The sequence below is a fragment of the Ochotona curzoniae genome, unplaced genomic scaffold (assembly GCF_017591425.1).
Source record: "Ochotona curzoniae isolate NIBS_2020 unplaced genomic scaffold, NIBS_Ocur_1.0 contig_1274, whole genome shotgun sequence".
NCBI lineage: Eukaryota > Metazoa > Chordata > Mammalia > Lagomorpha > Ochotonidae > Ochotona > Ochotona curzoniae.
Window position 1 is genome coordinate 11,804,831 of NW_024465023.1, and position 72,089 is coordinate 11,876,919.

The window sequence follows — 72,089 nt, forward strand, 5'->3', positions numbered from 1 at the left end:
GAAACAGTTTTTCACTCCCCAAACGTGATGAATTACATAGGTATCTAGTGTGCCATACAACTGCCAGCCAAGTTTGTCTTCCTCCCCTCCTTCCTTTCTGGCTCTGTAGCTCATCAAGGCAGATTCTGCAAACCTCTTCTTTTCCCCAGCTCTGCACCTGCACAACCCCAGGTAGGTTTTCTCAAGTTGGTTTAAAACTGTCTTCTACCCACAGAACTCTTTGGTGCCCTTTAAGAGGCCATGCACTATTATATGTAGGCTTTTGATGTTACAGTCATCCTGCTTTCCCACACGACTTCCCTACCATAGGAAAGCAATCCATGCCTCTCAATGTCCTTTAACCTTTCTTTCTGCTGGATGGACAACAGAGACTGAGGAAGCTGAGAGTGCAAACATCTTTCCAAGAGGCTGGGGCAGAGGAAGAGCTTTGAATATAATATACTAAATTGTTTGATCCATGTCAAGACTGAAAAGAAAGCACACTTGGAGGAATCATTTTCCCAAGAAGGCAATATCCGAATACTTTAGGATTTCCATTGGACGGAAACAATAATGTTTGGCCAGAAGATGGCACTCTTTTAAAATAAATTCTCCAGTGCAGCGAACTGGGAGAAAGTGAATCACAGTTGATAAAGATCTACAAGTGAAAGGACTGGGTAGACAGTGACAGAAAGACCCATGGGATACAGTATTGCCAGTGGGGCCTAATGTTTAGCACTTAATTGATGTCGTCTGTTGTCGTTTATCACTATTCCAGGCGATCCTTTTCCTTTTTACTTTCTTACTCTCTCCTATGCCGGGTCCTTACTGTCTGCCCAAACAGACATGTTTATTGGGGGTTTGAGAACACATCCACTAAACTGCCCATGAATCTCATTTCAGCTGTATGTATGCTGTGCTTTTCTGTAATGTAATTTCTGACCAAAGCCTCAGTTCATGAATTGCTTGGCATCTGTGCTCAAGTATGTTCCTTCAAGTGGACTCCTATCTAGCTCATAATCAGTGCCTAATAAGGCAATAATTTTCAAACAATGCAAACAGTGCACTCTTTGCATCTGTTCTAAAAGGATGATGGGTAATAGCTAGTACTTGTTTAGTTGCTTGCTTCATGAAGCCCTTACCTGCATTATCTCACTTTTTTTATCAACTCTATAAGGCAGATGATTTAACTCACAGCTTTCTAGGGACATGTGAGCAATAGATGACGCAAGATTTTTTTGAGGGGGGTGGCTCTAATTCACCCTGGTCATACCAATCCATCAAGATTATCATTTGGGGGTCTTGCGCAGTGGCCTAGTGGCTAAAGTCCTCACCTTGAACGTGCCAGCATCCCACTAGGCGCCGGTTCTAATCCAGGAAGCTCCACTTCCCATCCAGCTCCCTGCCAGTGGCCTCGGAAACTAGTCAAAAATGGCCCAAAGCCTTGGGACCCTGCACCAATGTGGAGTTTCAGATTGGCTCAGTTCTGGCTGTTGCAGTCACTTGGGGAGTGAATCACCGGACAGAAGAACTTCTCTCTGTCTCTCCTCCTCTCTGTATATCTGCCTTTCCAATGAAACAAATAAATCTTTTTAAAGAAAGATTGTCATTTGGTGTGCTAACTCATGGTATTTCAAGCATCCCATATTGTCTTTTCCTTTCCTCCACCCCACTACATCTCATCTGCGGATCTCAGTGGTTTGTGGAAAAATATCCAAGGACCATAAATAGGATAACCTGGTTCCCCCTGAGGTGTGAGGCTTTTTTTTTTAATTGGCATCATTATTTTTCATGATACAGTTCTGTAGGTAAAAGCTGCCATGGCTGAGGGAAGCATTATTTCTTAATGAATAGTTCTGGTCTAAGAGGGCTTTTTTCTATCCTTGTTTTCTATCTTTTTGCCCTTGTGGACTTATATTACCTGCTTCATGTAGTTTTACAACAGTTGTCAGTATTGATACTAATTTCTCAGAAAATAAAAGGCATCCAAAAAGAATTTGTCATTTAATTGCTACAAAAGCAAGCTTTGCATTTATCAGAGACTTGAGGACAATTTGGACATGTGAGCCAACCTAAGCCAAGTGTGTTTTGATTGGTCAGCAGCCTTTCAAAGGAATTTCAATATAAGTGTTCTTCAGAAGAGTACATCGTTCCTTCCTAGGTCAGCTGTGGTCTTCCCTAGTCTCTAGTGGCTCATGCCTGCTGCCACTCATTTTTAGCTAATTGAATCCTGAAGACATTTTGGACTCGTGTTTGTGAATGCATTTTTCCTTTTGAGATTTCTGTAAGTAATCTGTAGCTGGGGCTCATTTGTTAAGACAGGTATTGAATCACTTCCAGTGTTCCTCCCAACTCTGATTTTTTTTATGCCATGTAAAATACGGTATAAAATATGGTACAGAAATAAAACCTTCTAAATTAAGAAGCTGACTTATCTAAAGGGGTAGGTTCTCAGAGATAGCTTCATTATATCCATAAAAGCAAAACTAAAACCAATGTTATCTCATATGTGACAAGGTAATTTTCTATTTTGTGTGAAGGATAGAGAGGAAACAGGCAAAATACTACAGTTCTCAGCTGCAAGGAGTAAATGTTAATCTCAATTTACAGCAGAAATTGCTCTTGGACCTCCCTTTCCCAAGGACCATCCTCACAGATGATATGTGATGAAGGGACACAAAGGCCACCTCCTTCCCTCACAGGGCCTTCCGCACTCCTCATTAGGATCTGCTGAGGCCTCTCTAGCAGCTGCATATAGCAGCTGATCTTCCCCCCACCCCATCCGCATCCTGTTTGGCTCTCTTAGGTGTATTTCCTGAGAGTTTTCTCCAATAAGCTTTCTGCCTCAACTCTGCATCGCAGAGTCTGTTTCCAGAGAAACCAGAAAGAAAGAATGGGCCAAGAAAGAGAAAGGTTGCATGTCTTGCCTCTGCCTTATCAATAGGCAGAAAAAAAATCCCTGACAATTTAATGCATAAAGCACATAATGCAACCAAGGAAAGAACCCTTAGAAATCATCTCAGATGGGGAGATTAAGACAGAGAACCCAACTGAAACACTCAAGGCATCAGGAACTAATTGGGTGAGAAATCTTGAATCAGAATCCACCTCTTTAGTCCAGTTAGGCAAAGCACAGTATTGTAGAATTCATTCAGTTTCCAGGAAAGTTCATCAATACATGAGAGTCAAATTCACCTCTGCAAATTGGAAGTCAATACCAACACGGTTTTTAATAAGCCTCATGTGGTGATCTGCTATAAGCCACTGGACCTTCCCAATGCAACCATCATCTGTAGAGAAAAGCCGGGTCTGAATCAGGAGTGGTAGTGTACTTTATTAACAAACAAAAGAGTACCACACAAGCAAATTGCACTTCAATGACAAAACACACATATAGGCATAGTCCCACATGTAGCACGGGGGGGTAAATTTTAGACATGGAACAGTAGGTACCAAGTTCATAAACAAAACAGGGTTTACAATCCTTCAACATATTCTTCTTCAGTGGAGTATAAGATCTTATTTAGCAGTCAATTGTGACAAACATGAAATTTCCAAATCCAATTCTCAACCTAACTCTAGAATGAAGCCAACTTCAGCTTTCAGAACTGTGAGGGGCATGCCTTACAGGGCAATACCCTATCAGCCATCTTAAACTGTTGTTTGTCTCTTGGTTTGGAGAAAATACCAATGTTATCTTCATGATGGATGACCTCACATATGGTGGGAGTTCCTAGGTCCAATTTCACGTCTAGGCATATCTGGACTGGCAATCATTTTAAGACCCAAATCTAGAGCTTAACAGGACTGGCTAAAATAGGATCAATCAACTGGCTTTCTAAAAAGTGGAGAAGAATGTAAATGGTACACTCAAGAGTTCTTCAACATGCAAGACTTTAATGTTATCTATTTGATTACTGTTAAAACTGTTGCTAGTTCAGAAGTTTAAGTCAGCAATTCCCAAAAGGTGTGTCAGGACTAGGTTAACCATTAAGTGAACAGAAAAACTGCTTGAGATTTGAGGTGAGATTTCTCAAAGCAGTTTGATATAATGTGCAGTAATGCTTGATGGTACTGGAACATATCCAAGATGTTGTCGAAACTCCTAAGTTAGCTAAAATGCTTTTGAATCACAAGATAAAGAGTGGCAGAAAAAATCCAGCTCTTTGCTCTTAGGATAAAAAAACCTTTGGAGGACCTTGAATCTTCATACCAGGGTCCAGAGACTACGTTTATATTTCTGATAAGGTTAATAGAGTAATAAACTTGGTACGGCTGGTTTCTTTTGGCACTCTTTAACTCTCCTTAAATAAAAAATATATTTGTAGTTTTTAAAAAGAAAGCTTTTATAATTGAAATATTTGGCAGGAGCTTTAAAAAAATCTGGCAGTTTTAAAAATGGCCAAGGTAAGTGGTGGGCACCAGTCTGAGCCCACTTTATAAGAGAACTCAGTTTTCAGATATAAAATCAGTCAATTTTGTTTCTGTTACAAAATTTAGAAATGAGGTTATCATATAGAGCCCTAATTTCCTTTCTTTGTTGACAGTTTCAACAAGTAATAATCAGAAATTTATCATACATATTTCAGCATAAATTGGCATGCAAATACTTATGCAAAATAGCTACATTTAAGATATATGAGTTAAAAGATACACTTCTAAGGTTATAAGAATAAAGAAAAATATATGCCTCTAAGAGCCTTCAGATATGTGGGGGCTACCTGAAAAAAAAAATGCAACAAAGCTTTCCTGAAATCTTTATGGAATGAAATCACTGACTGTCCAGCCACCTTCCACGCAGAAAAGATGCCCACTGGAACTGGGCTCATAGGGAACTAGTCAGGGAGGCCTCATCAGGGACAGTCCTGCTGTTCTCTTCTGCTGCTCATTTGAGGAGGTGCACACAAGTCCCAACAAATCCATTTCAGCATTCTAACTCAGTAAGTGCTCATCTCGGGAAGAAGTGAAGGAGCAAAACATGCTGGAGTGCTGAACCTAGGTAGCTAAGTCATAGGAATCTGCTTAGGGGATTCCTGTGAATTAGACAAGCAGCCCACAAGATGCCCCCACCCTAAACCAAGAGTCCACACGTCCCACTCCACTGTGTCTCATTTAGCATTTGCTGATCCAATGTAGGAAGTGCTCACCTCAGGAAGCTAAGAAGCCTCTGGGCTCTGCACTAACACATCACAATTGTTTAAGTGGAAAAGTTCAGCCACAGGCTGGATCTTAACCTATTGCATACTGACAAAAATTTGAACTCATTACTTTTGAAATTATCAGATACTTCGCTTTAAAGAAAGAAAAACAAGGACACAAAAATTGTTTCTGAGGAGCACTTCAACTTTAACGTTTTGAAATTAAGAGGCAATCACAAGATTTTATCAACACGAGCTAGTCTACATAAACAAAGTAGTATAGAATGTTACTAAAATGAATTGATTGGTTCTTTGGGTGGGTTTTATATTAGCACAGACTAAAACTACATTGCAAATGGTTAAATCAAGTGCACTTAAAACTGGCCCGATACACAGCTTACAAATGGCCAACTTTTTTTTTATAGGTTTGGGGTAGGACTAAGTAGAATGCATGAGGCTGAAACTTTAGGGACGTGGCAGCAGCTTCAACTTGTACAGGATAAAACACAGAGCAGTTACTGATGTAGACACCCCGATAATCTTCATGAGGCCAGGAACAGATGGCAGATTTCTTTCCAGGAAGGTAGGTGTGATTTCCAATGATGGAACATCCTAGATGAGTGAACAGAGATCATTAGCAGAAAATCCTTGTACTTCCCAGGAGGAACAAAAGATATGTGTAAAATCAGTGCATGGGTATGCCCTAGACAGACACATTTTTAATAAACCAGGGGCCAGAAGAAGAGAGATATGAGTTTTATGGTAAACTCACCTCTGACTCTGGTTCTGGAACCCATATGTCTTTCTTGGCCACTTTCCCCAGGGCATTCAAAATCTGAAAAGAAAAAGTGACCTTAACGTTACAAAATAAAGTTGTAAAGATTCAATAGAGCCAAAGCCCTGCAGGCCATGGATGATACCAACGCAGAGAGAGAAGCAGAGAAGTAGACATACATATTCTATCAGTGTGAAGAACTAAACAAATAAGTGGATAAAGAAAATGTGGTAATGTGTATATAATAGGATACTTTCAGGCATCCAAAGGGATGAAATACTGTCATTTGTGGCAGCATGGATAAGTCTGAAGAATGCTATGTGAAGTGAAATACGCCAGTTATATAAAGACAAATACCATATGTCCTTCCTTATATGCTGGAACTAAAAAGTTGATGTCATAGAAGTTAAGGGTAGAAAAGGCCACCAAAGCCAGGGAAGGGTAGAAAGTGAGGGGATTTGAGAGGATGGGTAATGGCTACCAAATACAGTTAGATGCAAGGAATAAGTTCTAGTGTTCGACAGTGGTGCATGGTGACTACAGTTAACAATAATTTGTTGTATGTTTCAGGATAACAAGATGAGGATATTTTCAAAGTTCTCAAAGAGGTGATAAGTGTTTCAGGTAATGGAAATGCCACATTGCTTAAAGTATTGAAGTATCACCTGGTACTCTACAAATATGTACAATTTTTATGTGTCAGTTTTTTTAGAAAGCAAAGATTCAGCTTCACATATGTCATCAATGCATCATACAAAGGAAAAGAAGAGCCAGAAATATCAGATGGCAAGAACACTGCTCTGCCTGAGGAGGGCAAGTGCCCAGCTTCCTCCCTTACCTCTCGAGCAGCCCTTTCCCCGGCCTCCACTGCGCCTTCCATGTAACCGCTCCATTGGGTGGCTGTTTCTGTACCAGCAAAGTAAATCCTGCCCACAGGCTGACGAATCACCCTTCAAGGAACAAAAAGCCACACAGAGTTACTCGGGAAGGCTCTGAAGGAAAATGAGCAAATTGCTGCCCTCATTTTATTTCACTGAAGATAGGAAAACTCTAATTGTGGGGAAAAAAAAAAAACCAGCCAGGGTGACACCACCCCAGGTGACAGGCTGCTCTTTGTTTCATGGTGGCCTGCACACAAGGATCTAGACAAGCCAGGGAGGACAGGGCTGTCAGGTCATTCATTACCAAAAGCAATGCTGACCTTTTCCAAGTCAGCTAGAGTTGGAATTGAGAACATGCATCCAATCCACAATCAGTCACGCTTGATGTATGCCCTGTTTGCGGTCCATTTTACTGGCATACATTGTCTTTCTGAGCTCTCACAGCGTTACAGAGCCCAGCCAGTCTTGTGGGCACTTTCAGTGTCTCAGGAGGAAATACAGTGGTGTGTGCTTAGATAGGAATACTCATGGTCATTTCTGGCAAGGGGAGACTGGAAGGATTACGTAGATGTGCCCCCTTGAAAGACAGCCTTTATATAGCTGATTTCTATTGATTTTCTAGGGACTGCCTAGAGGCCAAGGAAATGGGTCTCCCCTTTCAAACAGGGCTTGCCAATGAGAAAAGAGGAAGGGTTGGGCCAAATGGACAACTCTTCCTTCCATCTATTTGGGTGTGGACTACTATTACATCTGCAGGCACCATCATGAACTCTCCCAAACTGCACCCTACGCCCCCACCCCAAAGGCCTTCACTGAAGCCCACTGGTATTTCTTTTTCTAATTTAGGACCACTGGAATTCATTAATTCCTAATCCTACTTCTATTTTCTTTCTCCTTTGACTCCAGAACTAATCCAGTTCATCAATCCTGCTCACTAACAAAGAATATTTGATTCGATTAAGTGGGGGGGGGGGGGAAGACAAGTAAAATTCTCCTGAAGGAAAGAGCTAATAAACAACTCTTCCTTCTTGGTGAACAAATGTGACTTTGCATTAATTTCCTAGCTCTGTCCCTTGGAAAGCAGATGTAGGTGTAATTCTACATATGTGACCAGACAACACTGCTTATGCTAAAAATGCCTCTTTCCACTCCTACCTTGATAAACGGCATTGAGGCTTGGAAAACTGCCAAAGATTCCTTCTAGGAGGCTATCCCTTTGGGCTTTCCTGGCTACTGTATTCCTGTAACTGAACAATTGATCCTGGACACTATGCCTATAATGCAAAATATCTCCAGCTTCTAAAGTTAAGGTGAACTTCTATAGTCCTCCAACCCAGGTTCTCACACTTTAACTGCACACAGTAAGAACTGCTCCCTCTGAAGAACTGATGCTGTGTTGGAAACATGGCTGCACTGGATGAACACACCCAATGTCCCTTTGTGTAGACTAGTGCCAAGGAGTCCAGCATAAACTATGTGACACTATATGTTGATCTGAGCTCCGGAAGGCCCCTTGGCAGGCACTGCATCTTCCCTCACTCCCACAAGCACTGCCAACATCTTAAGTCCCCTGTCCCTACCTCAGTGCTTTCCTATTGCTCTATGTGCCAGCAGCCATAGTTCCATTTAATAGCTTCCTTATTTTCCTATGGACATCTAGAATTATGCAAATTGACTATCTAGAATATTAGCAATAGGAATGCTCATTCTATTTCCAGACTTCCCACTAAACTTTGTACATGTCTTGTATTAGTTGGTATGGTGCTTAGGTAGTACCTTCCGTATTGACTCATGATGCCAGGTGGGAAATAGGCTGTGTAGCAGCCTCCGGAGTACTGTTCTTCACACCAGTTCTTCTCTTCATAATGCACCGGCTGCAGTTTAGTGGAGAAACAATTGTAAAGTGAAAACAAAGCAGAAATGCTGCCAGACAACAACAAAACCACTTGTGTGTTTTACTTCATTAAAATTTTTATATTAAAGAAAGATGACCCCGCTGTTCTAACTTATTAAAAGGGAAATATCAGGCCCAGCATTATAATACAATGGTTAATACTGCTTGGGACGCCTGTATCCCATATCAAAGTCCCAGGTTTTGAATCATGGCTCTATTTCTGGCTCTGGAAGGCAATGGTGACAACTCAAGTACCCAGGACCCTGTAAACTGAGTGGGAGACCTCGATGGTGTCAGCATGGCTCCACCCTAGGTGTTGAAAGCATTTGGGGAATAAATTAGAGGATGAGAAATCTTTTTCTCTGTATCCTTCAAATAAAAAAGACCTTTTACAAACAGAGGAAAATATGATAGCAACAAAATATATACACTTTGATTTTCCCAATATCTTGATTAGAGTTAAAGTTTTTAGACCAAAGTCCACAGAAAACCCCACAATAAATCAGCTTATAGGATGGTCTGCTTGAAGCTTTTCTAACTCCTTCTCTAACATGAATGATGGGAATACTGCTTTGAATGGAACAGTTAAGATGAAATTGTTCCCCAAGGGACATGAGAGAATCTTCTCTGATTTTCTTAAGACTAACATTCTGAAAGTTTATTATTTGAGCAGTTCAGATATAACCTCCTAAAAGGGCCTCCAGGTATTGGCAAGTTCTTCAGAAACAATTTCATTCTCCTAATCACTTTTGGTGGTGAACTGAAAGCTGAATGTCCTAAATGACCTGTGAATTGAGTCTATACATGGGAAAATAAATTAGTATGACTTGGAACTTGCGCAGATAGTCCAGGGTTAGTGAATCTTGTCATGTAAATACCACTGTTCCTTCACGAACAAATGATGACATACATGTGGGGTTTTGTTTTGCAGCAGGCAGTTGACACTAACAACAGGATAGGACCTGTGTCCTGGGAACCACTTTCACCCACCCTTGACATAATAATTGTGTCTCCTGGCTCTGATCATAATTGGCTGCCAGTTATTCAGTGAGTACCTAAACAGTCTAAGGAGCTGCTATGTCAGAAACTCCATGCACCTGACACCAACTTTTAATGGCCTTTTGTGCTTGTTGAAGTTAATCTTCCAAGTTAAGCATAACCCTTTATACACTCTTCGTAAGACTGTCAGGAAAGCAGAATCTGATTTGCTTTGCCACTTAGAATAAACAGAGCTGAACATGCTAGGAATTTATGCCAGGGATTTCTTACATGTAAAGCTTCTTCTGATCCCAGCACTTTGGCATATAGCTCACAAATTTTCCTCTTCCTATAAAACAAGAACCAAAAATGTTATGGAAGTATTATGCTGATGGATATAAAATATATATATTTACAGAGAGAGAGTCAGTTCTAGGGCTCTTGCCAGTAAATCAAATGGAGTACAGAAAAAAATCAAATCAATGGCTTTATGTACTGACACAAAATGAAAAAGCTCAATAATGAATCTCTGTATTCATTCAATTTTCTAAGCCTCAGCATAGCCATTTGATTGCAAGATTGAAGAAAATTCACTTTCTTTTAACATTTTTTGCCTTCCATATCTAATTCTGCATCAATTTGAGTTGGAAATAGATAAAATAATTATTAATTAAATTTAGTTCAGTCTTAGGAACTGTTTCTGTATCATTTTTCTGGAACTCTATAATGAATCTTTTTATATCCATATAGTACATTTGATAATGTCTTGCAACTTATCCTGTATCTCTTTCAAATAGCTACAAACCTACAAAGCTGATTTAATCTTTTGAATGTCACGTAAGAGATAGTTTAAATGTATAAAACTGCTCCAAACTCTGTTAAAGTTTAACAAGTAATATTTCTTTTAAAAAATATAGCAAATGTAATACAAATCTGTTTAAGACAAGCATAAAAAGCAAATGGCCACAAACATACAGGAGTTGGGGTGGGAGAGTAGAAATCATGCTTACTGATAATAAAAGAAATAGAAGTACATACAGGAAATTTTATGTCATCAATTACATTAGAAATTATTTTTTAAATATTTCCCTATTTTTTCTGAATACTGTGCGACAAAATATAATCAGAGAAATGGGTCTAAATCTTTAATTTACATAATTTGTATAGCTTTCAGAACTTCTATAACATGGGTATAAAGTCTAAAAGAAGAGGTAGAATTAGAAACATGGGTTATTGCTACTATTTTCTCATGGAAGGTTTTAGGGAGAGACATATGCAACTCTTGAGACCATGTCACATAGCATCAGGTAGATGTTTAAATTCCTGTTCAAACCACACATCAAAAAAATCATAAATAAAACGGGCAGGCATTCAGCTCAGCTATTAAGCAGCCAGCTGCAATGCCTGCCTCCCATACAGGAATGTCTGGCTTTGAGTCCTGACTTGATTCCCAGTTCCAGGTTCCTGCTAATATACATCATGATAGCACAAGTAGCTGGGTTTCTTTATGGGTGATAGCTCAAGTACTTGGGCCTTTACCACCCATGTGGGAGATGTGGGCTGAATTCCTGTTTTTGTTTGTTTGTTTTTGTGTGTGTTTTTTTCCTAGTCCAGCAAGAGATATAATGGATATTTATGGAGTGAATCAGCAGATGTGAGAGCTGTCTCTGTGACTTGCTCTCTCTATATCTCTAACTTTTCAAATTAAATCGATAAATACATACAATTTTTAAAAGAAAGAAACATCCACTATGGAGTTTCGATACAATTAGTCCTGGAAAATCTCTGTTTTTGTCAATAACATATTCAGTAAGGGTCTTGCTTTCTCAGATATTTTGAGACATTTAGCCACCATGTACAATCATAACCAAATGTCTACCTCCAGGCTGCTATTTATTGTATTATTAATAAGAAGAGCAAGCAGGAAATCCAAAAGAAAATGTCAAGCTTAGTGGGTATAATGAAAAAACTATATGTAATATGCTATTTCTGGTTTCTATAGTTGGAAAAGTACATGTCCCTTCCAAAATTCTTATGCTGGAACTTAAGAAGAAATATAATGGCTTAATGAGACAAGGCCTTTTAGGAAGTGATCAAGTCACAAAGATTTCCCCCATTCAGCTTATCTTTTCTATTGTTTTTCTCTATTCCTCTTACAGATAAAGTCTACCTTTCAACTACTATAAATGAATACTAATATGTAAACTCATTGTGGGGTTTTGAGAGTATCTGTAAAGTATTTTTTCCCGATGGTATTCTATTGTTGTCAGTGAGACAAACAAAATATGAAACTGACCTTTCATCTCTTTTTCAAATGATACAGTCTTACCTGATTTCTTTATGAAGCTTGGCAAGCCGATCAGCTTTACGGGCAAGAATGAAGCTAGAGAGAGAGGTTACATTTGAATGATTAGGTCACTACCCTTCTTTTGAAATTGTTTATATCTCTATGCACTCAGAATTAAAGAACTCTCCTAGACCTCGTCCTCTCTCAGAGGAAATGTCATGTGGCCTTTTGTTGTCTGCTGTGTCCAAAATCTCTGGTAGACTGTGGGCTCCTAAATGACAGGTTATCTCCACCTCAATATTTGATGCTCAACCCATAACAGTTTTGGGCACACAATGTGCTGGCTGAATTAATAATGTTGTGCTACATGAAGACTTATTTGCTGCCAAATTCTTGATCAAAGCTGGGAAAACACATAGAAGTATATGTATGCAGTCAATGTCATGGCTGGGTCCTCATGTCTCTCTGTAGGACCGTTAACTCACTTAACAGAGACCTGCTTGGCTCCAGCTCTTAACCTTTCCAGAGGCAACTGATATCCAGTGACCTTGGGTCAGTTTAGGACAAATCTGAGACCCAGGGTTTCCCATAGGCTGAGGCCTTTGCTGGGACCACATTAAAGCTGAACTTCTCCCTCTGTCTAGTCCTGATTCCTTCTGCTGCCATAGGTAACAATCCCCAGTCCACTTCCCAGTAAACCTCTTGCTCTCAAGTCTTCATCTCCAAGGCAGTTTCCTGGGAAAATGATCTAGCATAGTCCCTACATAAAGTATCTCTATTAAAAACTCAGTCATAATCTGTCTGCTTCCCTTTAATCAAATAGATTCTATTTATTATACTGGCATTACTAATTGCCTACATATTTTAAAGAATTGAGTTGTGACATAAATTCCTTAGTTATACTATTATTAGAAAGCTTTCAAAAATCCAAATGAGCTAAAGGACAATGAACTTATTTATCCAACAGAAAATAGTTTTAAAACTGTATTTCTTTTGTTCTAGATCCAAAAGACAAATAGATCAGGGCTAAAAATGCAAGGGCTGGAAGCAGATATTTCCTCATCTCTCCACCCTGAAATTAAACTGTTCCTCAATTTGATTGACAATGCTTTTAGAACTGTTATTTAAGACCATCCTGGGAAACAGAGACACAAAATGTGTTAACCCCAAAAATAGCTATCTCAAAAGGATCTACGGAATATTTAAGAAATCCAAACAACTTAACATTATGGAATAATCATAATTTGATTGATTTAACACTTCAAGTCATGGCTTGCTATGAGTGATTTCAAATTTCAGGTATATACAAGAATCACTCAATATAGATGTATGTAGTATTTAAAAGATAACAACTAGTATTTGATGAAAGGTTTAAATGATTTATATAAAAGCTTTTTAATCCTAGCTATTTTTGTAAAATTTCAAGTCATCAATTAAATAACCTCTTTGACCTCATTATAAAAACAGACGAATATCCTTTTACTTTCTTTGGTTTTTTATTGTGGAAATTTTAAGAGCTGGCTGGCTTTGTGTTGGGGATATCTCACAGCTATAAAGCACAAGGTCCTTTCCAGTTCCCAAAAGGTGCTGGTTATTACATAGCACAGGCCAATTACCACTCCTATCTGTGAGGTTCTCATGGCCAAGAGCAAACAGTAGAATGGGATCACGTCTCTACAAAGCTTTCATTATCAAGAGCAAAGAGCAGGGTAGAGGCAATTGTCTTGATAAAACTGGAGAGGTTACTCAACCAGTATGAAGGGGAAAAAAATAAACGTTTCCCTCATCCCCAATAAATCCCTCATAAATACAGGTTTCTGTAGCAAAAGACAGGTTAACAAGAGAAAGGTGGCTAAGACATGCAGTGCGTATCACTGGGGAGAAACCTGAATGAATACTAACTCAAGGCAGTGGCTTAGGAGTGTTGCCTGATATAGGACACCTAACAAAGAACCATAAATTCTAGATAAGTGATCAAAAAAAATAAAAGCAGTCCCAGGTTTCTAAAGGCAGGAAACAGTGAGAATGTAAATATCTGGAAAGGCACTGATGGAGTAAATTCTTCTCCACTTCTTTGAGCTGATAAAGGGTTGTCTCCAATAAGGGAGAATTTACATCCTACATCCTGTCTAAAGATGGGAAATGGGGGAGAAAAAGACCTTTCCTCTTTATAAATCTCTCTCTTGCTTTTAGAGGAGAAGGAAGACAGTCTCCACCCCCCTCCCCATCTTAACTAGCTTCAGCTCAGCAATCCTTATTTTGGGGAGGTAGTTCTAGTTTCCCTCAGGTACAGAGTTAAAGTTAGGAGCAATAAGTTTTGGTGATCTCCTACAAAGCAGGGTAATTAGTTGATACAAATATAGTTTATATTTCAAACTATCTAAAATGGAGGACTTTACATGTCCTCATTAAAAAGAAATGATAAATATTTGAGATGATAGGAATCCTAATCAGGCTGATTTGATCACTCTACAATGTATACGTATATTGAGATATCACATTACACTCTATATACTTTTCTTACAATTATTATTTATCAATTTCAAAGAAAACTAATGAATTAATAAATACAGGTGCCAATGCTGTGGCATAGTAAGTAAAGCCACTCCCTGTGGTGCCAGCATCCCATATGAGTGGTGGTTCAAATACAAAACAACTTATGTCCTTCCTTTCTCAATGCAGCTAGAGATAAAGGGATGTATTATTCTTATAGTCATTACTCTGTAAGCACTTGCCCTTCTCAGGGATGCTGGTACTATTTCTCATAGCTACAGTTAGTGAAATGGTCATAAAATGTCTTGCCAGAAGTCCAGTAGCTCAGCCTGCTTTCTAACTGCCTTGGGATGTTGATTTGCTCCTTTGGACCCTGTAGATTTCCTTCAATGATATGATATACATGAGCTCACCTCTCCTTCTGGCAGGAGGCATGTATTCCCAGGAGCAAACGGGGAAGATACTGGTGTCTAAAAGTCACTGGACTGCTGAGGCTGCATTCTTTTATGAAAATGTGGCAGAAAAAAATAATTTGTTTGTATTGTTTTTGACTGACTAAAGAGCATGCAGCTGGGAGGTTAGGGTGCTGCTTAGGAGGGTCTTTGTAACAGGCTTACTTCTCTCTCTGGAACCCTAGCCTTCTACAGGCAGGGGAACCATGTGTTGGGATGAAAGGAAATGGGAAGGACTCCCTCCTGTACACATAATCATCCTGCACCATTCTTGTACTTCCACAGGTGGAGGAAGTATCGTTGGTGAAAGATAACTATGGAAAATCTGACAGAAAATTCAAGCCATCCACTCAAGGCCCAGCTCTAGTTCAATCTACCCTTCCTAATTGGACAGCCATCCTTGATCCCAGTGTAACAAACTAACATTTATTCGAAGCAGATGTTTTCGATGGAGAAAAAGTTAAAGCTTTAAAGCTCAAAAACTTGAATATGATAGGTTTTATAGGGTAAGATGTTTACATTCCACAATGGGTACAGACCTGCTATCTCTAGGCAAAGCTGGCTACCATATCATCTGTGTAGCTGTTCTTTCCATTTCTACCTCAGCATATACATTTTATGGGAGGGAAAAAAATGGGCACAAGTTCAAATGGTGTTAAATTTGGAAAGATGTCCCAGTGTTCTCGTACCAAACTCAGATATTACTATAATGTTTTAATCCGTGGAAACATGATACAATTTTGTAGGGATACTTATCATTGCCCTAACTCAATTCCAAAACAATATACTTGGCCAAGGTCTACACTAACCTACCAATATAATATGGAAAATGCAAAACTCCCAGTTCTAACTTACCCCATTATGGCAGGTACCGATCCATCTGGCTTGGTGTCATCCAGGGTTATTGCAATTGGAGCATCTTCATCTTCGATGAGCATGCAACCACAGTAATCTTAACCAGGAAAAATTAATAGGAGATTGACACCAACCTCATCACAGACATTGATACACATATAAAATACATATGAATTATTTTTGTAAGAGGAAGGTAAAACTTATCTATTATTCTTTGATCTAAGCCTAGAAGCTACTTCCTGTTGAATATACACATTGGCTATACAAGGATGTCTATTTACCCCCACATATGGAAAACAATATACCTCTATCACCTTTAACACAGAGGGTTTATGACCAATACACAGCATAAACAAACAAACATGGCCCTGGATCCTAAAATATACAGGAGGAAAGCAGAGATATTATTAGAGGGAATCACCCCATCTAAAATCAGTCCTGAAGAAATGGTGAAAAGGAATACCGTATGAGCAGAAGGCTTTTCAACAGGAGCTGCCACATCCAAGAATTATATCCAGAACACCCTAACAGTAGGGATTACTGTTTGCACTTTATATTTAAAGGACCAATGCTGGTAAGCAAGTGAAACCCAGGGATATCTGACCTCAAAGCAATGATCTTTCTATAGTGTCCCTTGGCATTAATTTGCAAATGAAGAGAAAGTAGCAAGACAAAGACCAGAAGCCAGGGTAGTGGTGGCCTTACAACTGGTATGGTCTTTTCCTTTCCTCTCACTGCCAACAAGTGCCTCTGGGGTCACTTTGTGTTGCCAGAGCTGTGGTCAAGTTGGTAGAATAATATTTCTGAAACTTTCATTACCATTTAAAAACAGTAATTTTTGTTATTGTTTTTAGAGCATTTTGCTCAATATTTCTAAGAGATCACTGTTCTTTCATTTAATTCAGCTAAAATCTGAATAAGAACCACCTACCCTTCTTCTTCCAGAAGGCCTCCTTGTAATACATCATGCACTTAATGACAGCTCCCATGGGAAGACGTTGAATTAACTGGTTTCTTTCTGATGGAAGCTCCGGTTTGAAGTGAATTTTAGCAGTCAAGATTGGAGGGATGGCACTAATCACATATTTGCACTAAAACACACGTAAACAAAATATCACATTAAACATGAGCTGCAGTTCTTGCTGTCAGCATGAAACATCTTTAATATTTTGAATGACACCAAGAAATAACAACATACAAAATGAGGCCACAAAACAGACTTAGGTCAATCAATGCTAGTAATTAGGGAAACTGAGGCAGAAATATGTCAGCATTAATTATGCCACTTCTTGGATTATTTCATCAGAAACTGCAGAAGACACAAGGCCTATTTTATACATATATATATTTCCATATGTGTGTATATATATATATATATACACATTCGTATTGAAATCAGTTACCTCATAGGTTTCATGATTCACTGTCTCAACTATGATGTTGTCATTAGTTTGATCAACATAGGTGACAGGACGATTGAGTTTCACTCGGTCTCCAAGAAGTTCCATTATCTTCTCACTTATTTGGCCAGATCCACCAAGAAACTTGCGTTCCTACAAAAGTCAGTAAGAAAGGGAAAGTTTAAAAATCCAAAGGAAGGAAAATCATACTGGCACCAATTAATTAACCTCCAGAAAGTCACAAGTTACAACTTCAGCCTCTGCACACTTGACTGCTGGGAGAGCTCACAAAGACAAAAACAACATGTGTCAAGATTCTTCAATTATTCTACACACAGCTTCCAGCAGTGAAAAACTGTTATTAGTTTACAAAATCATAGAATCAGAAGAAATTTTCACCTAACATCAGTGATGCTCTGATCAAATGAAAACATTTTAGCAAGTCTTTGGACCACAAATGTCCCAAGAGTGTGATGCATAGAAGGAGCCCTGGAAAAAGGAGGGTCTCACACTTTTCCCACAGGATGTGGTTTCTAACTGTACTTGGCTGTTCCCAGTCCTAGGTTATGATTATCTAGGAAGGCAAAATGTAGGCAATGCACTTAGAGTGTCCTACCTGTCATTATCAGATGAGGTTCTCAGAATAGGAATCTTGGATCCTGAGTACCTTTATACAAAACTGTCTGGAAGTTTGACAGCAGAGGCAGAGGGACTAAGGATAAGCACCTTATTTGTGTCTTCAGTACTATGTCCACTGCCATCTGCTATGCTTACCATGGAAACTGGTCCAGCTTTATCTGAGAAGGTAAGTCCTCAGTACAGTACATTTGGTAAGAACCAGGATGATGCTTTTACCTTGCCAGAGAAGATCTTTTCAGTGGTTAGAAAAAGCACATCCCAAAATTTGAAAATTAAATACTCCAATCATAAACACACAGTGATTTTTTGCACTATCATAACTGGCTACTCCTTTAATGATACCACTAAAGCTCTTCATAAAAATATTCTGTTAGTTATTCAGATATAAATTCATAATTTGTCCAAGAAAACTAGCATCATTTGATGTGTATTCTGACTTACATTTTCTACGAGTTTCTTGAAGTTTAATATAGTGGAAAGACCATGAGTTATCTCTATCTTGTTCATGTTTACTCCTTCATGCTTAGTATTTGGTGAATTATATTACTAAAGGACAAAGTTAAGTTCTTCAACAAAGCTATTATGTTAATAGATTGACATTCATAAGCTGAATCTTACTTTCCCAAAGGTCAAGTAGAGTTTGGCTTTAAGTATTGTAGCTTCTCTGAATGTAGAATACAAATATCAAATATCAATCAAGATAACTCAGAAAGTAAAACATGGGTTAGAAGGAGTGGTGTGCAATTTCTGCCTGGTAAGTACAGACATAAAATGAAACTGCTTTACATTTGTCAAAGATAAGGATCAAATGGGCAATAATTTTGGTGTCATAGAACAGCTTAGGGATTTCCTGAGGAAAGCGATAATTCATGTGCATAGAAAGTCTTCACATTTCATACTGGCATTCAGAATTTAGGGAATCAGAGAACAGAGCATAAGTTATAAGTGAATTGCTACTGGTTAAGCTCATCTCATCTAAGCACAGCATTCTTAGAAATGTTATCCATTTACTCTGGACAAGGAGGAGCCTATAAACAAAGAATCGCAGAGTCTGAAAAATCAAGGGATTAGGATTCTGGTTTTGCCACCAGTTTGCTGTAGATCCAGTCAATGAATCGAGAGTTCCTTTGTTAATAATGGGAATGTGATGGAAGCTGGACAAATGCAAGTGGGTAGCTAAAATGAAGAATTTAAAATACAGAATTTGCTCTTGCCTACAGTAGCCATAAATTACTTTTGTGACTAGAAGGTAGAAAAATCACTTTCATTCTATCACAGTTAACCCAAAATATCTGAGAGGAACAGGCAGGTCAAAAACTTTGTTTGACTTTTCCAGTACAATGATTTTGTAAATTGAATTTATTTCATTCTAGGAATTTAGCTTCCTACATTTAGCCTATTTTTCCTATCTAAATATGTAAAGAACTTGTTTTCCAAAACCTACTAGTTCAAAAGGAAATAGCTGTTAGCTGTGAACTTTTCAAGAATGACAAAACAAATAGAAAAATTTTCAGAAAAATTTTTTAGATCATTTCATGCTGCTAATTGTTCATATTTCAAAATACTGCTATGGGTGAAAGTGAAACCACACAGGAAGTTAGAGTCTCAAAACAGACATGGCATACCTGGCCTCCGTTGGTAACTGAGAAAATCCGAGTGGTGCCACCACACTGCTTTACATACCACAAGAACCATAGGGCAGATACCTCGTGGGGCTCGGAGGTCACATTGATGTTAACAAAAAGATAGGCGAAGTGTCTGGCAGTCCTGCTCACAGAACAAGAGTGTAAGTCAGCAGTTTACATATACATGAGCCAAAGAATTATAAATTTTGAAAATATAAGGTATTTAGAAAGTAATTTCATTGCTTTTGAAAAAAAATCTCAGGGCTCATCTGAAGGAATCATTTTTTGTAGCTCTTGAGGGGTGGAACAAGGTATTCTTCTGTTTTTAAAGATTTAATTTTAAGAATTTTAAGAAATTACAGTTTAGGTCCAAATGTTTAGAATCCAGTCTGTCTAAATTGTCACTATGTTTGCCAGTAATCAAGAGGGACACTTCTCATCTGTTATAACAACCATCCTTTCTTCTCCCTCTAGCTGCTTCACCCTGCTCCCAGGTTACCATGTTCCCTCATTTTGGTTACACCAGTGGTGGATACTATTTGATCATCTTCTATTCATTCCCTCGTGAATTCTTTTCCATACTTTATAAAATAATCAATGAGGTCTAAAAGTGCAAACTCAAAAATCTCTCTGCCTAAAACCCTTCCACAGCTTAAAATGGAGAAAGGCCAAATCACAAATGCCTACAATGTATCGTGTAACACTGGCTGCTACAGAAATACTGCAACTTTCTCTAATACTGCACACTCTTGCCATTCTGTGATCCTGGCATACAGAGCACTCAGTTGCTACAGCCTATCAGTCTGTAGCAGGAATCACAGGAGGTTGGTTCAACAATCGCAGCAAACTCACAGAACTGTTTCAACAATCATTCTGCCCTAGAACATACCATTCACTCAAAGTCCCTGTGAGCCATTCCTAAAGGACACCCCTGAATACTATCCACCTTGCCAGTCTGGGCCCTATTCTTTGTGTCAAATATCATCTCCATTACAATAGTCACCTACCCTCCCAGTTCCCCTCACTTCTCCTTCCTGTACCATGTGGGTGATTTCTGAAAGATACTACTCTCTCTCAATTAGCTACCCACTCCTGCTACCCATTACCCAGGTAGGTCATTCCTGAAAGATAGCATCTTGTCAACAACACTAAGTATCTTTCTCATTGCTTGGAGATATCCCCTTACATTATAAGTTTATTTTTATTCTCCCAGAAAAAAATGAATTGTTCCTAGAAGATACAATTGCTTCCAAAACATCCACATTTCCTGATGCTCATCTGATCCTGTGGATCATTCGCAGCTCTAACTATTCCTGCCTCTTCTCAACCTGGCTCATTCATGGAAGGTACCTGTCCTCAACATCATCCATTGACTGTCTCCTCCCAGCCAAAATGGGTCATTCCTGGAAGATGACCTCAGTTTTGCCATCCTCAGTGGCTCATTCTCCAGATAGCAGTCCTTCAAACCCATTCACCCTTCCTTGTTTCATCCCAGCCCAGAAACTATTCCCACTTATCAATAATCACCTTCCTAATTCCCCCTGCAACTCTGGAATATCCTTGGAAGATACCATACCGATTAAATCAATATTTCCCTCCTCCTCCAGGTTAACTGATTTATTCTTGGAAGACACCACTCTCCAAGATACTATCCTACCAATTTCTTTTACCCACCCTTTCTCCCCTGACTGGGTGGGTCATTTCTGGATGATACCATCCCACTATATACACTTTGCCTAACTCCCCTTATCGAACTATGGTTCAATCCTGAAAGATGCCATTTCCACACATACCACTTATCTGTCTTATCAGTGCCTCTGTGGTTCATTCCACAATGCACTATGACTCAGACATCATCCCAGATTCCCTGTCTTGCATTAGCCATTCAGGTCATTCCTGGGAGATATCATTTTCTTTTCTCTAAACTACACAGTGGATTAGTTGCAAAAGATACTATTCTGCCACAGTATTTACCCTTCCTGTTTCTTCCATCATACAGGTTATTCTTAGATGATATTATTCCCCCAAAGCATTCATCCTCTGTGTCTCCCTTGACCCCTGAGGTGCATTCTTAGTTGAGGCAATAACCATAATTTCAATTTTAAAATAATGCATTATTGAATGTTTTCTTTTATCCTCAGACAAGGTAAGCTCCTCCTGTTGCAGGCACTATTCTACTGTTAGGTCATTATGTGGTCACTGTGAGTACTTCTTGCTAAAGGAATGTGAACTTCATGAAACTAGTTATAATTTCTATTTAGTTTACCACCATTCCTCAATGCCTGGTATAGTGTCTTCGCATATTAGGCCTCTAACACATATCTCAAATAATTATATAAATATTATACACACTAATACATAAGCAAGTACAGCCAGGCACTGAAAAACGGTGTTTTCGTCAATGAGGGACTATATGTATGATGATAGCCTCAAAAGAATACAACACCTAGGGATGCTATAGATGTCCTTGTTCATGTGAATTACATTCTATGATGCCTACCCAATGGCAAAAGTGCCTAGTGAAGTACATACTGTCTTGTTAAGCAAGGAGAACTATATTACTGAAATGTAAGTAATTACATTATTAGTACAGATTTGAACACATATAGTTTATATTTTCTATTTATACAGGACTAGCCATCTATGTGGACTTACTTTAAACTTTTACAAATTGCTTTTGTGGCCAATCTTTATAAAGTGTAAAACACAATTATTGGTTTTATTAAGCTCACAACACTTTTACTAAAAGAAATTCTACCTCATTTACTTATTTTTTTAGGGCACAGATTTATTTCCCATTGAAATCTGCTCTGAAATGTCTAAAGTGGTCTCAAAGTTGCTACTGACTGAAAGAATATTAGGATTCTTCTCAACAAACTTCCTGTAAATTATTAAGAAAAGCAATATGGCACAAAACATAGTAGAAAACACAGGAATGGAAGATATAAAAGCAAATTTAAAATGGTCAAGTTTACTTTGTCCAGCATATTTTATCGATAAGTTCTTTCATGGTCATCTTGTCCCACTCATCAGCATGAGGTGCTTGCCAAGGAGCATCTGCTGGAATCTGCAGTGAAAAGAGATCCCAAGTAATGGTCAGTGTCATGGCCCAGCTGAGAGGCCCACCTGAGAAACTTTGAAAACTGGTCTCCTGGTCTCCTGGTCTCTATTGGAATGTGTGACTGGCACAGAATTGTACATGGAGATCAGGGAGGAAAAGAGCTGTTTGGATTCTGTGCCTTAATGCTACTGCCAAAACAATAATATTTATAGTATTTATATTTTGCTAGCTATAATATTTATATTGATTAATGCATGATTTTGTATGTAATTGGATTATTATGACAATGATCATTATCAATGTTTACTATTATTGAGGATTAATACCCATTTGGGGATGCTAAATTACATTTCAGAGTGTGAAATTATGGAGCCTGTGGCCAAGAAAAAAAATCGTTGGGGCAGCAACTCTTTTTCTCCTTTACTAACTATAGAAGCATGAGACAATGGTAATCAACTAGCAAATGAAACTTAAAGAGTAGCAATGGAAAAATGAAGGCTCTGTGACTGTCAAACAATTCTCAATACTGGATTGTGTATTTTATATGTGTGAATTCTATTTAAAGTAACATGTATTGCTCCTATAAAATTATTTAAACTACATCTCTGTAATCTAGAGCTCACTGAGAAGGCAGTGTGTTGGTAGCCCTTGATATATATCAGTTTAATTAATTCATAAATATTTTATGATATTTTTCATGGGTACCCAGGTAAGTTTGTAAATAAAATGTTTTATACAGGAAACACAGGTACCAAAAATTAGTTTGAAAGACATATGTATGCCTTGATTCAGTTGACTCTCTCTGATTCTTAGCTGCTAAACTGGAGTATACATATATCAAAAGTCATTATTGTACACCACATATAGATATAACTTTTACTTGTCAATTATTTCTCAGTAAAGCTGGTAAAATGAAAAGGCTAGTTTAAATGGAAAAAAGTCGAGATATATAAGAAAAAAAATATGTCATTTAAATGCTCAGTTACTTAAAGGCCCACAGGCATCAGTATCAGAGAGAGGGTATTTGAATCCTGGTTTCTATACTGTGTAGTCTTAGATATAACATAACTTTTGGTCACTCATTTTCATCATTTGTCAAAAAAGAAATACTACCAGATTCCACAGTTCTTATGGGTTAGAAAAAAAATGCATCAATATACAGTGCAATGTTCCCTGTACTACTTTGGATGGATATTATACAGTTGCCATTGCATGGGGTTCCCCTGCTGGACCACCAGTCCCACTGGAGAGCACGAGTTGGGATGCGGACAGAACAGGCCAGGTAGGACTACAGTAACATCTGTTGGCCTCATGTGAGCTGGATGAGGGAAAAGTCAGGTTGTGTTGACTGTTCCTACTGGTGCATGCACAAGCCAGAGTGAGTGTGGGTTGGTTGGGCAGCATCAGTTGGCAGATGCTGGCATGGGTTGGGGGGAGAGAGGGCAGGGAATTCTGTCAAGTCAAACTACAGAACCACCTGGAGAGTGAAAAATCCAGGGGTGGAGTGGGCCCAGTAGGGAAATAGTGGGCACCTTTCTCTTGGGTTGCCACTCCAACTGGTGAGCATAAAAACCAGGACTGGGGCAGGCATGGCTAAACAGACAGTAGCACCCACCAGCATGTGTGTGGGCTTGATAATGGGGCTGGTTGTATTGAACTAGGCTTCAATGCCCATTGACATGTATAAGAAATGAATGGGATATGGGACAGACTGTACATACTGGCAAGCACGGGAACCAGGGCAGAGGGCATGATGAGGGTTATTGAGGGTCACTGTAACTAGGCTGCAGCTCCCACTGCTTTGCGTGAGGGCCAAGTGTATGTTGGGCAGAATTGGGCTGGGCTCCAGCACCCATTGGTTTGTGTAGAAGACAGGGCTGAGGGTAGAACTGACCCATCAATTGTAACCATCAATGTGTGCATAAGCTGATTGAGGCGATGGACTGTGCTGGACCCTGTACTGGCAAACACACACAATCATCAGGTCTGGAATCACCTCAGATGAAATTTCTATGGGGATCCCTCAAACTAAACTGCTGGAATCAGAACCCCAACCATGAAAGTTCTATGGTCTGATCATGCAGTGCATGTATCAGAGCTGAGCCTCCTCAGTGGCTCAGATGGAGCAGTGGACAGCATATCCAGGTGCACATGGAAGATATGGCAGTACATTAGAGCCTGCAGAGGACACTGGTACCATGGCAGGACTGAACAAATTGATCAAGTACCCCAGCCAAGTGTTGGCAGTGAAAATTTGAGTAAACGGAAACTCTAAGGTGGACTATAGCAGCCAGTGGATTCTGAAGAGATTTCATTGTGTTTGGAATGGCAAGACTGGCAGCAATTCAGAACTGTTGAACTATTGGGACCACTTGAGCAGTGACCTCGGAGCATGCCCCATATCGGGGACCCTGCGATGGTTGGGAGGTGGGTGTGGCTTCTCCCTTTATCTCCCCACTTCCCTCAGATATAGGAAAGAACAAAGAGAATGTGGAAACAATGGTCTTACCCACTTTCCTGTAGCCCTTGACTCTTTGTGCTCTAATAACTATGTAAAGATCATCAAAATAAAATAATAATATTTTTTTAAGTTGCCATTTTATTTCAGTAATGGGCCATGTGCAAAGTCAACAGATACTTTTACCTCCTTTCCCATGTTGTCCATGGTGCGCCACAGGTTGTTGTAATCTAGGTAGGCGATGGGATTCCATACTGGAGGAAAGGCACCACGAAATGGATAAGTTTTCCCCTGGTACATAAAAGGAAGAGTAAGCAATTGAAAAGCAGTAGAAACTAAGAAGCATTCCAAAAACAAAACGAAACAAAATAACCAGTTTAAGTCAGCCATTTTTTTTAAAGATTTATTTTTATTATTTTTTCATTGGAAAGGCGGATATACAGAGAGGAGAGACAGAGAGGAAGATCTTCCGTCCAATGATTCACTCCCCAAGTGAGCGCAACGGGCCGATACTATGCTGATCCAAAGCCAGGAGCCTCTTCCGGGTCTCCCACGCGGGTGCAGGGTCCCCAAAGCTTTGGGCCGTCCTCGACTGCTTTCCCAGGCCACAGGCAGGGAGCTGGAAGGGAAGCAGGGCTGCCGGGATTAGAACCGGCGCCCATATGGGATCCCGGGCGCACAAGGTGAGGACCTTTAACCACTTGCGCCACTGCGCTGGGCCCAAGTCAGCCATTTTCAAAGTGACAATATCCTCTGTGGCAAAAGGATTTCCTTAAATGTAGCGAATATAATTTAGCTATATAGGCCTCAATTACAGTGAGATTAGCAAAAGTTTTCCCATTGCTGTGTGACCCTGGAATAGTCTCCCAGATATAGAAGACAGAAGGGTCTGTGGTTTCTCTTTTCCTGTGGCAGTGTGCTAGGAGATGCTCCTTGCTAGAATGACTACAGTGCCTGCTCCTGCCTCTAACTTGCCAGACCTCTCCTGCTCTCTGCTCATCCTCCAGTTTCATGTCAGTTCTGTAGGGTCTCTCACAGTCTTTCAGTAGATTACTTCCTGTCACCCCAACTTGGATTCCATGGCTTGGTACAAAGACCTCTAACATGAAGATGTTTCATTATTGGCAATTATTTCATTTTACTGTGTGACAGGCCCTGTTTTAAGTAAAAAAACAGAGTGAGTGGAATGTGAATACTTATAAAAAGAAGAGCAGGTCAAGGTAGCTTCTGTGATCTTCTCTGCTAATTTAATTCCTTCTACTTCTAAAAAAAAAAATGTCTTGGGGAGAATATCCGGTCCAGTAGTTTAGATGTCCGCATTCCTAATCAGCTTCACTCCAGATTGCAACTTCCTGCTTATCTGTGCTCTGGGAAGCAGCAGCTCGGGTATTCAGGTCCCTATCACTCATGTGGGAGACCCACCCAGATGGGGTTTCTGCATCTTGCCTTTGACCTGGCCTGCAAAAACTTGCAGGCACTGGAGAATGAATCAACAGATTGAAAATCTTTCTGTGTGTCTCTCTTTCTACCTTTCAAAGAAAACGAAAATTAACAAACTAAATAAATGTCTTCTAAATATTCATAAGGTCAAGATTATGTTTACTATGATAATTTTGTAAAAAAATATGATTATTAGTCAAAAAAGTATTTATAGAAGCCCTTTTGTGTGTATTGCATGATATTAAAAGTTGCATTTTTTAAAAGCACATAAAAAAACTCTAAATCACCACAAGGTATAACAACACACACACACACACATTGTCCAGCTGAGTAAGAATGTATGGCAGCCATTAATTGACAAAAGAAGTAATTTTCCCTTGCACATAACAAAAATCAAATAACCTCAGCAGATTGTGCGATCTGATTTCTATCAGAAAATGTCATGTTGTAATGCTGCAGTACAACTTTTCAAGACACCAAATCCTTTATCATCATCGCCACCATCATCACTAACATTTATTGAGTTTTTTTTCCCATGCCTGACACCAGCTAAAACTCCTCATATGCGTTATCTCATGTAATGCACATTCCAGTCCTGTGGAGGCAAGCACTACTGATGTTTTTATTTTATAAATGAGGAAACTAAAGCCCAGTGACAGTAGCTAGTAAATAGCAGAACGGAAATTTCCTGCTCCCAAAGCCTAAGCTCATAAAACATGCTTTCCTGACTTCTATATGGTTGATGGAATGGGGAGATAGCTTTGTTCTAGAGATATTTTAAGCTTCTCATCTGAAAGAAAGAGAAACTTTGAAATGTGAAACTTTTATGTCTTCCACATGCATGTTTCCCATTTCTAGGAAGTAAAAATAGAAACTAAAATTCCCTAGGGATGTAAGTTGACTGCTGAAGAAAGAGGGCCAATTTTGGAAAAGGCTAACGTGTGTTCTGAGAAAAATGGGTAGAGACATTTTACATAGAACACAAAAATAGTTATGGGGAGGACAGAAGCTGTGCTAAGTAATGGCTTGGGCAGTCTTCAGAATAGCTGGTTCTTGTTATAATTCTTCCCTTAAGAGAAATCTGAAAAAAGTATGTATTTTCCTGGGTAGAATGTACATTTTATACTCAAAGAATATCTTCCTACAAAACTGGTTGCTTCAAAAGTCTTATTAAAAACTTTCATGTTCTCAGTCACTAGGAACATTAGGAAAAGCATTACAGTTTAACAAAATGTATTCCACATTCCTAATGCAGTTCTTTACAGAACAATGCCAACTTGAACATAATTCCATGAAAGGTCTTTATGATTCCATGATCTGAGCCTTCATAACAAAAAGGTGGCAGAAGTGCAAGCAAAGAAGAGAAGGTAGTCTGGTAATCTTTCTAGGAACAGGTGCCATGGAATTTTTTTTTAAAAGATCACAAAAGCCCCACTCTAAGAAAGCTCGACAGAGGCACCAAGTAGATAAAGGATTTCGTTCTCTAGTTTTGCAACTATCCATTTCTGAATTCTTATTTCACAGAAAATCCAAACCTGCTAAAGAAATGTCATGTGTATGGGGTGCCGGCAACCACACAACACTGCCTCTGTCTTACAAAGTGTCCAGAAGGGCTCCTTGTTCCCATTGCCTACTCCTATATTAGACAATTTGAGACTACTTTGTGTGCGTGAGTGTGTGTGTGTGTGTGTGTGTGTGTGTGTGTGTGTGAGAGAGAGAGAGAGAGAGAGAGAGAGAGAGAATCCTTAAAGTAGTTGAGAGAGAGAGAGAATATACATAATGTAGTTTAGAACCAAGGCCAGGGGATGTCTCTTAGCTGAATGAGAACTACCTTTACCAAGATGTCAGCCAGTTTTCAATCTCTAGCCACTTTTCAGCAAGAAAAGTTTCTGTGACCTAAGGGTATGCATGGCAGAAGCTCTTGAACACTACTTGCAAATGATCACTGCTCTTCAGTAACAAACTTGACTATTACTCCAGAGTTTTTATCTCCTTATGTTTTATGCCTATACTCCGAAATCTTACTATCTTTCCAAAGTGCCTTAGAACTGACATAGTAGAAATGGCTGATGTTTAGCAGAACACAATGTCCTTGGAATTGTGCCCCAAATACTTAAGTCCTCTTGAGAAACCAGTTTCTTCTACCAGTGTTCATAATAATAGAAGTTGTTACCAGGAGATGACAATTTACGGCTCACACAAAACTTTTTATTATTTGTCCTATAAGAAAAGACAAATTTGTAGTATAAAGTAGCATTTACTGATTGGCACATTACAGAACTGCATCTGTATTCTTACATTTTTCTTTAAGCAAAAGGGAATATTATTAAAGTATCAAAGGTCACTGGGAAAGCTGCCAAATATCTTTGTTTAATCATCTTGAAAATAAACAGATGCTTTATTTCTGGATTGTTTTAGGAATATGCCTGTCTAGCCCATATGAATTGTTTGGGACCAGAATAGTCCCACTGCATTAGACATAATTGGTAAGAGATCTTTTAAAAACTTATTTATTTGAAAAGTAGAGTTACAGAGAGAGAGAAAAAGAGAAGGGAAGTAGGGAGGAAGAGAGGGAGGCAGAGGGAGGAATGGAGGGAAGGAGGGAAAGAGAGAGACAGCTTCCATCCACTGGTTTGCTTCCCAAATGGACACAACAGATGAAATTCCATTTGGGTCTCTCACAAGCGTGTAGGGGACCAAGCACTTGGGCCATCTTCTGCTGTTTTCCCAGGTGTATTAGAAGGGAGTTGAATTCAAAGTACAGCAGCTGGGACTTGCAGAGGCACCCATACAATATGCCAGCATTATTGGTGGTAGCTTAATTTGCTATACCACAATGATGGCCCCAAGGGGAATTTCAAAAAACATATATTTCTATATTATTTATATATTTGAAGGTCAGGAGCATATAGAGAGAGGAAGAGAAAGAGAAGTTTTCCATCTGTTGGTTCATTATCAAAATGGCCCAATGGCCAAGGGCTGGGTCAGATTGAAGCAAGAAGGTTTATCCAGTACTGGGGCCCAAGTACCTGAGTCATCTTCTATTGCTTTCCCAGACACAACAGCAAGGAGTTGGATCAGAAATATGGCAGCCTGGACTTGAACCAGTGCCCACAAGGGATGCCAGTACTGCAGATGGCAGTTTAACATGATGTACCATAGCACTGACCACCATCCCTCTCCACAGAGTGATCTTTTGAGGTTTCTTTTCTGTAGTCCTTAACAATGCTTTAAATAAAGCAAGCACTTAGGGTGCTGGTGTTGTAGCACATTGGCTAAGCTGCTGTCCATAAGGGTATCAATTCATGTCTTGGCTGTTACACTTCAGATCCAGCACCCTGTTAATACACCTGGGAAAGCAGTGGAAGTTGGCTCAAGTACCTGGATCCTGTCACTCATAAGGGAGACCCAGACGGAGTTCTAATGTTTCCAGTGAGCTCCATTTAGCCATAACTGAAGGGACATAGCCATCCCATTAATATTTGGCTTCATCTGACACACCCCAGCAGATGGTGTTGGTTTTCCCTTCACCCATCTACCAAAGCCTCCAGGGTAGAATCCACACTCATTTCCTCTTTCTCCATCCACTCATTTCCTATTTCCCCAAAGAACTTCAGCTGCCATCTGTTTGTTATTATTATATTTGCACTATATTGTGGTTTATATTTTTCTACCTCTACTCCCTCTATATTTATTATTACCAAACTGTTATCCAAACTCTCACACATTCAAAGACTGATAACACATTCCTGCATGCTTGCTCATGACCTGATATTTTATCACATTCTCAGCTCCTTTCTAAAGACTTGCATGGTTGCCAGCCAACACAGTGGCACCTGAATCTTGCAGTTCCATTTCTGGAAAAGGGGAACTATTGCCCTCCAGAAATAGAAGAGGCCATGAGCATAAAGAAAGAATGGTTTGAGGGACCTGTGTGGTAGCACAGTAAGCTAGTTCTCTCAGGTACTGGGTCAGGGAATGACAGAGAGATTTAAATGTTGGCATCCTATATGGGCACCAATTTGTGTTCATGCTGCTCCACTCCTGATCCAGCTCTATGCTTATAATCTCGGGAAGCAGCAAAGGATGGCCCAAGCCCTTGGTTTCCAGAACCCATGTGAGAGACTCAGAAGAAGCTCCTGGTGCCTGGTTTCAGATCACTCAGCTCTGGTCATTGTGGCCATCTGGGGAGTAAACCAGTGGATGGGAGGTCTTTTTCTCTCTGTCTCTCCTTCTCTCACTGTAAAATCTGCCTATCAAATAAAAATTTTTTTTAAAAAATTTAAAGAATGGTTTGGGCCAGGCAAGGTAGCTTAGCAGCTAAAGTCCTCGCCTTGCACGCACCAGAATCCCATACAGGCACCAGTTCTAGCCCTGGCAGTCCTGCTTCCCATCCAGCTCCCTGCTTGTGGCCTGGGAAAGCAGTCAAGGATGGTCCAAAGCCTTGGGCCCCTGCACCCACATGGGAGACCCGGAAGAGGCTCTAGGCACCTGGCTTGGCATTAGTTCAGCTCTGGCCATTGTGGTCACTTGGCAAGTGAATCAATGGACAGAAGATCTTCCTCTCTGTCTCTCCTCCTCTCTGTATATCTGAGTTTCCAATAAAAATCAATAAATCTTTAAAAAGGATGGTTTTTAAAAGAATAAGCATGGTATCTTTCTCAAGGAATTCAAGTAAAGCAAGCAAGGAAATTAAGCTAGAAACAATACAAATTGTTCTGGAAGCTCTTGGGTAATTACAGGAAATTAAAGGTTTTTTTAATATTTGTTCCTTTTTCGCAAATATCACTAACAGTAGAAATAGGCAGGTAAAATATTAAAATGTTATACTGTGAGGATAGATGGCTGCTTAACTGCATTATTAACATATCATATATTTATATATAATTCATTGATTTAAAATGTACAGTTCAATGGAATTTAGTATATTCTCTCTGTAACCATCGTCTCAGCTAATTTTAAAGCCTTTTTATCACTTCAAGTAGAAGCTTACTCATTTGTAATCGCTTTTACTCCCCACACCATTTGACAGAGCTGCCAAGTTCTTTTTCAAAGCAGCTGCCTATTTCATAATCCTATCAGCAATTGTCACTCATGGCCCTAACTATTCTCACTACCGTAATGAACTGATTTGTGAATATGCCTTATTTCTCTATCCACCTCAATGTACTTTGGAACAGGGACTATGCTTCCTGTGTATTTATATCTCCAATGCTGACTTGTGAGTAGTAGAGTTACAAGAAGTATCTGCTAAGTGAAAAGATGAAGTAGGGAAAATGAAATGTTTGCTTTCATACCCATCCTGTATCACATTTATTCCCCTATGTCACGGATTGGGTCTAGTCATCTTCTACACAAATGACTTCCTCTCTTTGCTAAATGGAATGCCAGTTTAGCATTAATATCAGTTCCATATATAATCCTTTCCAAAAATGGTCAAAATAATCATTACCATCAAATTCACTAGAATTCACTATATACTAGCTGTTGCAAGCAACAGAGAAAGATGGAATTCCTCAATCTTTAGGAAACCTAAATCTCCAATGCAACTTCTCTTACATTAGTATCTCTCACTACGATATTTATGGACACTATATGCAAATGTTTCCATTTGCTGGGCCTTATAAAACTTCTAATTTGCTAAGGGAATCTTGACTTGCAAAGTCAGGGACAGAATAGAGAACACTTGTAAATTTTGTGTAACTAGTAAACCTCCTCTCCTGCAAGGCATTTTGAGATTAATGCTGTTTAGAAAACACTATTCACCTACGCATTCTTTCTTCACATTCTGGTTTGTACTAGCAAAGTCTTGAAATAACACAGGAAAATAAGAGATGAAAGTAAAGCTGTGATAAGTAGAATATTTACTTTTCAAACACTACCCATGGGAAAATACTTTCTTGTATTCTTCCTGGACAATAGGATGTATAATCTCACCACACTAAATCAAACAGGAATGAGCTGGCATTTGTCTGCATACCTACTAAAACTGTGAATATATCCTGGGCTCTGTGCTGTATTTGCTCTGGATCCTTTCTCCCTGTAACAGCGCAGTCTAGTGAAAAAGTGTCAGAGCAGGTGGAGAGGACTGAGGGCCAAGAAGTACCTCTTACCAGGTAGGCTACTAACGGTATCCCTCTCTTGGATAAAGTTATTGTCGTGATGCCTCTGCGGGGAGTAGGAGGTAGCATGGACTATAAGCCAGCACTCTCAGAACAATCTTCCCAGAATTTGCACATCAGAAAAGCATTTTTAAAACATTTACAGATAAGAAAAAGTCATAGATACTCAGGACTACTCTGGTGGTGCATGTGCAAATTATTATATGGATTTTGCTGGCCAGCAAGTGAGAGCCACAGTGATTTCCTCCCATTGTCTCTGAAGTCTGATTTTTTTGTTGTTCAGAGAAATTTATATGGCTGTAGAACTAGGTCACTGGATACTTTGCAAACACACAAAATTAAATTTTAGCTCAAAGTTCATTATATATCATTTAACTCTGACAAATTATAGGCAAGCTCCGGGAATGAAAGGAAATGGATGACTTCAGTAATCATTCCTTTTGTTTGAAAGGGAATAACATGAGGAAAATCTTTTAAGCAAAAAGGATTCAGTCCTGCAGCCCCAAGATCAAAGCATTAACCACACTGAACCATAATTAACACTCAATTTTTTCCCTAATTCCATTTAAAAGTTTCTTGTTGTGGTTGTATGAAATCTAAACTCGAAGCAAAACAGAAATGACATGTTACAAAAATAAAACTGGAGTGTTTATATATAAAATATTGACATTATTGCAATGTGTTATTTCAAAGTAGGGATAATTAACTGAAATTTTTAAAATATCATCTAGGTTTTCTGTGTCGCTAAATTTGCCACAGAAATAAAAAAGCTGAGTTCACATTAGAGAAATAGGGCTACATAGCAGCACTAATCCTGCTACATGGTAGGACAATGCAATGACAAAAGGACTTTCTAGCTGGTCAATGTGCATTCATGGGGCAGCTAAACTTCTCTTCTTCTGGAAGAACCAGCTGATGAAAGATCTCTCCTTTCTCTGTAATTCTGCCTTTCCAATAAAAATAAATACATCTTCAAAAAAATTAAATGCCCCTATGCAAAAAAGCATTCTGAAGTAAAGGGTCAAATCTGCTAAGCATTAAGACAAACTAACACAAAACAACAGCTTTTACCTTTTTACACAATCTACTGGCTAAATCAAGAACAGTGCTTAGCAACAGTGACAAAACACTTAGTATTCCAGAACACACTCACTCTCAAAAGCCCTTCATTTCAGCTGTTGGCATAGAAACCTGGAGTACATGGCTGTAGGAAGAGCAGGATCAACAGCAGGAAAAATTGCTTACTGAACGGTTACTATCTGGAGAGCTTATGTATTTTTAAAGTAAATATCGCATCATTCTTTAAAAAAGAATATGTGGTATAAAATTTATAGTTTCAAAGTTTATTTACAGAAGATGTGAAAAACAAGGAGAAAGTGAGAATGTTAATTTATTTTCAAAGTAGCTGTTGTGAAATGTCTTGCTCCATTCCTAGCTAAGTGCCCCCTTTCCACATCCCTAACACTACCTGTATTATGATCTAGATTAGGAAAATCCAAGGAAAGCATAAAAAGGAATCAAGCAATTCCCCTTCCTCTGCAAGAACTGGCACTGTAAAAATTTACAAAAGGTGTCCACAACTCAATGACATTCACTGATAAAACAAACTCAAGGGCAAATCTTTTTTAGTAATTAATCTAATAGGGGATTCAGGACCAGTTCCATCTCCACTATCCAAAGAGCAAGAATTTATAGAGAATATTTTTAAACATATATAGCTGGGATCATTTAAAAATCTACCTTTTAGATTCAAAACAATACTATTTATATCCATTTCACAGGATATAGTCTCAAAAATCACTTCAAACTCACAATATTCATAAAAACGTTTACACTATATAAATGGGTCAGGAATTTACTGCACAAGAATCAGAATCTAGGGATAGGCATTTGATGCAGTAGTTAAAATGCCACTTGGGACATCTACATCTCATCAGAAGACCTAGGTTACAGTCCTAGCTCTGCTTCCAATTTCCTTCTAATGTGCTCCCTGGGAGGTAGCAGGCGATTGTTCAAATACTTGGGTCCCTTATATACCCATGTGGGAGACCTTAGACTAAGTTCCCAGATCCTGGTTTTTCTTGCCCAGCCCTGTCTGTTGTTGGCACTTGAGGAGGCAACCAGAAGATGCAAGACTTTTTCTCTGTCTCTCTCTGTCTGCCTTTGAAATAATAATAATGAAAAATGGCAGAGCAAGGGCTGAAGCTGGTGCTGCCTGGAGTCCAGGCTGCACCCTATGTGTACATGCCAGGCTGTTGGCAAACCAGGGGCCAAAGTTAGTAGCATCACCAGAGTTCTAAGCTGCACCTGCAGTGCATACACCAGGCTGAGGAGGGGGCCCACAGATGATCTTGGCATCAGCAAGGAATCTGTGCTTTGATGTCCTGTTAGCCTCAGATGTATCAGGATCTCTGATCTCTGGGACTGGAGTAAGTGTGTGTGTGTGAGCGCGTGCACATGCATGCATGTACACATGCGTGCCCTGGCCTTGGCACACATGTTGTATGTTAATACCACCTGTGTTTTGACCCCTGTGAAAAGGAAAGGAACATACCCAGGAGTACACAAAAGATAAGTAGTTTACACGTGTGAAGCAACCAAAGCCCTCAGATACCTCTTAGACAAAAGGCAAAAAGATAAGTCTTTGCTTTCACCATACCAAGGCTATGGCACTTAAAGCAGGCACATTTTTTTCTACTTCTCTTGATCTTTTATGGCAGCTGCTATTAGTAGGAAAATTCCTTAGTGAGTTCTTCTAATATAATATTAGAAGATACTGGTATGCCATATGAAGCTAGTAAAAAAAGAAACAACCTTTGCTTTAGGTAATTTGGCTTACTTTTCAGTTCAACTTTACAACAAGTACCCAAGTCTGTGGACACTTTGTCCCAAGTTTAAGCAAGGACAACTGACAGGCCTGAGAATATGTAAATCTATAGAACAAGGATCAGCCTGTGTAGTGATTAATGGAATCTGTAACCTCTACTCTAAAAGTAGTCTGTTCACTGAAAGGGACATTAACAGTCTCTATGCTCAAGCTAGATGGTTTTACAATGCACACAAGGACAATCTATCATCATCCAGAACTTGGGAAATAATAAAATGTGAGCTTCCCTTCTCAAAGAGTACTCCACCTGTAGCTTGTTTCCTTCCAATTTTGCTCATGCTTATTAATAAAATTGTCTATTTCAGAAGCCAACAACTTCTCAGTATAATAAGGATGATGCAGAGGACACAGCTACTGGCACTCACTGGAAATTCTTGGACTTGTGAGATGAATCCATTAGATGACATTAGGAGATTTCTTCACCTAAATAGACAAGCCCCATACCCCTAAGTCAGTAGCAAGTAGCTATGGGAGGTATGATGAATCTGCATCCCTACACATCCTTCTGCATCCCTCTTATTCTTAAGAATAAGGGCTGAAAATCTTTGGGGTGGAGTGCAATGGGACAGAAAGCTTGCTAGCTTAGGGTCACAAGTGGGATGCCACGCTTCTCCCACTCTATTTAATTCCATCTGCCCACCTTTTGTTTACCATTGTATCTGTAGCTTGGAACATCAGGTTCAAAGTAAATATTTATTGAACTGATGGATGAGTTTAAAATAATGATGTGAACCTTTGATGAACAAAGTAGATAGGCATAGTCTCCTCAGGAAGGGAGAAGGTGGGGAAAGCATCACTAAAAAATATGCTATCCCCAGTGCTCAGCTAAGATGCTTGCACTTGGATCTGCACATTGTCATATCAAAACTCATACTGTAAATCAATTTTTACCAAATATGAAGAATAGTTATTTGGCAAATACTAAAAGTCATCCTTGTGTGGGTTGAAGCTACATGCACTACAGACTGCTGACATAAGAAATAATTTTGACATTCTTTAAGGTTGCACAATGGGCAGATTTAAGAACTGAAGAAATCTGGATCATAAAGAATGTGGCTTGGATTATCTTGACAATGACAACCTTTCTGTGATTTGCTCACTTCATTTCAGTGTTATTTACAGAAATGAACACATTATATTAGATTGTGGTGATGCAGAGTGTCAGAAAGACAATTTGCATTAGTAACTGCATACATTAACATGTTGGGAAAAGTTCATTTTTTTTCACTAGAACTGAAGAGAATAGTGAGAACTCAGATGCATTTAAATAGAGTGATTTTTCACCAGAAAAGCCTTCATGAACAATCTTATTTGGAATAACAGAATGAGCATCTTCCTGTTTATTCCTCATATAGCCTTCTCTGTTTACAGTTTCACAATCTTCATAAAAATACCCACTATACCGACTACTATTCTAATATCATAACAGGTAATTATACTGCTCTTTCAGGCTTCTAAGACAAAGAATACACCAAAATGATTGCCGGCGCTGCATGTGGGGAAGAGAGCTGCCACAAAAGCCCAGGACAAGTACAAACTCTACTGGAGCCTCCTGGAGTCCACAGTTCATGACACTCTGGCATAGTAAGAGACTATACAGAAAAAATCCAAACACCTTGACCTAAATTTACTCACTTGGCATGTTATTTGACCACTGAACTATGATATGGTACTACAGGTCCTAACTTAGGATCCTGATAAGGGTGACAATCCTGGCACAGGGCCTGGAACAGAGTTCAATAAAGAAGAGCCATCCTTATCATTACTATGGGAATGATGCTGACCTTCAGAGATCGACTATTGAGGCTACAATTTTAATGTGTGCTATTTGTTGTGCAAAGTAAAAGTAAAGCATGAGTCTTATCACCAAACCTGACACATGCTGCAAGTTCAGTAATGAAAACCTCATCTAGGGACTGGTATGGCGTAGTAAGTTAAGCCTCCATTTGCAGTGTCAGTATTGTATATGGGTTCAAATACCAGCTATTCTAGTTCCAATCTAGCTCCCTGCTGGTGGCCTGGGAAAGTGGCCAAAGTCAGCCTAAGTTCTTGGGCCCCTGAACCCATGTGGGAGACCCAAAAGAAGTCCCAGACTCCTGTGTTCAAATCAACCAAGCTCTGGCCATTGTGGCCATTTTGGGAGTGGGCTGGTGGATGGAAGATCTCTGTTTCTCTTCTTTCTGTTAATGTGCCTTTCAAATAAAAGAAATCCTTAAAAAAATGTAACTCTTATACTAATGTGCATGGCTATGTGATAGCAAACCACCAAAAGTTAAGAATTATATGATTGAAAGCAGCCTCAGGCTATCAAGACCAGTGCCCTAACAAGATGCCTTTTTCTACCAGGTTATGTAAGTAATAGCTCAGCCACATCTACTGTTTTGTAGAGGAAAGTATAGTGGAAGTTGAGCAGCTAGCTCCCACCTCCAGAAAGCTGAGGCTGTGCTTCTTAGTAGGAACAGGCTTTAGGGACAGTGGTGACCTAGCCTTAAATAAGCACTAAACAGCAGCAACAATGAAAGTGACTCAGCACTCCCTTTAAATTCTTGCTACTTAATTATGAATTCAATGTACTATGTAGCATTTCCTGAGGTCTTCCCATGAGACCATCCTCTACTGCAGTTTGCAGCAGCCGCTCTTTAAGCAGAATGGTCACACCTGGAGCTCTAGAAGCAGGGTTCCTTGCGAAGTCCAGAAATTAGACAGATATTAGAAAGCCCTAAACGTCACTAAAGATAATTAGTGTGTAAGATCATATCAGAAAAACTGCACAGCAGGCTATGATTTGTTAATAACTTTCAGGTAAAGCAAAAATTTTTGAAACAGCACTTTCTTATTTTAATCTTACCTTCATCAAGAACAATGAGGAGCTGAATTAGAAAAGTTAAAATCTTACCTTGGCACCATGTTTTAGTGTGGGCAGAGCGGGGAGCTATGCAGACACCTAGTTTGAGGACATACCTATAGTGCAGTTTTCCCCAGTTTTAAAATATGTACTTAAACTAGCAGAGACAGTAGTCTTTCAATAACTGCATCTACTCATTGTGTGACACACATTTGAGTGAAGTGGATGGTGAGATGCTTTACAACAGCCATATGTTCTGTCAAACACTGAAGGCTCAGCACACTGTTAAGAACCCTCAACTTCACACAGAAGGGAAAAAGAAACAACTGAAGCAGGTGTCCCACCCAACTTCCTCCATACCCCAACCCTCCCACCCTGTCAGAGGCACACACGGGAGTGCCTTCCTCTCAAAGACGAAAGTAATATTAAAAAGAAAATAGTAATTTTTAAAAGAACTCAATTTTATTTTCTGGATCAGAAATAGTTGGTGCTATGCATTCGCAGGTTCTGCACCCACATATTCAGCCAACCATGGTTCAAAGAAATTGCGTATGTAATTTACTCCTTGTCCTTATTCCCTAAACAGTACAGTAAACATTTATCTGGCATTTACATTATATGTATTAGGTTTACTGAACAGTTTAGAGATGATGTGATGTAAAGTATGCAAGAGGATGTAAACAAGGTCTATGCAAATACTATGCCACATAAGGAACTCGAACACCTGTGGATTTTTATATCGTGTAGCAATGGTGGCAACAGGCGGGGGAGTGTCCCAGAAGCAGTCCCTGAAGGTTACCAAGACACAATTGTATTGGGATAATGAAAAGCATGCAATCAAAGCTTAGTAAGCAGCTAGTAGTTCTATTGCCTTGTCATGTCGCTTAGATCTTTGAACTTGAGCTTTCTCACCTGTCTAGCAGGGTGGGCATAATGACTTTATGCACAGAAAGAACTTAGTTGTTGCTGGGTTTTGGGTTTTTTTTTTTTTTTTTTTTGCAGCCTCTAGTAAACAGAAATATCTAAGTACCTGATTCTTCAGGAGAAAGAGACTATATGCATGAGTTGCCAAGATTCCAGGAGAATCATAACTTTCAACTCCCTTCCAGCCGGAAGGCTAGTGAATTTACAAGATAACTTAATTGCTAGGAAAGCATTTGGCCTCCCTCCTCATATTAAATGTAAATAACGTAAAAGGGCTCAATAAATGTCAGCTGCTATCACTTTTACTCTTCTTATTTACTAATAGTTTTCCTTTGTGACCTTGGACTAGTGATACCAATGATCCTAAACATTTGTACAATTATTAAAACATATTTATTTTTATTGGAAAGTCAGATATACAGAGAGGAGGAGAGAGAGAGGAAGATCCTTTGTACACTGATTCATGCCCCAAGCAGCCGCAGCGAACAGAGCTGAGCTGATCTGAAGACAAGAGCCAGAAGCTTCTTCCAGGTCTCTTACGTGGGTACGGGGGGTTCCCAAGGCTTTGGGCTCTCATCAACTGCTTTCCCAGGCCACTAGCAGGAAGTTGGATTGTATGGGAAGCACGGATGCCAGGGTTAGAATTGGCACCCATATAGGATCCTGATGCTTGTAAGGTGAGGACTTTAGCTGCTAGGCTACTGCGCCAGGCCCAACATTTGTAAAATTATTTATACCTTCCTCATTCCTTCCCTAACCTCTGAACCCACAGTTTTCCTAAGGATATGGGTTTTTTTTCTCACATGTGTCACTGACAGATTCTCCCAAACATTCCAAATCATGTGGCTATCAAAGTTTGCCAAGATTTCTGATTTCCTGAATGGGCATCCTTTGCGCATACAAGTATCCTTAACTCAGCAGGTGTTTAGCCTGTCTATCAAGATGCCAGTTAAGACAGCCATCCATTTCCCAGATCACATTAACTGGATTCAATACGAGGCTCCAGCTCTTGATCGCAGCTTGCTGCTAATGCAGACCCTGGGAGGCCTGGAGTGTGTTACCCAAGTACCTGGGTTTCTGTCACCCACATAGGAGATCTGGATCAAATTTCTGGCTCGTGACTTCAGAATGGCCCAGTTCTAGGTTTTGCAAGTATTTGAGGAGGTAGTAGACAAAAGTCCTTTCTGTCTGTGTGTCTTTCAATTTCTCTGCCTCTTGTCAACCAAATCAAAACAAAATTATTATTTTTAACTCCAGGGACATTCTCAAAGCTCTACAGCTTCCAGACCAACAGTGCTTGCCTGAGGCTAAGTGAGGTGGAGATAAGTGCCTGCTTAGAAGTGATGTGATCACTGCTGTGGAAATCCTGACCTTAGAAGGAATAAATGATCCCTGCCATAGTAATACTAATGGCAGGAAGTGGGCTGCAGTCAGACTGGAAACTTGATTTCTCAAGGCAAGTTTTCAGACCCCAGTCACTTGCTCCTTGTTTGGTTTTAGTAAGAAAAAAATGACACTGGCAACAGCTGCTAGTTCTTGGGTGGATGTCAGCAGCTAGAGTTTAAACAGTCTTTTGTTTAAACAGTAGGAAGCTGCACAAATGAGTTAGACTTCCCAAGAGTCAAAGCCTGGTACAGAGGAAATAAACAAAGTGTTAAAGACCTGTTAGATAAGAATGAGGTTGAATAACTAGTTCAAAAGCTAAAGGAAGTAGCCTCAAAGGACTGCGTTCCTTGGGGACTTAGAGTAGCCTCCTAGGTGACTTAGGGCTCAGGGGTTGCTTAGGGCTAGGGGTTTGTACGTGTATTCATGCGATATATATCATAAATTTCCCTCTCCTGTGCCCTTTGGCTGCATCAGGAGGGAGTTAAGAGCCTTCCGTGCCTATTCCAGTAGGGAGGCTGTGAGGACCACGGTGGGGGACGAAGTATGCTCTCCCACCATGATTTCAGGAGTCCTTAGGGCTTTTTGAAAAAGAAAAAGGTAGGTAGAATACAATTTTAAGGCCAAGAAGTCTATTGCTATGCTTTGAATAAAAACAAAACAAAACAAGTAAAATCAGATATTTTCTCAAACAAAATGCTCCATCATTAGTCATTTGCATGAAAAGTCAGGCTTACCTTGACATATTGAACAAGACGCTCACTGATGTTCACTTTGTATGTTTCTATACCCAGTTCCTTTGATAAGCGTAAGATTCTGTTCTGAGTCGGTCCCACATAAGCTCCACCAACATCCACATAATTGACTTGTTCATTCTGCACAAAGAAATAAAGGGATCAGAAGTGCAATTAAAACCTAAGAGAAAAATGCCTTTATATGTCACGAAAAATGAACTCCACTGCTCTTTCACATTTAAGTAGGCTGCATATCTCTCTTAGAAAATGCTATTGGGGCCTGGCACAGTGGCCTAGCTGCTAAAGTCCTCACCTTGAACGCGCCGGGATCCCATATGGGCGCCGGTTCTAATTCCGGCAGCTCCACTTCCCATCCAGCTCCCTGCTTGTGGCCTGGGAAAGCAGTCGAGGACAGCCCAAAGCCTTGGGACCCTGCACCCGTGTGGGATATCTGGAAGAAGTTCCTGGATCCTGGCTTCGGATCGGCATAGCATCGGCCGTTGTGCTCACTTGGCGAGTGAATCATCGGACAGAGAGGAAGACCTTCCTCTCTGTCTCTCCTCCTCTCTGTATATCTGACTTTCCAATAAATAAATAAATCTTTTTTAAAAATGCTATTAAAAACAGCCATAACTTCTCCTCCATTCAAGAACTGGAGCACAGCCCTGTTGTCACTCTTAATAAGGCATTTTCACCAGAGCTAACAGGGAGGCCCATTCAGCAACGTAATGAATAATTATGTATGTCCTGCCGGTCTAGATTCTTTCCAAAACATCTAAGTCACTATGTATACTCTTCTCTGGGGTTACTGCTGGAGAAGCTACCCTGAAATTTACCTTGTTTTGTACTCTGATTTTCACTAGATGAAATTTTAAGTCAGCCCACCATGATGGGCTCTTGGTACTATGCTAAAATAATTCCAAGAAAGAATTCATAACAGAGGACATAAAAGGTACTAAAATACTCATATGCCTACTAAATTATTTATGCATAATGCAAGCTCTCTCTATTAGACTAAAATTATTTACTTTCCCCTGTTAAACATGGTTTTTCACTTTTTTAGGCCATTCAGTATTTACCAATGATTTAATTTAAAAATTCAACATTGCTGAGGTATAATTCCTCTTTGTTTTTGTGATAGCTTCTTAATGATCTACTTCTATACTATGGCTTGTACTAGTTCTCATGTGTATTTTCTTTTATCTTTGCTGCCTGATTGTTTTTTGTTGTGTATAATTCATTACACTTGAAAAAAAATTGAAAAAGTAATTTGAATCCTAAGAGATGACAAAGAAAATTTATGCTTACTTTTGTCTAGCCTCCGTGACTCTAATAGTACTGCATAAGTTTATTCCATCTTTAATGCCTGGCATGATTTGAAGCTCCACTGAAGTGTATATGTGGTGTAGTCTTTGCAACTCTGTTAGATCGAGCAAAGAGTTGATCAACACCTCCCCGTCCTGTCATGCACGAACATTTTGCTGGGCTCGACTTGATCTTATGTAAACTCAGCTTTGTAAGAATCAGTCTACCAGCAGCTTCGTCAGTGGCTGGCAATTCTACCTTACCATCTACAGAAAAGTAGGTCAATCCATTCCAGTGTTGTTCCAGAGAATCTTTGCTATCTTGTCGATGCTTTACCTATCTGCTGCTTTGAAAGTTGTATATGTGTTTCTGTATATTACAGTTTGTCTAGTATGTACTTTATACAACCTGTCTCATTTATTACCTCGAGGAAAAAAGCATTCCTGACAGAAGAGCGAGCTAGCACAGAGACTTAAAGGTAGAAATGTGCACACTATATTGAAGAAACAACAAGGGTGGTTAGCGAGGTGGCCTAGTAGCTAAACCCTCGCTTTGCATACACCAGGATCCTATATGGGTTCCGGTTTGTGTCCCAGCTGCTTCACTTCACATCCAGCTCCCTGCTTGTGACCTGGAAAAGAAGTAGAGGATGGCCCAAACCCTTGGGACCCTACATCCACATGGTAGACACAGAAGAAGCTCCTGGTTCCTGGCTTCAGGTCAGCTCAGCACCAGTCATTCCAGCCACCTGTGGAGTGAACCAGTGGACAGAAGATCTTTCTCTCTGTCTTGCCTTCTCTCTGTAAATCTGTATTTCCAATAAAAATAAATAAATCTTAAAAAAAAAGAAATAACAATGAAGCCAATGTGGATATAACAAAAATAGGCAAGGAAGGGAGAACCAGAGATAAGATTAGAGAGACTACTAGGTGCCCAGCCAGATAAAACCTCACAGGGATCGCAAAGACGCTGGTTTATCCTATGAACAAAAAGAGAAACTTTTGGAAGGTTTAAGGCAGAGAAGAACAAAGTTTGGCTTTCAAAGATTCATTCTCTATGCCTAAGGATAGATTCTTGGGTGGAAGGATGAATGAAAGTAGGGAAATTAGTCAGCTGGTGCCAGCAATCTGGCAGATATGATGGTTTTTCCCACCAGAAGGTAGCAGCAGAAAACAGGGAGTAGGTGCTGATTCTGGATGTGACTTCCCTGTCAGATTAGAACAGGTGACCTTATTCAGACTTTTATGTATTTCAATAGGGAATTGACAATGCCCATTCTGCCAAAAAAGCACAAATAAAGTGCTTCTCTGACTTCTTTGATCAGTCCCTCAAACTCTTTATATTTCCCTTCACTAACCATCAGTGAAACCATCTATTTGAAGATCAAAGAACAAAACTGGATGCCAAGAAATTTCCAAGCTTTAACTAAGACAGCAAGAGGACTCTTGGGAGTTTTTCAAACATTACGTCTTTAGAATACTGACATGCTCTTTAAAGGGCAGGCATTTGGCATGGCACTTAAAACTCTGCTTGGGATGCACCTGGCTGGAGCTCTGGGCTCCAGGCTCCTGCCTGGTCCAGCCCTAACTATTCAGGGCATTTGGGAAATGAACCAGCAAATAGATATCTCTCTCTCTCTCTCTCAAAATCTCTCTCTCAAAATACCTCTCCTCTTCAAATAAATTAAAGACTAAATAAGTAAAATGACTACTTTTACATGAAGGCATTTTACAGAAAGCTTCTGTACAAAATAGAAATGTTCTATTGGTCTACGTCTCATCACTCAGCCTTCATAAATGCTAAGCTCTAACTCCCAAGATTTATTTCTCATATACTCTCTGGTATTATAATATCATGCCAAATACAAAATAGCAGTGCCCATGTAGTGCTGACATATATTAATGATGTAATATGCTAAAGCAGCCTGGGCCAAAATCACAGATAGGGACAACTATGTTGGAATTCTCATTTCCGTTAAACAAAGAAACTCATTCTTAACTGAAAATCTGTAACATGACTGATGTTTTTATTTAATAAGCAAGAGGTTTTAGAGACTAAAAAAAAAAAGTATAGCTAACCAACAGCTTCACAACCACCTCCAAAATGAAGGAATATTTTTCAGAAAATGACAGAAAAATCATATCTAACAAAGGCATATAGGCATAACAGGCAAGCCTGTTTTCACATAACTGAATGTTGTCTTCAATTAGAATTTGAAGATGGAAGGGAGATTCTTGAGGGATATCTAGATTTCATCTTATTGTCAGATGAAAAAAATGGAGATGTAGTATGTTTGCAGGCCTTATCTGAGATAGCATGATAGGCAGTATGGGGCTAGGATCCCAGTCTCCTCATTCTAAGACCATAACCTTTCCAACAGACTATATCTGAGGGACTACAAAAATGTAATCCATATATAGCTTTTTCATATTATGCATTTTCCATGAAGTTTCTGAAATCCTAATATATAAGTACCAAAATCACTTACCCTCACAGTATATGTTCTTCCTCCAACCCTGTCCCGGGCTTCCAAAACCAAAACATTAATATCATACTCAGATAAGAGTTTGGCAGCCGCCAAACCTAAAGGAAAAATAATAGAACCAGATTAACATTTAAACATTAAATATCTAAGATTTACACAGGTTTACACATAAAATGAATGTAAGGTATCACATATAATCCATTTATTCTGCTTTGTTTTTAATAGATTCCAACCATACTAATCAACAGAAATATCAATTTCATTTTTTATCATAAAGGATTCCAAAATGACTGATTTTTTTATTTTGTATTTCAAGGTGGTTGACATACATAACCTACAAAAAAAATTAAAATGTGTATCTTATTTTCTGGTAAAATCAAATCCCAAATTCAACCTTTTGAGCCTTGAAGCAACCCCGATAATGCCTCTCTTCCAGAAATCCTGTTCTTATGAACCTAAGAGCATATTTTCTTAACAACTTTTCATGTTCAGACTAGCACTCACTATGCATATGGGCTTTTTATTCAATCTCAAAGTCTTGTACCATTCTGGATCACAAGCTTTATAGACCTTTTTCCCTACTACTTTCTCAGTTGCCAACAGGCAGGAATCATGCTTTATATCTAATTCATTGGCTCAAATCTGAAAACAAATTTTAACATGAAAATAAAAGCCTTAATAAAAGATAGAATATTTTAAACGCAAAGTAGTGTCACCAGGAAAGTTGGAAAAATCTCCTAGTGCAACATTGTACCAAGGGTGTGTGCTAGCAACATTATTTGTCAATGATGTTGACCTTGACCTGATTGCCTAGCAGAGAAGGTGTTTCTCATGTCTCCCCACTATGAAGTTAACTCTCCAATCACCTTCCATACTGCACTGGCTGGATGGAAGGCTCTCCTTAAGCACAAATCTGGGGAGTAGGAAGCTAGAGTGCTACCTATTTGAGGGTACAAAATCTATATAAACTATTTGGAATTCTTTTGCACTGGAGAGTTGTCTCTTCTTCATATTACTCAACTATTTATATCAGTATGAATTCACAATTTACTTGACATTTTGGGATATAATTTGGTACTAAAGTATTTTGTGGCTCACTTTGCTCCATCTTTGGTCATTGGGAGCTCTTTCAGCTGCTTCTGTGCCCCTTTGACAATCACCCTTTGTTAAACCTGCGTATGTGTGTGTGCATATCTGATCACTTTGTTACTTTCTGGGACTAAAAGATTCCTCAGGCTCATCTTGTCTTTTTCCTGCCTCAGACTTGGACTAAGCCACTTCTCTTGAGTGTGCTTGCTTTTATTAGGGAATGCGAAAAAATGGAACACAGAAAAGTAGTAATTCAGGTATGACACAGGTAACTCTTTAATTACACTGCAATAGGGAGGATGCATTTAAAACAACACAATTCCTCTCCTCTCCTGAATTCAAATAAAAGATGTGATTAATGGATTTGCTAAAAAGGCGAGCTTAAAAAGAAAAGCAAATCTGCTAAAAATATACACCTTATTTGACAAGTTTCAGCTGTGTTAGTCCTAGTTATAGTGACTTTGATTAGGAAAACCTGAGGAGCAGTTTACACAGGCAGAGCACTGTTGCCATAGCAACCTCAAATCAAGCTCCAGCTCCTTAGCCTCTGCTCATGAAAACTGTGTTCCCAAAGAGTTTCCAAAATCCTGAGATGGCTACTGTCCCCAGATAAATGGTCTACAAAATTATTTCACTCAGATAGTACCGTTGGGTGTCAGTAATATCTGTGATGAGGCCTTCAAAGAAATAATCTTTTACTCCCTGGATATATATTTTGGGCATCCTGTCATAGTGGAACCTGATTTCCACACTTACCGCTGCTTTTCCTACCTTGCCAAGAGACAGAGATCTCCTCTATGCTGGCTCACTCCCTAAATGTCTGCAATGGCCCAGACTGAGCCAAGACTAAAGTCAGGAGATGAGAATTCGAGCCAGGTCTCCCATGTGGATAGTCACAGCACACCATAAGGTGTCATCTGCTGCCTTCTAGATTGCATATTAACAGAAAGCTGCAGTTTGGAGTGGAACTGGGACTTGAACCCAGATATTGCTGTACAGGATATGGATATCCCAACTAGTATCTTAACGACTAGGCCAAAGAGCCATACCAATACTATGTCATAGGAAAAACATCAATTTCTTTTGATTCACTGGTGCCACCCTTTGCAGTTCCTGTGCCTTGATTCAGTGGCACACATCCAACTGAAGAATATTCTTAGGAAAACAAAACAAAAATCTTGTAATGAACTGAAAAGAAAACATGACTGGGGCAGGCTCCCATTTGATCACCCTAGTACGGTTTTTCCTTGTCTCAGTATTCACAGGAGATTGGTTCCAGGAAACCACCCCCCCAAGATACCAAAATTCATAAGTGGTTAATTATCTCTTATAAAACGGCTTAGCATTTGCAAAGAACCTATGCACAACAACTTTAATTCATTCCTAGATTACTTATAACACCCTAATACAATGTAGATGTTACATAAAGAGTTGGTATGCTCTACTGTTCAGGGAACCATGATTAAAAGAGTATCAACACAGCTACAGTTTGTATGAATATTTTCAATCCACAGTTGGTTGTGTCTGTGAATGAGAAACCAGTGAATATCGAGAAACATCTACTATATGCTGAAGAGCTCCTGCTACGGAGCTAGCACACTTTGGAATCATACTTCACTATTTAGTTGGTGATTATCTTAGAAAAGTTTCCTTAAGCCGTTTTTGCATCTCTAAGAGGAAATGATAACAGCTCTGCCTTGCTGGTTGATGTGAGATTAAACAAGGTAACATGTGTGATTACTCAGCCAAGTGACTCATGCATGATAAATGTTCCATTAGTACGAGCTGTCATCAGCAGCATTAAGGTCACCAATAATGTCCTTTTTCTACGGCTCATGGGTTTACTTCAATCCTTAAATTCCCTTGTATTCTAATTGCTATTCCTGATTCATATATCTGTAACTTTAGTGTCTTCCTTAAGCAATACTTCTTTAGTACTGATTTTCAGCATTTCCCAATGGGTGTTATACAGAAAAATACTTTCTTCTGGTGTACATAAGATTATCTTAGCACTGTTCAATAAGACAAATATCAGATTAAGTTCACTGCATTGCAGGCTATAAAGCTAGATTTTGGGGGACTATATGGCAGGAGTTTTTTAAGTAGGAGACTGATTCATCCTACTTTAACTTCTTAAGGAACCATCCTGCTTATGGTGAGGAAAATAGACTGTAAAGAAACAAAAGAGAAGGAAGCGTGGGGTCTAGTTAACAGGCAGATCTCTGCCCAAGAGACCATGGTGACTTGGCTAACAGAAAAAGTACACAGAGGCTTGGGGGATGCCTGTAGTTATATTAGTGAGAAGTGGTCAGGTTGAGGGCATATTTTGAAGGTAAACCAATAGGACTTGCCATTAGAATGGATATGGTAGGGGGCCCAGCGCAGTGGCCTAGCTGCTAAAGTCTTCCCCTTGAACACGCCAGCATCCTATAGGGGCGCCAGTTCTAATCCCGGCAGCTCCACTTCACAACCAGCTCTCTGCTTGTGACTTGGGAAAGCAGTGAAGGATGGCCCAAAGCCTTGGGACCCTGAGCCTGCGGAGGAAGCTTCTGGCTCCTGGCTTTGGATCGGAGCAGCACCAGCCATTGCAGTCACTTGGGAAGTGAATCATCAGATGGAAGATCTTCCTCTCTGTCTCTCCTCCTCTCTGCATATGTGACTTTGCAATAAAAATAATATAAATCTTTAAAAAATAGAACAGATATGGTATACAAGAACAACAAAAAAAAAGGAGTGAAAAATGGCTTAAAGATGTCTGATCTGAGAATATAGGTAAATGGAGGTGTTATTTGCTAAAAAAAAAAATAGCAAAAGGAAAAATCAGTTATAAAGTAACAGCAAGTGTCCTATTTTAGACATATTAGGTTCAAGATGCCTAAATGACCTTGGCATGTAGTATGAATTTCTAGAAAAATAGGAATGGGTCATATATCCTTCCACTCCTAGAACAGAGCTTGCTATATCACAGGTACCAATATGCTTGCTGCAACTAGTACAAGAGTCACACAGTGAAGAAAAGAAAACTATGCTAATGGATGAGAGCAACAAGGTAAGTTGCTAATGCCCTTTAAATTATGTTTATCTCAGACAACTAAGAAATATTAACAACGTTAAGGTGACAGGCCATTTTGATCTTCACACCTAAATAAGCCAGCAGGTTCTAAATAGCACTAGCATATTCTCTCATCATCAGGCCAGTATTGCACTTCTGGCAGAAGAAAACAGACTCGCAACATGCATACAAACTTGTTCCTAATACATACAACTGTAACATCTCATCTCTACCCATATCCATCTGCATTTTGTGCTTCCTCTCAAAGAAACAATTTTCTGCTTTGGAAAAGGTCAAATCTCCTAGTCCCTTTAATGAGCTAAAAAGAAAGGCCCATTTCAAATGATAAATAGATGAAAGCTAACAATTAACTTCAATTTGCCCTGAATTCAACAGACTGGTTGTCTAGACAGTCCTAATTTATTTGATTATTGCCCAGCATTCATCTTCACTTTATATAAACGGATGTCAGCCAGGTTAGAGAATGCAATTACCTCTTAATTCATTATTTGTGCCATTCTTTCACTGAAACTTGAAACACAACAGGGACCCTCATACTGCTCTTATTCTGTACACTAGGATGGACTATGGTTTGAAGCAATACTTCTGACAATGTTTTATGAAATGTTAGTCCTCAAACAAGATGCTATGGGGGGAAAGTTTATGGACATTGAGACAACTAATGCTAATTTTTCCCTCCAGAAATGCTTGGTGCACATTATGATAATCAAGGCCTTGAGAAGTCCTACAGTAAAGAAACCCATTTAAATCAGCATTTCTGCACTTTGCCATTAAAAACAACAACAAAAATTATATCTCAAATCAAATATTGGGAAAGCTGGCTTCATTCCTTATAAGATTGTATAAATAGATATGGTAATAAACTCCTATAAGAGAGTCCTAGTAAAACAATGCCTGCAGAAATATCTGAGAGGGCCCGGCGCGATGGCGCTGTGGTTAAGGTCCTTGCCTTGCACGCCTGAGATCCCACATGGGCGCCGGTTCTAATCCCGGCAGCCCCGCTTCCCATCCAGCTCCCTGCCTGTGGCCTGGGAAAGCAGTCCAGGACGACCCAAAGCTTTGGGACCCTGCACCCGTGTGGGAGACCCAGAAGAGGCTCCTGGCTTGGGATCAGCACAGTACCGGCCTTTGCGCTCACTTGGGGAGTGAATCATTGGACGGAAGATCTTCCTCTCTGTCTCTCTGCCTTTCCAATAAAAAAAAATAAATCGTTAAAAAAATATATCTGAGAGCATCAGAACCAAGCTTTGCTATAGCTATGGCTTATGCTTTGCCACTCATGATAATACTCCTTTATTCCAAAAAGTGACATTTTTTTCCTATTTACCATTCAGTACCACCTAGGAACAGGTATAGAATATATAGAATAATATATTTCTTAAGTTAATTCTCTACTATTCATTTAAGTGGTCTCTGTCCAACATAAATCTTATGTAACTGCACATTTGCACTCTTGGACTGAACACTTCAAGGGCAATAAAAGCTCATATTGACATTTTTGAAGCAATATTCCCAAAGCACAAAAGCAGAAAACAAAACTCACATTTTTACTTAAGGCACATCACAAGCACTCAATTAACAAATATTCACTAAACAACTGAGTAAATAAATGCATATGCAAGTAGGCATATATGCAGCATGTCTTTAACTGAAATCACAGCTCACAATTAACTGATTTAACCTGTAAATGGTCACCTTCCAAGCCATCTTTTTTGTGTTTCAGAATTTATCCACAAATCAACACTTCGGCTAAGTATTACTTCCTTTCCCAAATCCTTTACCTGTAATTTCTTCTTTATTAATTCTTTACCTGTAATTTCTTGCTACCTAGAATTTCTTCGAGATAGAATTAACTGCTTCCTTGTTAGTGCCACCTCTGGACTTCTGAACCAATATCAAGCACAAGCTGAAAATTTTACTCAAAATACTTGAGACCAGAAATGTTTCAGATTTCAATGTTTTAGAGATTTTATAATATTTACATACATATTATGAGATATCTTGGGGATGGAATCCAAGTCTAAATCACCAATCATTTATGTTTCATATGGTAGCTTTATACAGCAATTATTACACACCAATGACTGAGATATAACAGATGAGGTTGAGGGGGGAATCCAATGACTCACACAAGTAATTCCTATATAAATAGGCTGACAGAAAAATGGGAGAATATTCTCAGACCAAATTTTTCCTGTTTCACATGAATCTGAATCTTGTCAAATTCTTTCAATAACCAATGATCTAATAAGCTACAACAATTGCAGCTTAAATCAGAAATGCATGTTTGATAAGAATGAATTCATTTGAATATGCAAAACATTTACATACTGATCTTGGAAAACTACTTTTATAATACATAAAGCATATTACATTCAAACTAAAAATATACAAATATAAAATACTTTTATACTTTACATAAATATTAAAATATTTATAATTTAAAATTAAAATTTCACAAAGAAATAACATGCATGTAATCTATGAGCAAACTTCAAACAGTTAATAGATCATAGAATTGAAAGGTTAGTTTTATTGCAAAGAAATCTGAAATTTATGCATAGATTTCCATAGGGCACATTTTTAAAGAATTTCTAAAATGCCCCTTGTACACATGGATTTCAGCATTATTTTTACCAAAATAAACTCATGCGTTGATTTCATTTTCCATGATCTAGTGTCCTGATATTCCAATGTATAAATTACTGTTAAGCAATAGTTACAAGGTTGTAGAGCCACATGCTTCAAATTAAAGCAATAAGTTTTACTACAGATACATGAATAAAGCTATAGAACAAATCCAGTGAACTAGAACTTAATGTACTGTCCTAGAAGTTAATCGTTTAGAGTTCCGAGGTCAAGTTATGTCATTAAAACTATCATGGCATTGGGTAGTTAATGAGATTTTCCAAGCTTCCAGCTCAGGCCCTTCAAATTTTTTCAGGTGGCAATTCTGTGAATATTACACATGGTTAATATGTAATTAACTCTCAAAGCTTATCATGCAGGTTTTAAGTTCTTATTGACACTCTTACATCATCAATCAAACATTTTATTAAATGAGACTTTACTTTGGCCTCACAACTTGGAAAGTTGTTCTGATTACTCAAACTAAAAACGAAAACAATCATATCATCATGAAATTAGTCTCATACATGTAACCATGAAGGCACTTTTAAAAGTCCCTGGAAAAGCAGAACTAGAAGTTACTTATTTTGGTGCAAAAATTTTTGGAAATCCATACATAATTTTGTTCATAATACATGTGTCCCATGAACTTTCAAAAGTAACCACATATAACCACACAGCTACTTAACGAGTGTCTATACTTTTTAAATCACAGGGTTAGGTACTCTTGGAAGCCCCTGTGTATAATATAAAATTACAATACAACCTCACATTTTCCAGGTATATCTAAATGCAAATATCATAAGATTTTTCATATGCTAAAATTATTTCTATGTCACAACTGCGTAAAGACTGTAAGACCCAATATTAAATAATAATGACCTTCCACGTTTCTTCTCCTCCATCATTAGTGTCTGTGAATCACACAATTATATTAAGATCTACTGTTAAATACATTTTTTCACATTAGCTGAAAATCATGCATAAATTCAAATTAAAAATTATTGACTTTATAAATGCTAAAATTACTTGTTAAATACCAGGTAAACTCAAAAGTTCACTCAACCACGAAGATTAAAAAAAAAGATCCCAAATAATTCTATTTCTTGTCAGCATAAAGAAATTTTAGTAAGTATTCCAGTTTATTTTTGAGGGAAAAAAGTACCAAATATAAAATACAAAATAAGGAAAAGAATTGTCCTAAAAGGCTCAAAACTAATTCACAGGACATACTGAAACTCAGAATAGTTATAAAACTAAGGTACCAAAAATTTTTAATGGAATTTTTAAAATGGAAGCTTTTCTGAATCACCATAAAACCATACAGTACACTCTGCTAAATTCTGGGTTAAAATGTCTAAAACAGTACTAGCAGAAGTTATCCTTATGGTTAATATGTTTCAGCAAAAAGAGAAATGGTAGTATAGTATGAACTTAATTGTCAGAACCCAGAACATCAGTCATTCTCTTACAAAATGGCTTTTCTGGATGTTGAAAAAGCCAACCCTCGCAGCTTCCATACAACCTGATTTCTGGACAGTTACTGCTCCCAATTCTTTAAGTACAGCCCAGCCTGTGGATCAAAATCTGAAGCGATTCGGTTGCTTAGGTCCTGTTGGATACTAAGAACTCTGTCTATACAACACTCAGAATTTAAGTGCAAATAACAAGGATGAGTTCTACTCACCTGTGGCCATCCCAAGTCAGCATTGCTTCAAGTGTCTTTCACTGTGTACTCAAACCATTCACAACTCACACATAGGCACAAAAATCTTGTACAGATGTGGCATGCCAGGGTCACTACAATTAGCTACCAGGATCACGGGAGGCATACATGGGAGCAACTACCATCCTTCCTTGGAATTCAAGCTATGTGCTGAAATTAAGTAGTATTCATGTCTAGCTGATACCTCATGACTCCATTTCTGGGCTCTTCACATCTTTCTCATCTTGTATGTCTTTTTTCTACCCTCTTATCTCTACCTTACTTCTTGAAAATCTTACTTCTTTGAAAGTAAGATGAATGAACAATAGGAATCATGATCAGACTCAGATTTTGTAAAAATCTGAAGCTTACATAATTTGGTTGCCCTTTGGAAGACACGGGAAAGCAAGATTGTGAATATAACATTCAATATTCAGCTATTTATTTTGAATAAGAATCAAAAGGGACCCGTAGTTTGAAAGGCCATCAGGTATGAAGCCCATCAGCTGCATGCTAAATCTGCCTCTGCTACTGACCAAGTAAGTGCTGGGGAGTAAAGCGTGGTCAAAAGGGAGACAAAAAAATAAAAGACAAAACACTCTTTAGGTATTCCTGGAGACATACCAAGAAAAAAACACAAGAATCAAATCTGCCCCACCCCCCAAAACACTGAATTTATTGTGGAATACGGATGGTATAGAAATGGGAGGGAAGGCATAACTCATAATTAATTTATACAACACATTACAATCGTATTTATTCCCCAATGATCAATAATCACACTGCATCTAGGAGGCTTGCCTGGAAAGCCCAGGCTTTCTGGAAACACCAGTCCACTTCTTCACAGTCACTCAACAAGTGTAGGCTAAATAAATGAATGATGAAAGAATAAATGAAGGGAAAAAACGAAATGCTCCTTTTTCTTACTATTCACGCTAGGCTCTGCTTGCTTCTGATGATGACCCACCAGAGACATGCTTTCCCTGGTAGAGGCTGCCATTGTCAAAGCAACACTCCAGGCCCATCTTTTCTCTGCTGATCGACTGTTTATCCTGAACAACAGAAGTCAAAAGCTATCTGCACCTATAATTAATTTTGTAAGCATGTTCACAGTCTCCTTGCAGGGACTATGCAAAGGGATTTCAAAAAGTTTGTGGAAAAAATAGCATAAAAATGTAAGCTTATTTTGGTATAAATCCATCTTAAAATATAGCAGAGCTTTTTTTAAATTTAAATTTAAATTTTTGCTGATGTTTACATAGATGATCAGGATGGGAAGCAGAGCCTTTTTATAATGCTCAGTTTCCATGGACTTTTTGAAGACTTATATACAAGAATTAATACATTTTTTTGCACCAAATTAAACTTCACACTTTATTTCCATCTCCCATAAATGTAACACTGGCTACTGTTGGGCCCATTCATTCCTCCACCTTCTTTTCCCTCTTTCTAAATTATTTAGGAATCTCTCCGAAATGTTTAAGATTTCAGAGAGCAGAGGGACAGGTCAGAGTAAGATGATAGCTGGGGGTTGAAACACAATTTTGACATTTCAAATATGCTACCAATTCTGACAACACACATGATAGTTTAAGGTATCAACGACATGACAAACAGAAGTCTCACACACCACTCATCTGGTCAGCCACAAACCCAAACCAGGAACACCGGGCAAAATTCAGGCAAGTGGGAGTTCTTCATCAAAGGGCATTCCCAGAGCTCCCCTGGGCACCTGCTTCATAAAGGAATTACTTGTGGGCAATGAATATCCTACACTTTTCTGAAACCCCTTTAAAAGGACCAGCAAGTTCTGAAAACTAAGAGCCCGCCCCTCCCCCACCGCTGCCTTTTTGTTGTTGTCTTTGTTGAATTGTAACTTTTCCTGAAGGCTTCAGCCTCCTTGCTCCTGGTCTACTGAATCCTCTCAGCAGTGCTTAGAGCCGTGCAGCATTGAAATTCTATTGCTACTACTACTGCTCAATACTACAGAAATCCTATGCTGAGCTTTCTGCTTAGGGCAAGGGCTATGAAATCAGTGAGACATCGGGAACTGGCAGTATGGGTCTTGAATGGGAGAGAAAGGCGTCAGCCCCTCGCCAGCTAGGCAATTTGACCTCAGCAGAGTGAAGGAAACTCCCAGACCCCAGCCGCTTGGCTTTGGGGAAGCAGCCGTGCATTTGGCTCCCACCTCACAAAACTGCAGGATTCACACAAAATGCTAACCGTAACTGCATAGCAAAAGCGAATTACATATTGCATTTAATAGAAGCACTAACTGTCCTTGTCACCCCCAGAGTACATCACCCACAGGACTGGTCCAAATCCCCCTCTTCCACCTTGCAGGATCTGAGCCTGATGTCGGGCAACAGAAAGATCCCCCTCCCCAAATCACAGCGCTGCTGCCCCCATCCCAGGCCAGCCAGGGCTCTTCCTTCAGGCCATCACTAAATTCACACTGACCTGATATACCGCCTCCAATCACCACTACGTCGAACATGTGGATCGCCTTCTCTTGATTCGCCATTCTTGGCTGCTGGCTCTCCCGGGGCGTGGGTATTTGAGCCGGCACTGGCAAGGGTGGGGCAGACCTTTCTGCGGACACCCGGGGGCAGCACGAAGGCGGAGTCGGCCTTCTTAATAATACCCAGTGGGGGCCGGCCACCGCGGGCGGGGCAGATCCATGTGCTAACACCCAGGGAGCGCCGGGGGGCGGAGCCGAGCCTTCTAGAGACAGGCGGTTGCAGCCCGGCGCTGGGAAGGTGTTGGGCCCTTGCAGTGACGCCCGTGGGGTGTTATACGGTACAGTAGGCACTGGGATCGATATCTGAGACGGGAAATTACGTGAAGGTTGTTCTATCGAATCCCGGCTGGTCATCGAGTGCTGGCCAGACCCATGAGGGGTGTTATGGGGTACACGGGGCCCTTGCACAGACAGTTGGGAAAAGTATCTGGGAAGAGGGGGCCCTAACACTGACACCCACGGATAACCAGGCGCCGGGGGATTGTGGAATCCCTGCCCTCGGGTTCTGTTACGAGCTGTCGCAGTGGGTGGCACAGAGGCCGGTGAGGGGCGGTTCTCTGTGGGAAGCTCTGGCTCCGATAACCAGCGATAGCTGGGCTCTGAAGCCGGGATGGGCTCTTCGATCAACCCTCCCTGGGAACCGGGCACTGACCCTTCATCAATAGCTTCTGAACGCAAATCACCCAAACTAGGGGGGGTGCTCAATAAAGAGGGCTGTGAGGATCCTTGAATTGACATAACAGAATCAGAAAGCGGGACGATAGTTTGTGCTACCGGTAAGCCCAAAATGTCGGTGTTTGGGTTAGTGGGAGGAGCAGCCCCCTCCGAAACCTCTAAGTGAGTGGCGGGCTCTAAGATCCGATTCCTCGGGTTGAGGACACTAAACCCCCAACGGCCAATCCTAGTGTCGGAATCAGTAGCCCGGCTAACACTGCTGCTGAGATGAGCGGACACGCCAGAGCTCCACGAGTCGGCCGGTTCCCGTGAGGACGTACTCGACTCTGAGGAAACGAACGGCGGCCGCGAGAGCGTCTGCCACTCAGAACGGATACTATACTCGGACGAATCGGAAGTGGAGGGATGGCCCGTTTCGTCGCTTGTACTGGGCACCGGGACAGGTGAAATCCCAGTTTCGGTAGCAATGACAACCTCTCGCTCCCTCCCGCCAACCCCGCCGCCTTCCCTGATTCTGGCCCTGCCTCTGCCTCTGGCCCTGCCCCCGCCCCCGGGAGAAGCTGACTGACTGGGAGCGCTCATGGTTCTAAATCGGACGGACTGCGGGCGTAGCTGTTCCGCCCCCTTACAACCTGCCCCAACCGAGCTCGCCTCTCAGACCCAGGGCTGGGCCTGTAGTCTCGAAGACCCGCCCAGAAGCGGCCGGCCCACTGGAGGGCGGAGAGCGCCAAGAGGCGTCGTCGCGGCCAACGCTCCGCCTTCTCCTTTGGCGGGCGGCGCGCTCTGGAAATTTGACCGTTGGAGACTAGGCGATACCACTTCAGGGGGGCGCCCTGTGAACACGCAAGCGTAAGGGAGTGGATGTAGGTGCGGGCCTGCGGGGTTTCAACCACATTCATAAATTCTAACGATTTAACTAAAAGGAGCGTACACCGAGTGGGCGTATGTAAGACGTATTTGAATAAAATGTACACAGAGGGCAATATTGTGACCCCCATATGCTCTACTTGGTCTGGTCCAGCTGCGACCTCACGTACGCTCAGCGAGATCTGCGTAGCCGTACGTCCTCCCCGGGAGAGGGGGAGGAGCTTAAGCTCGGAAAGACGTGTTGCTTCACTGCGTTTTTCAGGCTAAGCCAAGCAAGTAAGCCAGAAAAATGCTATAGTTGTCACAGTTTATGTGAAATTACGCTGTAAAAATGAAAGTCGAGGGGTCGGCGTTGTGGTTTATCGGGTTAAACCTTCCCTCCCGGTTCCCCCGTATTGGCGCGGGTTCGAGTCCCGGCTTCCCCACTTAGAGTCCGTTCCCCACAATGCACCTGAGGAAGCAGCGGGAAACTGGACCCCTCTGCACATGTGGGAGACCCGGATGAATTCTGAGCTCGCGGCTTCCTCACGGGCTAAGCGACTTCTTCAGGGGGCGGGGAAGTGGGAGGCGAAATTGTAACTCTGCTTTTGCAAAAGAAAAAAAAAATTAAGTGAACGTCAAGGAAAGTAAAACAAGTCTTTTCACATTCTTTCGGATATCAGGTGCATATATAAAAAGTTTGCGTATTTATTTGAAAGGCACAGTTACATGACGGCGATGGGGGAGAGGGTGGCGGCGAGAGATTCTAGCTGCTAGTTCACTCTTTAGATGCCTCAGAGGGCTACAGCAGGAGTCTGCACCCGGCGGGGGTGTCTGATGTGCGTGGCAGGGGTCCGAGTACATGGGCTATTTGTAATGCCTTCCCAGGCGACTTGGTGAACTCGGGACAGAACCAACACCGATGTGGCGTGATGTATCATAGGCAGCAGGTTAAACTGGCTTGGCCACAGTGCTAGCCCCAAGTGCATATGTTCGTGCCAGTTTAATCCTGTCCTTGAAGATCAGCTTTTCCTTATTCTCCTAAACCTGAATGTGTTATCCCCGAAGCCCTCAGAAACGACTGTAAGGCGTAATGCTTTTATTTGTTATCACCATAGTTATTTTTGATGCTAAAATTGTCTCTATTGGCAAAACAAAAGTGCCATCTCATCCAGGTGCCATAATTTTGGCTTCCTTGAGTGTGGTGACTGTTACCATGTCCCATATGAATAACCCTAAAAATATGCCTATTCCTATAAGCATAAGATCGTTAACCCAGGCTAGGTTACACACTTGCCTGATATGAAATTTCTTTGCTTGAGCCTGAGCTACTGCTTCGGAGACTGAAGGGAATAGCCACACTTCAGTTACTTGGTGCACTCTGACCTGCTCGTAAGACTCTGTTGCAGATAAACACTGGCTGTTGCCCTGAAGTGAATCATGGTCTTTGTCCTGTATCCCGTGCAGCAGATGGATGCCTCACACAGTTGGTAGTTTTTGTGAGACTGGAGGCTTCGGTGAACCTATGAAGACTTGCAATGTGAGCTGAACTGTATTTTTTAAAAAGTGAATACTCAGATAAATCTTGCTTCTCTCCATTGTTTATTAACAGGACAGTTTGGTGGAAGTGATGCTGTGTGACTTCTGAGGCTAGGTCATTTCTAAGGTCTGAATGTATGTGTCACCCACCTGCCCAAATTCATGCTACTGGGCCTGGCGCAGTAGCTTGGCAGCCAAAGTCCTCACCTTGCACACACCAGGATCCCATATGGGCGCAGGTTCATATCTTGGCAGCCTCTTCCCATCCAGCTCCCTGCCTGTGGCCTGGGAGAGCAGTCGAGGATGGCCCGAAGCCTTGGGACCCTGCACCCGCGTGGGAGACTTGGAGGAGGCACTGGGTTCCTGGCTTTGGATCCGTGCAGCTCCAGCCATTGTGGCCACTTGGAGAATGAATCAGCAGACAGAAGATCTTCCTCTCTGTCTCTCCTCCTCTGTATATCTGACTTTCCAATACAAATAAATTAAATCTTTAAAAAAATTCACGTTACTACCTAACCCCTATGATGATGGTATTACGTGATGGTGCCTTTGGAAGATAAGCCTTGTGAAAGAAAATAATTCCCTTTTAAAGTTTAATTTTTATTGTCAGTGTTTTCTAAATTTGCTTTTATTAGAAAGGCAAAGTTGCAGAAAGAAGGAAAGACAGAGAATCTTCCATCCACTGATTCACTCCCCAAATGGCTATAGTGGTCAGAGGTGAGTTGATCCGAAGCAAGGAGCCAGGAGCATCCTCTAGATCTCCCACGTGGATACAGAGCCCCAAGACTTTGGGTCATCCTTCATTGCTTTCCCAGGCCACAAGCAGAGCTGAATGGGAAGTAAAGCAGCCATGACACAGGCTGACACACATAAGAAATCACAGCCAGAGGCTTAGCTTGTTATGCCACCACATTAGCCACCAATGGCCTTTTAAAAATGCTCAAGGAGCATGTTTGCGCCTTTATATGAGGACACTTCCATGATACGAGGACACATAGAAGGTGCCATTTGTGAAGAACGAGCCCTCAGCAGACAGTGGTTCTGCTGATACCTTTGATTCAGACTTCCTATCTTCTAGATCATGAGCAGTGAATTCTGCTCTTTATAAATCTAAATGTCTAGGAGTTGACATTTTGTTGCCTGTGATGTTGACATTCCATATGAGTGTTGGTTCCGGTCCTGGCTGCTCTACTTCTGATCTTGTTCTGTGCTGATGCGCCTGATAAAAGCAGCAGACAGCCTGAGTGCTCAGGTCCCTGCTATCCATGTGACTTCCACCTGGGCCGGTCCTGGCCATTGCAGCCATTTGCAGATTGAAACTATGAACAGAATCTCTCTGTGTGTCTCTTTCTCTGTTTTTCTGCCTTTCAAATAATTATATATCTACCTATACCTATCTATGTGTGTGTGAATCTATATATATACACACACATACGGATAGATATAAAACACTCTAAACTATTTTAGTATAGCTGCCAGAACAGATCAAGACAGGCACAAAAGTCGTGAGATTTCTGCTTGCTTCTTTTGCGGTGCTTGCCCTGAGAAGCTGGCCACCATGTAGAAGTTCCAAGAAGTTCCACTGAGATTTCCATGCCGGAAAGACTGTGTGTTAAGTATTCTGGTGAATAGCCTAAGATGAGCTTATGGCTAAAAACTACCATCAGCTGTTGTAGCCATGAGTGAACCATCTGGGCCATGCAGTCCAGCTGTGCCTTGCGAGCACTGTAACATAAGCTAACACCTATCTGCAGTGACTTTGGAGGTTTCAAATAAGAACTCAGCCAACTCCTTCCTGAAGTCTCAATGCACAAAGATGTGCACAAAATTCAGGGGTGGCTAGTTTGTACTACTATGCTTTAAGATGATAGGATGTGTTAGTTATACGGGAAGAGTCACCAGAACAGCAGGTGAGAGATGACAGTGGCTTAAACCTGGTTGTGTAACTGGAAGTATTTGGAAGTACTCATATTTGGGGAATATTTTCCAGCTAGAGCCAACAGAATTAGGCATTAATATAAGGGGAAGTGTGGAGTCAAAGATGGAAATTGTGGTAGTCCTAGCCTATGAGAGTAAAGCAAACAAGGTGATTTCCTGAGAAACAAGGTTGAATAGAGCATAACCAATTCAATGATCTAGTAGATATTTTAGTTCAATATTTTAAAAAGCAAATGCAGGGGCCAGCCTTGTGGTACAGCAAATTAAGCAACTACCTGCAATGCTGGTATCCTGTATGAGGACCAGCTTGAGACCTGGCTGCTATACTTCTGATCCAGACCCATACTAAAGTGCTTGGGAAAGCAGTAAAAGATTGCCCAAGTGCCTGGGCCGATGGCATACATGTGGGAGATCGGTTAGAGTTCTAGGCTCCTGGCTTCAGCTTGGCCCAGCCCCGGCCACTGCAGCCATTTAGGACGTTAAACAGTGCATGGAAAATCTCTTTCTTCTTATCACTCTGCCTTTCAAATAAGTAAGTAAGTAAATATATCTTTTTAAACATGCCCAAAAAACGTGATAAGCAAAATATCACATTTTTTAAAGGACTTTATTATTCACGAGGCAGGAAGACAGGGACCAATCCTGTATGCCAGTTTTGTTCTCTGAATATCCATAGTTTTCAGGGCTGGAGTCAGGCTCTAAGAACATGACACAGCTCTCCCACGTGGGTGGCAGGAACTCAGTTGAGCCATCATCTGCTGTCTTCCAGGGTCTGTATTAGCAGGAAGCTAGGATCAGTAGAGCGTGATATTGACGCCCAGGTTTCCAATATGGAACTCAGGCATCTTTCCCAGCCTCTTAACCACTAGACCAAACACCCAGCTCAGCATAATTTTAAATAAAGGCATTATATTAATTTTGGTATTTTTTTTCACTTTCAGGCTCCAATATGACCATGTGTAAGCACTGTTCCTTGGTCTCCTCAATATGCTTCTGTGGTTGGGTAAGTTTTCCTCATCTCAGGAGGTAAAAGATGCATGGGCGTCAATCTGTTCGCTTTCACTGTGTAGCTTTGCTATTTAAGAGTTGTCCTGGGAGCCTCCAAATGCTTCATTTGCTTTTCTCTCTTCCTTGAGCTCTGAGGTCTGAGGACTCGCACTGGGGGCTGTCAGAACAGGCCTGTATTGTGCACGTGTTTCGGTCCCAAGCATGAGTGTGTGTGGGGGGGAAGGCCCCACGCTAGTGTCGTGTGTTAGTAGATCAGACCTGGGGCCACACACATGCACTTGCGTCCCAGGCCAGCATGTATGCCAGAAGACCACGTGTGGATCAGGTCTTGGGTCCCCAGTGGACAGGCAGAGGTCTAAGCCAGCACACTACCTTACTGGAAGACTGGGCTGGGGAACCCGTGCACTCTGGTACAGAGGGACTGTGGAATGCTCAGGGAAGGGGGTATGGGAATGTGTGAGAGGGAGGACTGCTGAGGGAGTATATTGCAGGTGATGAATGACTTCTGGGGGACTTACACTGGCAAGGCCACCGTACTTGCAGGTAGACAAAAGGGCTGGGATCAAGTGATTTGAAAGGCGGAAGCTGGAGGACCTTTTTGGATCAGACTGATGCACTCACCCACATGGGTGACTTGAGCTAGGCTAGTTAACACTGACCACCACTGATTACCACCCACTGGCCCACACTAAAGCTAGGGCTGGGGGCCTACCTGGCAGGGCTAGATCATAGTACCCAACACTGAGTGTTGGAATAGGGGTACAGGCTAGGCTGGCCCAGGCTGCAGCGCCTGTAGGCACACTCAAGAGTATGGAGAGGGGTGGGCCAGGTCACAATATTTACCAGCAAATACAAAGACTGAGACAGAGAGGGCAGACTATGCTGGGTAAGGGCCTAGCACTTACTGACACATGTGTGATCTGGGTCTAGGGGTGGGCCTGCTAGGGGAACTTACGGAACTCCCTTGGTGGGCTAAAGTTCCTGCTGGTGAGCACTTGATTCCCAAGCCTGGGTGTTGGTCAGGCTGAGCAAGGCAACTCCATTTGTTGGCAAATGTGTGGGTTGGTTCTGGAGGGGGTGGGATGGGCACGGCTAGGCCAAACAATGACACCCTGGCATACAGTGGAGCCAGGATAGTGTGCAGGATATGCTGAGCTGTCACACCTACCAGTGTGTGTGAAAGCCAGGGATGGATGCAAACTGACCAGGGCTGGGTTATAGTACCCACAAGTGAGAGTTGGGACTGGTGACAAGGGGCAGGCTGGGCCAGGCCAGGCCAGGCTGCAGAAGCATATGATGGCAAAGGCCAAGACAGGTGATGGGCTGTGCCAGGCCGGGTCAGAGCAACAACTGACACATGCAAGTTTGGGGGTGAGAGCAGGCCTGATCAGGGAGCTAACGGGATGCCCTGGCTGGATTGTGGTTTTCACTGGAGAAAGCAAGACCTGAAATGGGGGCGGTGGACTGGACTTAACATGGCTAAAGTGTAGACTGGGTACCCACTGGTGCTTGTGAGAGCCTGGATAGATATAAGCCAGGCTGGGCTAGATATCTGCTCCTGCTGAACCATGCGAGAGCTGGGGGTGTGGGTGGATCGGGTATGGCTGGGCTGTAGCACACAGCAATAAGAGCTGGAATAGGTGTGGGCTGGTCAGGCAGGGTTGCTGTTCCAGTCAGGACAGGAGTTAGGCCAAGTGAGACGTGTCCAAGGACCCACTGGTGTGTGTGAGATCTGGCACTTGGACATGAACGTATGAAGGAGCTTGGGGAACTCTGTCAGGATGCAGTCCCTGCAGGTGAGTGCAAGAATCAAGGCTGGGAGCAGCCCAAACCAAGCCAGGTTATAGTACCCACTGGCATAGTATGGATCAGATCTGGGGGCAGGACAGGCTGGGCCAGATCATAGCACCCACTGACAGATCTGAGAACCAGGATGAGGTGTAGGACAGACTGGTTGGGTCACAACACCAGACAGTTCGCATTAGGGCCAGGACTGGGGGCTGGCTGGGCTGAGCTAGGCTGTAGCACACTCCAGCATGAGCTGGAAACAGGGACAGGCTAGGCCGAACCAGGCTGCAGCACCTGCTTATGGATGCTGAGGTGAAGCGAGCAATGCCAGTTTGGGCCACAGCTCCCACCAGCACATGTAAGATCTGGTATAGGGATGGTGAGCCCAGCAGGGGCACTGTGGGGCTCCCCTGCTGGGCCACTGCTCCTACTGGTGAGCATGAACACTGTGACTGGGGTCATACCAGGCTGGGCAGGGCCTTCATAGGAGCTGGGTAAAGGGAAGAGCCAAGTTGGGCTAAGTGACCACATACATTGGTACTCGCATAAGCCGGAGTAAGTGCCAGCTGGTTGGGCTTTGCCGCAGTGTGAACTGGCAGGTGTTAAGACTGGGGCAAGTCCTGTCAGACTAGACTGTAGAACCACCTGGAAAGTGCAAGATCTGGGGCTGGGAGTGGCCCCATAAGGAAACCATGGGCGCCACTTTGATGGGTTGCAATTCCCACTGGTGAGCATGAGAACCAGGGCTGGGGGCAGGTCTAGCTAGACAGATGGTGACGCTTGCTGGCATGAGTGTGGGCTGGATAGTGGGAGTGGTTGGGTTTAGCTAGGCTCCAATGCTCATTGGTATATACGAGAGCTGAATGTGATGTGGGACAGGCTGGGACAGGCTGATGCACATATTTGCATGTGCAAGAAACAGGGTTGGGGCTAGGCCTAGGTGGGTTATTGGGGGGTCGTTCTAACTAGGCTCTAGTTCCTGCTGATGTGTGTGAGGACAGAATGTATGGTGGCAGGTTAGTTTGGGCCACGGCATCCATTGGTTCGTGTATGAGATGAAGCTGGGGGACAAAATTGACCAGGTGACTGCAACTACCAGTATATAGGCTGATGTGGCGCAGCTGGGTTTGGGTCCAGTGCAGTAGCCTAGTGGCTAAAGTCCTTGCTTGACATGTACCAGGATCCCATATGGGTGCTGGTTCTAATCCCGGCTGCCCCACTTCCCATCCAGCTCCCTGCCTGTGGCCTGGGAAAGCAGTCAAGGACAGCCCAAAGCCTTGGGACCCTGCACCAGCATGGGAGACCCAGAGGAGGCTCTGGGCTCCTGGCTTCGGAGCCATGCAGTTCCAGCCATTGTGGCTGCTTGGGGAGTGTATCAGTAAATGAAAGATCTTCCTCTCTGTATCTCTTCCTCCTCTCTGTATATCTGACTTTCCAATAAAAATAAATAAATTAATCTTAGAAAAAAATAATACAAAAAAGAACTGGGTCTCGGTTATTGAAGCCTGTCCAGCAAACAGCATGCCCAGATGCATATGGGGACATCACAACCAGTTCATCGAGGCCTGCAGTTGGGGACATGACAACCAGTTCATTGAGGGTGACATCGGGGGACCATCCCCCATTCCTGGGTACTGATGCAGTTGGGCTGCTGGGAGTGGTCCTCTCTCCTCTCCCCACCTTCTGCAGACATAGGAAGAAAAACGGTGATCAGAGGCAGTTGTCTCATCCACTTTCCCTCCCCACTCTATTTGGTGGTCCACATGGGCATGCATCCTTCTCAACTATTAAACATCATCAAAAATAAAAGGTATTTTATATATATATATGTATTATATATAATATATAGAAAACACCTTTTATTATATATTATATATCTTTTATATATAAAATATAAAAATACCTTTATATAATATAATATAATATAATATAATATAATATAATATAATATAATATAATATAATATATATGAAACTTATCTTTTCTCTGTTATCTCCCCAAGGGATAAGCTGAATCAGGATTCAGCCCAGATTGAACTAACTAGAGGCCAGAGCAAATACTAACCAGTTAAGACCAGACGAGGCAGCCTCTCATGTCACGAAACAGTGTGGAAAAGAGCGGAGTGTATATCTGGAGTGGTAACTAGAAGAGACTAAAACACCTGGAGGCTTCAGTTAGGGCCACACTATGAATCAGATACCTTGTTTTTCACAACAAAGCATCAGGTTTGCCATTTTCAGTTCCAGATTTCAGAATCTGTGGCTCCCTTTTTATTTTTTAACTTGATAGTATCTTTAGGCTCTGTCCTTCTGCTTGTAACAGTGTTAACTGGCAAAAATAAAGTCTCCAGGTGTAAGTGGAATGAAGGAGCTGGTAAAATCTATAAGGGCTTTCATTTCCTAAATTCTCCAATGATTTTCTCTTTGAAGTGACTCTTCTTATGTTGTTTCAGAAATGAAAAAGATTGCAATGAAAAGCTCTCTTAACTAACCTTGAGATCATACATTGGTGTAAATTCATTAACAAAGCAATTTAGCAATGTGTATCAAAAGCCTTACAAATGTTCCCTTTTACAGACTACCACTGCTATTTCATAAAATTCTTTCTAATGATACAAACACAGGGCCCGGCACAGTGGCCTGGCAGCTGAAGTCCTCGCCTTGAATGTGCCAGGGTCCCATTTGGGTGCCAGTTCTGATCCCAGCAGCTCCACTTCCCTGCTTGTGGCCTGGGACCCTGCACCCACATGGGAGACCTGGAGGAAGCTCCTGGCTCCTGACTTCAGGTTGGCTCAGCTCCAGCCATTGTGGCCGCTTGGGAAGTAAATCATTGAATGGAAGATCTTCCTCTCTGTATATCTGGCTTTGCAATAAAATAAATAAATCTTAAAAAAAAAATACAAACACAGGCAAAAGATTTATGTCAAAAGACTTTATTTCAATCATTTTATTTAAAAATTTATTTATTTTTTTAAAGATTTATTTTTATTGGAAAGTCAGATATACAGAGTAGGGAGACAGAGAGGAAGATCTTGTGTGCACTGATTCACCCCCCAAGTGTCTGCAATAGCAGGGCTGAGCTGATATGAAGCCAGGATCCAGAAGCTTCTTCTGGGTCTTCCACATGGGTATAGAGTCCCAAGGTTTTGGGCCATCCTTGGCTGCTGTCCCAGGCCACAAGCAGGGAGCTGGATGGGATGTGCGGCTGTTGGGACATGAACTAGTGTTCATGTGGGATCCTGGAGTGTGCAGGGCGAGGACTTCAGCCACTAGGTTTCCATGCCGGGCCCTATTTCAGTTATTTTTTAAAATATATTTATTTATTTATTTATTTGTTTTTATTTCCTCTGCCTCCTCCCCAAATCCCCTTCCCCCACTGAATTCCCCTATATTATTACTATAGCATAGCTCTTCATAAATAGTCACATGTTGATCATTGCAGATATGAATAATGGCAGACAGTCCAGCCTCCCATTGTCAAGATGCAGCTAATAGTTTCATTTGGAGTCCATTTTGATCTGGAAGTAGAGATGCACACTGCACTGCATCCTCACATCTGGACATGATAGTCCCCATTACAGTCACCACACATCCCCCTTAAATGAAAAGCCACGATACAGAACCAACAACAGGGAGAAAAACAGAAATTTACAACACCATGAATTTCTCAAGAGGTTTTTTTTTTTTTTTTAATCATTGACTTCATGATTTATTGAAATCATATCTTGAATATCATGGTTAAAAAAATGTACCACCAGAATGACTTCACCTGTGCCTTTCCATTATTCCTTTTCTTTTTTTTTTATTGTTATTAACATTGTATTATGTGATACAGTTTTATAGGCAAGTTTTGATAGTTCAACAGTCCTGGATTGCTGGCAATCCCGCCACTCCAATCACGATGAAATATCTCACGAATCCACTGGCTGCTATAGTCCACCTTAGTGTCTCTGTCTGCCCAGATATTCACTGCCAATGATTGGCTGGGGTAGTTGATCAATTTGTTCTGTCCTCCATCCTCTGCCATGGTACCAGGTGTCCTCTGGAGGCACCGATGTACTGCCATATGCTCCATGTACATTTGGATATTCTGTCCTCTGCTCCGTCTGAACGACTGAGGAGGCCCAGCTCTGACATGGAACCTGCAATTCCCTCCATGGTTAGGGTTCTGAGTCCAGCAGTTGGTAGGGAATTGTCCAAGAAACCTCATCTGAGGCCATCCCAGATCTGATTCTTGTGTGTGTTTGCCAACACAGGGTCCGGCACAGTACGTCACCCAAATCAGCCTACGCACACACTGGTTGTTGCAATAGCTGGGTCAGTTCTGTCTCGAGCCCTGTGTTTTACGAGACCTGATGGTGTTGGATTCCAACCTGGTCCTGCCCACCACATACTCAGCCTTTACATAAACCAGTAGGAGCTGCAGTGTAGTTGGAGTGACCCACAAAAATCCCCACCAGACCCGCCCCTGCCCTAGTTCCTATGCTTGCCAGTATACAGCAGGCTGGTCTGGTCTGTCCCACATCCCATTCAGCTCTCATACATGTTGATAGGTACTGAAGCCCAGTTCATCCCAACCAGCCCCACTATCCAATTCACACTGGTGCCAGTGGGTGCCATCATCTGCCTAGACCATGCCTGCGCCTGGCAGAATTTGGCCCTTGTGCCAGCATCTACCAGTTGATGATACAGCAAAGCCCAATCAATCCACACTGACCCTGGTTTATGCATGTACCAGAAGGTATAATCAGCCCAACCTGACTTCCATGATCCAGCTCACATGTAGGCCATTCGATGTGGCCTTGCCCAGCCTGATCTGCCCCCATTCCAGCTCTCATGCTCACCAGTGGGAATAGTGGCTCAGCAGCAGGGTGGGCGCTATCCCCATCACCACCCATGTTTCACATGTGCTGGTTGGGCGCTGCGGCCCAGTCACAGTCCCCTCACCTCAGCCTGGTGGGCCAAGCCAGGCCCACCACCAATTCCAACTCATGCTGGTGGGGGCTAAAGGCTAGCCCAGCCCTGCCAGCCCCCAATACCAGCCCTCATGTGGACTGGCTGGTATTGCACCCTGACCCGGCCTGACCCACACTCCATTCTGGCACTCATATTCATTAGTTGGTGATATGGACTGACCCAGTCTGGCCTACCCCTGACCTGCAGCAAATGCATGCTAGTGGGCACTGTATTTTGTCCTGGTCTGGGCTGCTCCCAATCTTGGTTCTTGGGCTCACGATGGGCCAAGCCCTTTCATGAAAAACAGTGTGGCAGAGTGGGAGAGACAGATTTTTTTCTATTCACCAGTTCACTCCCTAATGGCTGCAATGGCTGGGGAAGGGCCATACTGATGCCAGGATCCCAGAACACCATCCTTCACTCTTACGTGGATATCAGGGGCCCACATTCTGGTGCCATCTCCCACTGCTTTCCTAAGTATTATAACAGGAAGCTGGATCAAAAGTGGAGCAGATTGGACTTAACTTGCCATTTTGATAAGAGATGCTGACATTGCAAGTATCAGATTTAATCTGCTGAACCACGATGCTAGCCGTAGAGTACTTTCTTGGAGAGGTGAGTAGCATAGTGGCATGTTATCTGAGCAGACACAGTGCCTTACCCTTCGTGTCCTGCTATCGTTCTTCTGAAATTGTTAACTTCTTTTTTTTTTAAAGATTTATTTTTTAATTTTTTTTTATTGGAAAGGCGGATATACAGAGAAGAGAGTCAGAGAGGAAGATCTTCTGTCCGATGATTCACTCCCCAAGTGAGCACAACGGCCGATGCTATGCTGATTCCAAGCCAGGAGCCTCTTCTGGGTCTCCCACGCGGGTGCAGGGTCCCAAAGCTTTGGGCCGTCCTTGACTGCTTTCCTGGGCCACAGGCAGGGAGCTGGATGGGAAGCGGGGCTGCCGGGGATAGAACCGGTGCCCATATGGGATCCTGGGTGTGCAAGGCGAGGACCTTAAACCACTGCACCATCGCGCCAGGCCCTTAACTTTTGTTTTAAAAATGCATTTTTAAAGATTTTTTTTTTTGTTTGAAAGGTAGATTTACAGAGTGGAGAAAGCACACACACATACCCCTTATATCTGCTAGTTCACTCCCCAAATGGCCACAGCAGCTGGAGCTGAGCTGATCCAAAGCCATGAGCCTGCCCTGAGTCTCCCACATGGGTGTAGGATCCCAAGGACTTAGGCCATCCTCTCCTGTTTTCTCAGGCCATAAACAGGGAGCTGGATGGGATGTGCAGTAGAATAGGCGGGAGATGAACTAGTGCCCACATGGAATGTTGCTGCTACAGAGAGGATTGTCCTGTTGAGCCACCATACTGGCTTCCTAAACCTACATTTTGTAAACAAAGCCAGTGAAACTAGGGATATGGAGTATGCATATGAGCTGAAGAGACTGGGGTAGTTTGCATGTCACTTGTCATCCAAAATTTGTTCCATTTGCTTATAGCCTTATGGATGTCAGTTTTGACCAAGGAGCTCTGCCTTTCCTTTCCCCCTGAGTCATGCAAATCATGTCGTTGGCCATGATAGCAGTAGCTCTTCTTGATTGGGCCCAGCTGTGAATTAAGTCAGTCCCTGAATGGTTTGTGGAAATTACATCTTCTATATGTAGTACAAATACAAAGGGCCTTATTATTTTTTATTTATTTTTAATTTTTTTTGAAAGGCAGTAGTGTAGAGACAGAGGGAGAGAGAGAAAGGTCTTCCATTTGTTTGTTCACTCCCCCCAATGACTGCCATAGCTGGGGCTAGGACAGGCCAAAGACAGGAGCCAGGAGCTTCATCTGGGTATTTTATGTGAGTAAAGGGACCCAACGGTTTAGACCATCTTTACTGCCTTTCCAGGCATACTAGCCAGGAGCTGGATTGGAAGTGGAGTAGCCTGGGCTTGAAGCAGTACCCATATGAGATCCCAGCATTATCCCTTTATGCTACAGTACCAACCCCTAAAATGTTTGTGGAAAATGGAATTAAACGATGCCCATATGGGATCCTGACGCATTCAAGGCAAGGACTTTAACCACTACACTATTGCACCCGCAACTAACTTCTAATCAACAGATAGTATTGGAAATGTCAAGTCAAACTTCCAAGTTTTCTTTTTCTTTTAATATTTTAAGATTTATTTTATTTATTTAAAAGGCAGAGGCGGGAGAGGGAAGGAGGGAGGGAGAACAGAAGAGAGAGAGAGAGATCTTCTATCCACGGTTTTGGTCATCAAATGGTTGCAGCATTCAGGGCTGGGCTACACCAGTGGCTGGAGCCATGAACCCCATCCATGTTTCCTGCATAGGTGGCTAGGACCCAAGCTTTTGGGCATCTTCCACTAGTTTCCCAGGTGCGTTATGTTAGCACGGGGCTGGATTGGAAGTGGAGCTGCAGGGACTTAAACTGGCACTCGTGGGATGCCAGAATTGTAGGTAACAGCCGAATCAGCTGCACCACAATGCCAACTCCAGAAGTTTTTTTTTTTTTTGTAAAGATTTATTTTTATTGTTTTTTTATTGGAAGGGCGGATATACAGAGAGGAGAGACAGAGAGGAAGATCTTCCATCCAATGATTCACTCCCCAAGTGAGCGCAATGGCCGATGCTATGCTGATCCAAAGCCAGGAGCCTCTTCTGGGTCTCCCACGCAGGTGCAGGGTCCCAAAGCTTTGGGCCGTCCTCAACTGCTCTCCCGGGCCACAGGCAGGGAGCTGGATGGGAAGCGGGGCTGCCGGGATTAGAACCGGTGCCCATGTGGGATCCCAGGCATGCAAGGCGAGGACCTTAACCACAGCGCCATCGCGCTGAGCCCCAGAAGTTTTCTTACAGGGAAGAACTGCCCCCTCTCATTTCCTTCCTCCTTCCTGCTCCTTGGCTTATAGACACAAAAGCAAGAACACACATTGCCACCTGAGACCATGAGCTAGAAGGAAGCTGGTACACTAATTGGAAGGAGTGCATGCATTTCTAGACTTATTTTATATAATATGCTTTTTTGTTAAACCACTGTTATTTAGGCTTTTCATTCACAGTGGTTGAGCTCAGTCCTTCTTTTATAGTTCTTGAAATGAAAATGCAGCAGTTAAATGTGTGTCTACTGTTGTCTTGTTCAAGGAGCATAATTCCAGCCAGTCATGTTCAGTTCCATTTTACTGAGGGCTGAAATTCTCTTTTCTTATCTCCTGCCCTCATAGTTTGGTTGGATGGGAGCAGGGGTGAGTGAAAGAGACTTTGAAATGTC

At 41.3% G+C, this 72,089-nt stretch overlaps 1 protein-coding gene across 1 annotated transcript; it reads right to left on the bottom strand.

Moving 5' to 3' along the window:
- Window positions 1-3,293: 3,293 nt before the first annotated feature.
- On the bottom strand, window positions 3,294-57,313 carry LOC121171313 (amine oxidase [flavin-containing] A). The gene is made up of 15 exons (XM_041002963.1): window positions 55,996-57,313; window positions 45,044-45,138; window positions 41,254-41,391; window positions 25,102-25,206; window positions 22,372-22,463; window positions 19,397-19,538; window positions 17,136-17,285; window positions 16,664-16,823; window positions 15,733-15,829; window positions 11,975-12,028; window positions 9,937-9,994; window positions 8,550-8,647; window positions 6,731-6,842; window positions 5,890-5,952; window positions 3,294-5,729 (listed from the first exon to the last, which is right to left on the bottom strand). Exons 1-15 carry the CDS (start codon window positions 57,311-57,313, stop codon window positions 5,583-5,585), a joined length of 2,829 nt encoding a protein of 942 aa, XP_040858897.1. The 3' UTR covers window positions 3,294-5,582.
- Between the last annotated feature and the right edge of the window lie 14,776 nt (window positions 57,314-72,089).

Excerpts from the sequence above, each read along its gene's own strand:
- LOC121171313 (XM_041002963.1), bottom strand. The coding sequence starts at position 57,313 with ATGAGCGCTCCCAGTCAGTCAGCTTCTCCCGGGGGCGGGGGCAGGGCC. Across the intron at positions 45,139-55,995 it reads GATTGGAGGCGGTATATCAG|GTTTGGCGGCTGCCAAACTC; the intron begins GTCAGTGTGAAT and ends TTTTTCCTTTAG. Across the intron at positions 5,730-5,889 it reads TTCCAGAACCAGAGTCAGAG|GATGTTCCATCATTGGAAAT; the intron begins GTGAGTTTACCA and ends TCACTCATCTAG.